Below are 52,326 nucleotides of genomic sequence, written 5' to 3' on the forward strand. Positions count from 1 at the left end.
ACACCAGTGACTGCATCTTTAGGGTCCAGCCCCCTGCCCTCCCAGTCTAGAGCCGGGCACCTGGCGGGGTGATGGCTAGGCATTAGTCATGGAATGCTGCTGCCCAGTGGTGCTTTGGTGGCACACCCCCGGAAGGAGATCCCCAGATGCGGTGGGGGTGTAGGGGCATGATGATGGTGGAGGAAAGTCAGGGGAGGTTGGGAATCATGGCAACAGTAGGGGGAAGGGAGGGAGGAGGGAAGTCACAAAAGCCTGCACCAGGTCGGGCGCAGTGGATCACGTCTGTAATCCCAGGACTTTGGGATTCTTTTGGATCCCTGTCCATTCAGAAACTCCTGAGAGGTCCCTTCTTGCCACACCCACCCAGAGCATCCCAGGGCTCATGATTCTGGGACCCCATCCGGTACTCCACCCTGTCTTTTGGTACCTGGCCGCTCAGGAGCGCTGTGATGGGTTTTCTCTTGGATTTATTGCTTGCTTTGGAGGTGGGTTTCGTAGGCTCATTCCTTTGTTGGCACCTCCCTGTGCTCTTGGAGCAGTGCGGTGGGCCCGTTGATTTGCAGAGTGCGCCAACCCGTTTGGTGGGAGCTGTGGCACCAGGTGTGCCCACGGGGTCTGAGGCCTGGGTCTCCGGCATGTCCTCGGGACTGGAGTTTACAAGAAGTAGGTGAAAATGTGAATCTGGGTGCAAAGGGACTGTGTTCCTGGTGGCTGGCAAAGCAATGTCCTTCCCGCGGATAAAGCAGCCCCTGCTTTCTGGAGCAGAAGTCTTGGCTGGCGTGTGGGGCACTCGCTGACCCTGCCTGTCCCTTCCCCTGGTTTGGAAGGTTGTGGTGGTGCCCAATGTGTGGATGGAATCGCATGGGCATTCCGGGAGTGGGAAGGCACCGCGAGCAGCAGGGAACCAGCGCCTGCACATTTGGGTCCTGTCCCCTGCTCTCCGGGCTGGAGCTGGGCTCCTGGAAAGGCAGCAGCGAGGTAGAAGTGGTGAGATGCTGCTGCCCGGTTGTGCTTTGGTGGTGGACACCCAGGAGGAGGTACTTGTCTGTGGCAGGGGTGCAGGCGGGTGATATAGAGGAAGCAGTCTATATCAATCGAGAGAGACAGGGTAGGGGGAGAGGGAAAGAGACAGACAGAGAGACAGAGAAAGAGAGAGGGACAGAGAAAGAGAGAGAGATAGAGAGACAGAAGGAAGGCAAGAGAAGTAGCACGAGGTGCAGGGGCAAACCCAGAAGAGAGAGGGGGAGTGAGCTAGAGAGCGAGAGCAATAGAGTCTTGGAGAGGGAGCACCCTGCTGAGGTAGGCAGAGCCCTTTTGAGTAGGCCTGGATAGGCTGGAGGGGGCTTGGGCTGGGGCAGAACAAGGTGGCCAGGCCGTCCATGCGAGAGGAGCATTGGAGTGCTGAGACGGGTTTTGTCTTGGATTAATTTCCTGCTTTGAAGGTGGGTTTCACAGTTTCCTTTCTTTGTTGGCACCTCCCTTTGCTCTTTGTGTGGTGCCGTTAGTCCCTCGATTTACAAAGTGCACCAGCCCATTTTGTGGGAGCTGTGGCAACGGGCGTGCCAACGGGGCCCGAGGCCTGGGTCTCTGGCATGTCCTCGGGACTGGAGTTTACACAAAATTTGTGGCAATGGGAATCTGGGTGCACAGGGACTGTTTTCCTGGTGACTGGCAAAGCAAAGTCATTCCCTTGGATAAAGCAGCCCCTGCGTTCTGGAGAGGAAGTCTTGGCTGGCGTGTGTGGCACCCACTGCCTTGGCCCACCCCTTCCCCCAGTATGGAAGTTTGCGGTGGTGCCCGATGAGTGGACTGAACCACCTGGGCGTTCTGGGAGAGGGAAAGCACCGTGAACAGCAGGGAATCCACATCTGCGCATTTGGTGTCCTGACCTCTTCCCCCACCCCCACCCCGAGGTGGAGCCGGTCTCCTGGCGGAGTGGCCGTGATGCGGAAGCGCTGGGATGCTGCTGCTGGGTGGTGCTTTGGTGGCAGATCCCCAGAAGGAGGTCCCCGGCTGCTTCGGGCATGTAGGTGGGCGATAAAGGTGGAGCATAGTCAGGGGAGGTTGGGAAGCATGGTGACAGTAGGCAAAGGGAGGGAGGGGAGAAGCCACAAAAGCCTACAGCAGGCTGGTGGTGGTGGATCACACCTGTTATCCCAGCACTTTGGGAGGCCGAGACAGGTGGATCATGAGCTCAGGAGATCCAGGCCAGACTGGCTAACGCAGTGAAACCCCATCTCTACTAAAACTACAAAACATGAACCCAGCATAGGGGTGGGCGCCTGTAGTCCCTGCTGCTCGGGATTCTGAGGCAGGAGAATGGCATGAATGCATGAGGCAGAGATAGCCATGAGCCGAGATCACACCACTGCACTACACGCTCGGTGATAGAGTGAGACTCCATCTGGAAGAAAAAGAAGGAAAGAAAGAAAGAAGAAAGGAAGGAAAGAAGGAAGGAAGGAAGGAGGAAAGAAAGAAAGAGAGAAAGGAGAGAGAGAAAGAAAGAACGGAAAGAAAGAAAAAAGGAAAGAAAGAAACAGAGAAAGAAAGAAAGGAAAGAAAGAAGAGAGAAGGAGAGAAGGAAAGAAATGAATGTAGAAAAGAAAGAAAGACAAGAAAGAAAACAAAAACCCTACAGCACCTGGTATTCCCACGCAGTCCCCCATCCAGGTACTAACCAGGCCTGACCCTGCTTAGCTTCTGAGATCAGATGAGATCTTACACGTTAGGGGGGATCCCTGGCCACTCAGGAACTCCTGCGAGGCCCCCTCTTGCCCTACCACCCAGAGTTGTCAGGACTGGCGAAGATCGAAGAGGCTGCCCAGACGCAGCTGGCCTTTTCCTCACAATGCCCCAACCACAGTCACTTGTTAGGACCAAGAACCGGCCGGTGGGCAAGAGGGCGTGGGTGGTTGGGGGTTGGGGGATGCTCTGCTTTGCCCCAGGCTGGCACTAGAGCCAGCAGCCCGATCCCCGGCGAAAGGGGCTGAGAGAAACCCAGACACACTGCACCACCACCAGGAGAAAATGCACAGCCCCACACACAGACACACCTGGGCGCTCTCGCACGGGAACCCACACACGCGCGAGTGCAGGCACGCGCGCACACACACACACACACATATGCATGCACACATGCATGGCTCAAAGGAGAGCAAGGAAGAGATGGATGCAGAGATTGAAACCAAGGGAGGGAGAGAGATAGCGATTGAGAGAGACAGGGGAGGGGGAGAGGGATAGAGACATAGAGAGAGACAGAGAAAGAGAGAGGGACAGAGAAAGAGAGAGAGACAGAGAGACAGAGGGAAGGCGACAGAAGGAGTACGAGGTGCAGGGGAAAACCCAGAAGAGTGAGGAGTTGGGAGCTAGAGGGCAACAGTGACAGATCCATGGAGAGAGAGTTCCCTGTTCCTTAAGGCAGGGCCCTTCTGAGCAGGCCAGGATAGGGTGGAGGGGGTTGGGCTGGTCCAGAGGAGGGTGACCAGGCCGTCCATGCGAGACGAGCAACGGAGCGCTGAGAGGGGTTTGTCTTGGATTAATTGCTTGCTTTGGAGATGGTTTTCGTAGGCGGCTTCCTTTGTTGGTACCTCCATGTGCTCTTAGTGCGATTCGGTGGGCCCCTTGATTGGCAGATTGCGCCTTCGTGTTTGGTGGGAGCCGTGGGGACAGGCATGCCCACGGAGCCCGAGGGCTGGGTCTGTGGAGTGTCCTTGGGACTGGAGTTTACATGAAGATGGTGGCGATGGGAATCCAGGTGTACAGGAACTGTTTTCCTGGTGGCTGGTGAAGCAATGTCTTTCCCCCAGATAAAGCTGCCCCTGCATTCTGGAGCTGAGGTCTTGGCTGGCATGTGTGGCACCTGCTGCCACTGCCCACCCCTTTCCCCAGTTTGAAAGTTTGCAATGGTGCCCACTGAGTAGGTTGAATCTCCTGGTTATTCCAGGAGCGGGAAGGCAGGTGAATGGTAGGGAACCCGCGCCTCCACCTTTAGTGTTCGTACCCCTGCCCTCCCGGACTGGAGCCGGGCTCCTAGTAGTGCAGTAGTGAGGTGGGAGCAGTGGGATTCTGATGCCTGGAGGTGCTTTGGTGGCGGACCCCCAGGAGGAGGTCTCCGGCTATGGCGGTGGTGTAGGCGGGCAATAAAGGGGGAACAGAGTCAGGGGAGGTTGGGAAGCAGGGAGAGAGAGAGAGAGGGAAGGCGACAGAAGTAGCAGGAAGTTAAGGGGCAGACACAGAAGAGAGAGTGGGAGGGAGCTAAAGAGCGAGAGTGATAGAGGCTTGGATATGGAGTGCCCTGTTCTGGTAGGCATGGCCCTTTTGAGCAGACTGGGATAGGGTGGAGTGGGGTTGGACTGGGCCAAAACAGGGTGGCCAGGCCGTCCATGCAAGAGGAGCAACGCAGCACTGATACGGATGTTGTCTTGGATTAATGGCTTATTTTGGAGGTGGGTTTCCTAGGCTGGCCTCCCATTCATGTACTAACAAGGCACTTCCCTGCTTAGCTTCCATGGTCGGAGTGCATTGGGCCCCTACATTTGCAGAGTTCACCCATCCATTTGGCAGGAGCCATGGCTCTGGGCATACCCACGTTGCCCGAGGCCTGGGTCTCTGGCATGTCCTCGGGACTGGAGTTTACACGAAGTTGGTAGCACCAGCCTGGGGAATCTGGGCTTGCATCAGGGACTGTTTTCCTGGTGGCTGGCTACTAAGCAGGCATGATCCTGATTAGCTCCCGGATAAAGAGGCCCTTGCATTCTGGAGCGGTGGTCTTGGTTGGCGTGTGTGGCACCTACTGCCCCTGCCCACCCCTTCCCCCTCTTTGGAAGGTTGCGGCAGTGCCCAATGAGTGCGTTGAATCTCCTGGGCATTCCGGGAGTTGGAAGGCACCGCCAATAGGACACACGAGGAACCTGCGCCTGTCACCTTCTACTGGTCTGCCCCCTGACCTCCCGGGATGTACACCAGGCTCATGGTCATGCTGATGGCAGTGAGCCTTGTAAGTGCGTCAGGGACGCTGATGCCCAGATGTGCTTTGGTGGCGGATCCCCAAGAGGATGTCCCCAGCTGCAGCGGTGTTGTAGGTGGGGGATAAAGTGGGACCAGAATGGGAGAAGTTGGGAAGCATGGCAACAGTAGGGGAAAGGGAGGGATGGTTGAAGCCACAAAAGACTACAGCAAGCCAGTGCTGCCGTGGATCATGGCAATGCCAACACCAGCCCATGTGCTTTGGGGTTCCGACGGAGTGTGGATCATGAGGGTCAGGAGATCCAGACCAGCCTGGCGGGGTGACGACTAGGCATTAGTGGTGGAATGCTGCTGTTCGGTGGTGCTTTCGTGGCACAGCCCCAGAAGGAGGTCCCCGGAGGTGGTGGGGGCATGATGATGGGGGAGCAGAGTCAGGGGACGTTGGGAATCATGGTGACAGTAAGGGGAAGGGAGGGAGGGGGGAAGTCACAAAAGCCTACAGCAGGCCCGGGACGGTGGATCATGTCTGTAATCACAGGACGTTGGGATGCCGAGGGGGGTGTATCACAAGGTCAGGAGATCTAGACCAGTCTCGCTAACACGGTGCAGTCCTGGCTTACACGGTGAAACCCCGTCTCTACTAAAACTGCAAAACATGAGCCTGGCTTGCTGGCGGACGCCTGTAATTTCAGCTCCTCTGGAGGCTGAGGCAGGAGAATGGCATGAACCCGGGAGGCGGAACTTGCCATGAGCCGAGATCGCGCCACTGCACTCCAGCCTGGGTGACAGAGCGAGACTCCATCTGGAAGAAAAAGACAGAAAAGAAAGAAAGAAAGGAAAGAAAGAAAGAAAGAGAAAGAAAGAAAGAGAGAAAGAGAGAAAGAGAGAAAGAGAGAGAGAAAAAAAGAAAGAAAGAAGGAAGGAAAGAAGGAAGGAGAAAGAAAAAGGAAAGAAAGAAAAAGAAAAAAGGAAAGAAAGAAGGAAAGAAAGAGAAAGAAAAGAATGGAAGAAAGAAAGAGAGAGAAAGGAAGAAAGAAAGAAAGAAAGAAAAGAAAGAAAGAAGGAAAGAAAGAGAGAAAGGAAAGAAAGAGAGAAAAACAAGAAAAGAAAGAAAGGATTAAAGAAAGAAGAAAGAGAGAAAGATGGAAATAAAGAATGAAAGACAGAAAGAGAGATACAATAAAGAAAGAAGGAAAGATAGAAGGAAGTAAGAAAGAAAGAGGAGAAAGAAAGAGAGAGAAATAATGAAAGAAAAGAAAGAAAGAAAGAAGAAAGAAAGAGAGAAACAAAGAAAGAAAGAAAGAAAGTCAGAAAGAAAGGGAAAGAGAGAAAAAGAAAGAAAAGAATGAAGGAAAAATAGAAGACAGAAAGTAAGAGAGAAAGAAAGAGAGAAAGAAAAGTAAGAGAGAAAGAAAGAGAGAAAGAAAAGAAAGAAAGAATGAAAGAAACAAAGAAGAGAGAGAGAAAGAGAAAGGAAGAGAGTAAGGTAGGAAAGAAAGAAAGAAAGAAAGAAAGAAAGAAAGAAAGAAAGAAAGAAAGAAAGAAAGGCAGGAAGGCAAAAACCTACTGCACCCTGTATTCCCAGGCAGTCTCCCATCCAAGTACTAAAAAGGCCCGACTCTGCTTAGCTTCCCAGAACAGACGAGATTCGGCGCGTTCAGGGTGGTATGGCCGTAGACGCCAGCAGAGGTGCCTGGCTGTCCCAAGAGCCCAGCCCAGCCATGCCCACCAGCTTCCAGCCGGCACCCCCAAGCTGGGTCCGGTGGGCTCAGATTGGGACCCCTGAGGCACTCGCCATGTCTTTACCCTGCTTCCCGAGCTCCCGAGCTTCCACCACATTGGGCCCACTCATAACAGGGAGCACTCTGAGGAGTCAGTGCCTGGGTCCACTATCTTGGGACCCCGTCCAGTCTTCCACCCCGTAGCGGAGGTATTCCATTGGATTGTTGGCTGCTCAGGAGCTCCTGCAAGGCCCCCTCTTGCCCTAACCAGCCAGAGCCATCATGACTCGCCAAGGGCGAACAGGCGACTGAGCAGCGTGTGGACTTTTTCTCACAACACCAACACCATGGTCATTTATCCCGACCAAGACCCGGCCTGTGGTCAAGAGGGTGTGGAGGATTCGGGGTTGGGTGATAGCCCTGCTTTGCCCCAGGCTGGCAGTAGAGCCCTCAGCCTTATCTCCAGCGAGGAGGGTTGAGAGAAACCCAGACACACCACCACCACCAGGAGCAAATCCACAGACACACCCGGGCTCCCGCGCGAGGGATCCCACACATGTGTGGGCACGCACACACACACACACACACATGCATGCACACACAAACAGCTTGAAGGAGAGTAAGGAAGAGATAGTTGGAGAGATTGAAACCGAAGGAGGGAGTGAGACATCCATCGAGAGAGACAGGGGAAAGGGAGAGGGAAAGAGACAGACAGAGATTCAGAGAAAGAGAGTGGGACAGAGAGAGACACAGAGACAGAAGGAAGGTGTCAGAAGTAGTGGGAGGTGCAGGGGCAAACCCAGAAGAGAGAGGGGGAGGGAGCTAGACAGTGAGAGAGATAGAGGCATGGAGAGGGAGCACCCTGCTCCGGTAGGCAGGGCCCTTTTGAGCAGACTGGGATAGGGTCAAGAGGGCTTGGGCTGGGCCAGAACCAGGTGGCCAGGCTGTCCATGCGAGAGGAGCAACGCAGTGCTGATACGGATGTCATCTTGGATTAATTGCTTGTTTTGGAGGTAGATATCTTAGGCTCCTGCCTTTGTTGGCAACTTCCTGTGCTCTTGGTGCAGTGCGGTGGGTCCCTTGATTTGCAGAGTACGCCTGCCTCTTTGATGGGAGCCATGGGATCAGGCATGCCGACGAGACCCGTGGCCTTGGTCTCTGGTGTGTCCTCGGGACTGGAGTTAACAAGATTGTGACAATGGGAATCTGGGTGCACAGGGAGAGTTTCCCTGGTGGCTGGCGAAGCAATGTCCCTCCACCAGATAAAGCAACCCCTGCTTTCTGGAACGGAGGTCATGGCTGACCTGTGTAGCACCCACTGCCCCTGCCTGCCTCTTCCTCTGGTTTGAAAGGTTACAGTGGTGCCCGATGAGTGTATTGCATCACCTGGGCGTTCCGGGAGCAGGAAGGCATCACGAACAGCAGAAAACATGCACCTATGCCTTTGGGGTCTGGCCCCCTCCCTCCTGCATTGGAATCAGGCTCCTGGCAGGTGGCAGTGAAGCAGAAGCGCTGGGATACTGCTGCCTGGTGGTGCCTTGGTGGCGACTCCGTGGTAGGAGGTCCCTGGCTGCAGCGGGAGTGTAAGGGGACCATAAATGGGGAGCACGGTCAGGGGAGGTTGGGAAGCATGGCGACAGTAGGGGGAAGGGAGGGAGGGGGAAAGCCACAAAAGCCTACAGCAGGCTGGGCATGGTGGATCACACCTGTAATCCCAGCACTTTGGGAGGCCGAGGCGGGTGGATCACAAGATCAGGAGATCCAGACCAGCCTGGCTTACACAGTGACACCGCATCTGCACAAAACTACAAAACATGAGCCGGGCATGGTGGCGGGCGCCTGTAGTCCCAACTGCTCGAGAGGCTGAGGAAGGAGAATGGCGTGAACCCAGGAGGCAGAGCTTGCAGTGAGCCGAGATCGTGCCACAGCACTCCACCCTGGGTGACAAAGTGAGACTCCCTCTGGAAGAAAAGGAAAGAAGGAAGGAAGGAAGGAAGGAAGGAAGGAAGGAAGGAAGGAAGGAAGGAAGGAAGGAAGGAAGGAAGAGAAAGAAAGAAAGAAAGAAGAGACAGAGAAAGGAAGAAAGGAAGGTAGAAAAGAAAGAAAGTTAAGAAACAAAGCAAAAAGGCCTGCAGCACACAGTATACCCAGCTGGTCTCCCATCCAAGTACTAACCAGGCCCGACACCACTTAGCTTCCGAGATCCGACGAGATCGGACGAGTTCAGTGTGGTATGGCCATAGACGCCAGCAGTGGTGCCTGGCTGCCCCAAGAGCCCGGCCCAGCCATGCCTGCCAGCTTCTAGCCAGTGCCACCAGCCCGGGGCACCCAGGTTTTGATCTGGACCCCCAAGCAGCTGGCCCGCTGCCTTCCCCCGGCTCTGGAGTTCCCGAGTTTCCACACGTCAGGCCGGCTCGGAACAGGGAGTGCTCCGAGGTGTCAGGGTCCAGGGTCCACGATTCTGGGACACCGTCCCGTCCTCTGCCCCATCACGGAGGTATTCTTTTGGATCCCTGGCCACTCAGGAAGTCCTGCAAGACCCCCACTTGAAGAAACCACACAGAGCCATCAGGACTGGCCAAGTTCGAACAGCCTGCTCAGCCGCACGTGACCTTTTTCTCACAAAGCCCCAACCACGGTCGCTTGTTCTGACCAAGACCCAGCTGGTGAGCAAGAGGACGTGGGGGGTTCGGGGTTGGGGAATGCTCTCCTCTGCCCCAGGCTGGCACTAGACCTGGCAGCCTGATCCCCAGCGAGAGGGGCTGAGAGAAAACCAGACACACCCCACCACCACAGGGAGCAAATCTACAGCCCCAGACAGACACACCTGGGCGCTCGTGCGTGGGAACCCACACACACGCAAGCACAGGTACACAGACACACACACACACACATGCACGCACACACAAACGGCTTGAAGTAGAGCAATGAAGAGATGGATGGAGAGATTGAAACTGAGGGAAGGATAGAGACAGCAATCGAGAGAGACAGGGGAGCGGAGCAGGGAAAGAGTCATACAGAGAGGCAGAGAAAGAGAGAGGGACAGAGAAAGAGAGAGAGACAGAGTGTAGGTGACAGAAATATCGCAAGTTGCGGGGCAAATCCAGAAGAGAGAGGGGTTGGGAGGTAGACAGAAAGAGTGATAGAGCCTTGGAGAGGGAGCACCCTGCTCAATTAGGCGGGGACCTTTTGAGCAGGCCGGGATAGGGTGGAGGTGGCTTGGGCTGGACCAGAACAGGATGGCCAGGCCTTTCATGTGAGAGGAACATGGAAGCACTGTGACAGGTTTTCCCTTGGATTAATTGCTTGCTTTGGAGGTGGGTGTTGGAGGCTCCTTCTTTGTTGGCACCTCCCTGTCCTCTTGGTGCTGTTCAGTGGGTCGCTTAATTTGCAGAGTTGCCCGCTCGTATGGAAGGAGCCATGGCACTGGGTGTGCCCACGGGGCCCAATGGCTGGGTCTCTCGCATGTCCTTGGGACTGGAGTCTACACGAAGTTTGTGGCAATGGGTATCAGGGTGCACAGGGACTATGTTCCTGGTGGCTGGGAAAGCAATGTCCTTCCCCTGGATAAAGCGGTCCATGCGTTCTGGAGCAGAGGTCTTTTCTGGCATGTGTGGCATCTGCTGCACCCGCCCGCCCCTTCCCCAGGATTGGAAGGTTGCAATGGCACCGGATGAGTGGATTGAATCAACTGGGCATTCTGGGAGCGGGAAGGCACATCGAACAGCAGGGAAACTGCGTCTGCCCCATTATTGTCCCGCCCTCTGCACTCCCGGGATGGACTCGGGCTCCTGGCTTGGTGGTGGCCAGGCAGAAGTGGTGGGAGGCTGCTGCCCGGTTGTGCTTTCATGGCGAACACCCAAGAGGAAGTCCCTGGCAGCGGTAGAGGTATAGGAGTTTCATAAAGTGGGAGCAGAGTCAGGGGAGGTTGGGAAACATGTCTACAGTAGGAGAAAAGGAGGGAGAGGGGAAGCCACAAAAGCCTTCAGCAGGCCTGGAATGGTGAATCATACTTATAATCCCAGCATTTTGGGAATCCAAGGAGAATGGATCACGAGGTCAGGAGACCCAGACAAGCCTGGCTAACATGGTGAAACCCTGTCTCTACTAAAACTACAAAACATGACCCGGGTGTGGTGGCGGGTGCCTGTATTCCCCGCTTCTTGGGAGGCTGAGACAGGATAATGGTGTGAACCCAGGAGGTGGAGCTTGCAGTGAGCCAAGATTGCACCACTGCACTCCAGGCTGGGTGACATTGTGAGATTCCATTTGTAAGAAAAAGAAGGAAAGGAAGAAAGTAAGAAAGAAAGAGAGAGAGAGACAGAAAGAAAGAAAAGAAAGGAAGAAGGAAAGAAAGAAAAAGACAGAAAGAAAGAGAGAAAGAAAAGAAAGAATGAATTAAAGAAAGAAGAAAGAAATTAAGAAAGACAAGAAAGAAAGAAGGAAAGAAAGAAGAAAGAAAGAGAGAAAGAAAAAGAAAAACGGAAGAAAGAAAGAGAGAGAAAGAAAGAAAAGAAAGGAGACAAAGAAGAAAGTAAGAAAGAAGGAAAGAGGGAAAGAAAGAAAAGTAAGAAGAAATTAAGGAAGGGACAGAGAAATAATGAAAGAAAAGAAGGAAAGAAGAAAGAAGAGAGAAAGAAAGAAAGAAGAAAGAAAGAAAGAAAGAAAGAAAGAAAGAAGAAAGAAAGAAAGAAAGAAAGAAGGAAAGAAAGAAAGAAAGAAAGAATGAAAGAAAGAAAGAAAGAAAGAAAGAAAGAAAGAAAGAAAGAAAGAAAGAAAGAAAGAAGGAAGGAAGGAAGGAAGAGAGAGAGAATGGAAGAAAGGAAGGTAGAATGGAAAGAAAGACAAGAAAGCCTACAGCACCCGGTATTTCCAGGCAGTCTCCCACCCAAGTACTAACCAGGCATGACCCTGCTTAGCTTCCGAGATCAGACGAGATCGGGCAAGTTCAGGGTGATATGGCCAAACATGCCAGCAGAGGCACCTGGGTGCCCCAAGAGCCCAGCCCAGCAATGTCCGCTGGCTTCCAGTTGGCACTGCCAGCCCGGGGCCTCTGGGCTTCTATCGGGACCCCCAAACCACTTGACCACAGCCATACCCTGGCTCCCGACCTCCCAAACTTCCACCACGTTAGCCTGCTTGGAACAGGGAGTGCTCCAAGGCATCAGGACCAAGGGCCGACGATCCTGGGACTCTGTCTGGTCCTCAACCCTGCCACGGCATCATTCTTTTGGATCCCTGGCCGCTCAGGAGAGCCTATGAGGCCCCCTCTTGCCCCAACCACCCAGCGCCGTCTGGGCTGGCGACGTGTGAACAGCCAGTCCAGCTGCGTGTGGTCTTTTTCCCACAACTCCCCCACCATGGTAGCTTGTCCCGACCAAGATCTGGCCGGTGAGCAAGATGGCGTGGGCTGTTGGGGGTTGGGGGAAGGCCCTGCTTTGCCCCGGGCTGGCACTACAGCCGGCAATCTGATCCCCAGCAAGAGGGGTTGTGGCTCATACACAGACACACACACACACACACACATGCACGCACACACAAACGGCTGGAAGTAGAGCAAGGAAGAGATGAATGGAGAGATTGAAACCGAGGGAGGGAGAGAGACAGCAAGCGAGAGAGGGAAAGAGACAGACCAAGATTCAGAGAAACAGAGAGGGACAGAGAAAGAGAGAGAGACAGAGATACAAAGGGAAGGCGACAGAAGTAGCGCAAGGTGCAGAGGCAAACCCAGAAGAGAGAGGCGGAGGGAGCTAGACAGCTAGAGCGATAGAGCCTTGGAGAGAGAGCGCCCTGCTCCAGTAGGCAGGGCCCTCTTGATCCGGCCGGGTTAGGGTGGAGGGGGCTTGGGCTGGGCCAGAATAGTGTGTCAAGGCCGTCCATATGAAAAGAGCAACGGAGCGCTGAGACGGGTTTTGTCATGGATTAATTTCTCTCTTTGTAAGTGGGTTTCATAGTCTCCTTCCTTTGTTGGCACCTCCCTGCGCTCTTGGTGTGGTGCATCGGGCCCCTTGATTAGCTGAGGGCACCCGCCCATTTGGCGGGAGTTGTGGAACCGGGCGTGCCCACTGGGCCCAAGGCCTAGGTCTCTGGCATGTCCTCAGGGCTCTAGTTTACATGAAGTTGCTGGCAGTGGAATCTGGTTGCACAGGGACTGCTTTCCTGGTGGCTGGCAAAGCAATGTCCTTCCTCCAGATAAAGTGGCCCCTGCGATCTGGAGCGGAGCTCTTGGCTGGTGTGTGTGGCACCCACTGCCCCTGCCTGCCCCTTCCCCTGGACTGGAAGGTTGTGGCGGTGCCCTATGAATGCATTGAATCGCCTGGGCATTCTGGTAGCAGGAAGGCAGTGCGAACAGCAGGGAACCCCCGCCTGCGCTTTTGAGGTCTGGTCCCCTGCCCTCCAGGGCTGAAGAATGGGTCCTGAGAGGGTGGTGGCGAGGAGGAAGCGGTGGGATGCTGCTGCCTGGTGGTGTTTCTGTGCGAACACCCAGCAGGAGATCCCCAGCTGTGGCTGGGGTGTAGGTGGGCGATTAAGGGGGAGCAGAGTCAGGGGTGGTTGGGAAGCATGGCAACAGTAGGGGGAAGGGAGGGAGGGGGAAGCCAGAAAAGCCTACAGCAAGCCGGGCACATTGGATTACACTTATAATGCCAGGACTTTTGGATGCCAAGGAAGGTGGATCACAAGATCAGGGGATGTATACCAGCCTGGCTAATACAGTGAAAACTCGTCTCTACAAAAACTACAAAACATGAGCTGGGCATGGTGGCTAGCGACTGCAGTCCCGGGTGCTCGGGAGACTGAGACAGGAGGATGGCGTGAACCCGGGAGGCCGAGCTTTCAGTGAGCTGAGATCGCGCCACTGCACTCCAGCCTGGGTGACAGAGAGAACCTCCGTCTGGAAGAAAAAGAAAGAAGGAAGGAAGGAAGGAAGGAAGGAAGGAAGGAAGGGAGGAAGGAAGGAAGGAAGGAAGGAAAAACAAAGGAAGAAAGGAAGGAAGGAAGGATGGAAGGATGGAAGGAAGGAAGGATGAAAGAAAAAAGAAACAGAGAGAAAGAAAGAAAAGAAAGAAGGAAACAAAGAAGAAAGAAACAAAGAAAGAAGGAAGGAAAGAAAGAAAGAAAAGAAAGACAGAAAGAAGGAAGGAAAGAAAGAAAGAAGGGAAGAAAGAAGAAAGAAAGAAAGAAAAAGAAAGAAAGAAAACAGAAAGATAGAAAGAAAGGAAGGGAGAAAGAAAATAAGGAAAGAAGGAAATAAAAGAAAGAAAGAAAGAAAGAGAGAGAGAGAGAAAGAAATGGAAGAAAGAAGGACAGCAAGAAGAAAGAAAGAAAAAAGAAAGAAAGAAGGAGAGAAAGAAAGAAAGGAAGAAAGAAATGGAGAGAGAAAGAAAGAGAAAAAGAAAGTAGGAAAGAAAGAAGAAAGAAAGAGAGACAAAGAAAATAAAGAGGGAAAGAAAGAATAGAAGGAAAGAAGGAAATAAAGAAGAAAGAAAGAAAGAGACAAAGAAAGAAAAAGAAAGAAGAGAGAGAGAGAAGGAAAGAAACGAAGGTAGAAAAGAAAGAAAGACAAGAAAGAAAGCAAAATAGCCTACAGCACCCAGTATTCCCAGGTGGTCTCCCATACAAGTGCTAACCAGATCTGACCATGCTCAGCTTCTGAGATTAGACGAGATCAGGTGCATTCAGGGTAGTTTGCCTGTAGACGCTGGCAGAGGCACCTAGCTGCCCCAAGAGCCCAGCCCAGCCATGCCTGTCAGCTTCCAGCTGGCACCGTCAGCCTGGGGACACCGGGCTAGGATAGGGAACGCTAAGACGTTGGCCCGCGGCCTTCTCCGGCTCCCGAGCTCCCGAGCTTCCACCATGTTGGGCCTGCTTGGAACGGGGAATGCTCCCAGGCATCAGGGCCCAGGGCCTAGAATCCTGGGACCCCGTCCGGTCCTCCACCCTGTCATGGAGGTACTCTTTTGGATCCCAGTGACTCGAGCTCCTGCGAGGCCCTCTCTTGCCCCACAAGCTAGAGCCATAAGGGCTGGCCAAGGGTGAACCGGCGACTGAGCTGCACATGGACTTTTTCTCACAACACTGACACTATGGTTGTTTATCCCGACCAAGACCCAGCCGGTGGGCAACAGGGCATGGGGGGTTCAGGTTTCGGGGTGGCCCTGCTTTGCCCCTGGTTGGCACTAGAACTGGCACCCTGATCTCCAGCGAGAGGGGCTGAGAGAAACCCAGACACACGCCACCACCACCATGAGCAAATCCACAGTCCCACACGCAGACACACCCAGGCTCTCGCACTCGGGAACACACACAGGCAAGCACACACACACAGAAACACACACACACATGCACACATGCATGTACACACAAACAGCTTGAAGGAGAGCAAGGAAGAGATGGATGGAGAGATTGGAACCAAAGGAGGGAGTGAGACATCCATCGAGAGACAGGGGAAGGGTAGAGGGAAACAGACAGACAGAGATTCAGAGAAAGAGAGTGGGATACAGAAAGAGAGAGAGACAGAGAGACAGAGGGAAGGCAACAGAAGTAGTGGGAGGTGCAGGGGCAAACCCAGAAGAGAGAGGGGGAGGGAGCTAAAGAGCGAGAGGGAGCTAAAGAGCGAGAGTGATAAAGCCTTGAAGATGGAGTGCCCTGCTCCTGTAGGCAGGGCCCTTTTGAGCAGACCGGGATAGGGTGGAGGGAGCCTGGGCTGGGCCAGGACAAGGTGGCCAGGCCGTGCATGCGAGAGGAGCAACACAGCACTAATATGGATGTTGTCTTGGATTAATGGCTTATTTTGGAGGTGAGTTTCGTAGGCTCCTTCCTATGTTGGCGATTCCCTGTGCTCCTGGTGCGGTGCATTGGGCCCCTAGATTTGCAGAGTCCATCCATCCATTTGGCGGGAGCCGTGGCACCAGGCATGCATACATTGCCCAAGGCCTGGGTCTCTGGCATGTCCTTGGGACTGGAGTTTACACGAAATTGGTGGCAATGGAATCCAGATTCACAGGGTCTGTTTTCCTGGTGGCTGGCAAAGCAATGTCCTTCCCCCTGATAAAGCAGCCCCTGCGTTGTGGAGCAGAGGTCTTGGTTGGTGAGTGTGGCACCCACTTCCCCTGCCCACCCCTTCCCCATGTTTGGAAGTTTGCAGTGGTGCCTGATGAGTGCATTGAATCTCCTGGGCATTCCGGGGGCAGGGAGGCAGGGCGAACGACAGGGAACCTGCACCTGTGCCTTTATGGTCTGGCCCCATGACCTCCTGGGATGGACTCAGGCTCCTGGCATGGCGATGGTGAGGTGGAAGCGGTGGGAGGCTGCTGCCAGTTTTACTTTGGTGGCGGACCCCCAAAAGGACATTCCCGGCTGCGGAGGTATTGTAGGAGGGTGATAAACTGGGAGCAGAATCTGGGGAAGTTGGGAGACATGGTGACAGTAGGGGAAAGGGAGGGATGGTTGAAACCGCAAAAGACTACAGCAGGCCAGGCTCCACGGACCACGGCTGCAACCACAGCATGTTGAGAATCTGAGGAGTGTGGATCATGAGGTCAGGAGATCCAGACCAGCCTGGCTAACACGGTGAAACCTCGTCTCTGCTAAAATGACAAAACATGGGGCCGTCGTGGGGGAAGGTGCCTGTAGTCCCCATTGCTCAGGAGGATGAGACAGGAGAATTGCGTGAACATGGGAGATGGAGCATGAAGAGAACCAAGATCATGCCACTGCACTCCACCCTTGGTGATAGAGTGAGACTCCGTCTAGAAGAAAAAGAAAGAAAGAAGGAAGGAAGGAAAGAAGGAAGGAAGGAAGGAAGGAAGGAAGGAAGGAAGGAAGGAAGGAAGGAAGGAAGGAAGGAAGGAAGGAAAGAAAGAAAGAAAGAAAGAAAGAAAGAAAGAAAGAAAGAAAGAAAGAAAGAAAGAAAGAAAGAAAGAAAAGAAAGAGAGAGAGAAAGAAAGAAAGAAAGAAAGAGAGAGAAGAAAGAGGGAAGGAAGGAAGGAAGGAAGGAAAGAAGGAAAGAAAGAAGAAAGAAAGGAAGAAATAAAGGAAAGAGAGCGAGAGAAAGAGAAAAGAAAGAAAGAAAGAATTAAAGAAAGGAGAAATAAAGAAAGAGACAAACCAAAGAAAGAAAGAAGGAAAGAAAGAAGAAAGAAAGAGAAAAAGAAAGAAAGGAAAGAAAGAAAGATGGAAAGAGAGAGAGAAAAAAGAAAGAAAAGAAAGAAAGAAGGAAAGAAGAAAGAAAGAAGAGAGAAAGAGTGAAAGAAAAGAAAGAAGGAAGGAACAAACGAAAGAAAGGAGAGAGAGAGAAGGGAAGAAAGAAAGGTAGAAAAGAAAGAAAAATAAGAAAGAAAACCAAAAACCTACAGCACCTGGTATTCCCAGATGGTCTGCCATGCAAGTCCTAAACAGGCCGGACCGTGCTTAGCTTCCAAGAACAGACGAGATCGGGCGCGTTCAGCGTGGTATAGCCATAGACGTGGGCAGTGGTGCCTGGCTGTCCCAAGAGCCCGGCCCAGTCATGCCCGCTGGCTTCGAGCCAGGACTGCCAGGCCGTGGCCTCCAGGCTCGTATCTGGACCCGTGAGGCGCTGGCCCGTGGCCTTCCACCAGCTCCCAAGGTCACAAGTTTCCACCATGTTGGGCCTGTTCATAACAAGGAGCACTCTGAGGGGTCAGGGCCCAGGGCCCACGATCCTAGGACACAGTATGGTCCTCCGCCATGTCGCGGAGGTATATTTTGGGATCCCTGGTGGCTCTGGAGCTCCAGCGAGTTCCCCTCTAGCCCCAGCCAGCCAGAGCCATCAGGGTTGTCCAAGGGCGAACATGCGGCCCAGCAGCGCATGGCATTTTTCTCACAACGTCAAAACCAGAGCCTGAGCCTTGGGGCTCCGGCCCCCTGCCCTGTCAGCCTGGAGCCAGGCTCCTGGCTGGGCGAAGGCTAAGCGGAAACGGTGAAATGTTGCTGCTCAGTGGTGCTTTGGTGGCACAACCCAGAAGGATGTCCCCAGATGCAGCGGGGGTGTAGGGGCATGATGATTGGGGAGCAGACTCAGGAGAGGTTGGGAATAATGACGACAGTATGGGGAAGGGAGGGAGGGTGGAAGCCACAAAACCCTACAGCAGGCTGTGCATGGTGGATCACGCCTGTAATCCCAGGATTTTGGGATGCTGAGGCAGGTGGATCATGAGATCAGGAGATCTAGACCAACCTGGTTAATACCGTGAAACCCTATCTCTGCTAAAACTACAAAACATGAGCCGGGCATGGTGGCAGGCACCTGCAGTCCCAGGTGCTTGTGAGACTGAGTCAGGAGAATGGCGAGAACCAGGGAGCCCAGGCTTTTAGTGAACCGAGATCACGCCACTACACTCCAGCCTCAGTGACAGAGTGAGACCCCCTTCTGGAAGAGAAAGAAAGAAAAAGAAAGAAAGAAAGGACGAAAGGAAGAAAGAGAGAAAGAGAGAAAGAAGGAAGGAAAGAAAGAAATAAGGGAAGAAAGAAGACAGAAAGAAAAAAGGAAAGAAGAAAGAAAGAGAAAGAAAGAAAGAAAAAAGGTAAGAAAGGGAGAAAGAAAGAAAGGAAAGAGGAAAAGAAAGAAATATGAAAGACACAGAGAGAAGGAAGAAAGAGAGAGAGAGAGAAAATGAAAAGAAAGAAACAAAGAAAGAAAAAACAGAGAAAGAAAAGAAAGAAGAAACGAAAGAAAGAGAGGAAGAAAGAAAGGAAACAAAGAAAAGAAAGAAAGAAGAAAAGAAAGAAGAAAGAAAGAAACAGAGAAAGAAAGAAAAGCAAGACAGAAGGAAGGAAAGAAAGAGAGAGAAAGAATGAAAAGAAAGAAAGGTGGAAACAAAGAAGAAAGAAAGTGGGAAGAAAGAAAGAAAAGAAAGGAAGGAAGGAATGGAGAGAAAAAATGAAAAGAAAGAAAGAAGGATAGAAAGAAGAAAGAGAAAGACAGAAAAGAAAGAAAGAAGGAAGGAAAGAAAGAAATAAGGGAAGAAAGAAGACAGAAAGAAAGAAAGAAAGAAAGAAAGAAAGAAAGAAAGAAAGAAAGAAAGAAAGAAAGAAAGAAAGAAAGAAAGAAAGAGTAAGAAAGCAAGAAAGAAAGAAAAAAGAAATAAAGAATGAAAGAAAGAAAGAGAGAAAGAAAGTAAGGAAAGAAAGAAGGAAAGAAAGAAGTACAAAAGAAAGAGAGAGAGAAAGAAAGAAAAGAAAGAAAGAATTAAAGAAAGAAGAAACCACAGAAAGAAAAGAAAGAAGAAAGGAATGCAAGAAAGAGACGAAGAAAGAAAGAAAAGAAAGAAAGAAGGAAAGAAACAAGAAAGAAAGAGAGAAAGAGAAAGAAAAGTAAGAAAGACAGAAGGAAAGAAAGAAGGAAACAAAGAGAGAGTGAGAAAGAATGAAAAGAAAGAAAGATGGAAACAAAGAAGAAAGAAAGTAAGAAAGAAAGAAGGAAAGAAGAAAGAGAGAAAGAAAGAAAAGAAAGAAAGAAACAAGAGAGAGAGTAGGAAAGAAAGGAAGGAAAAAAGAAAGAAAGACAAGAAATAAAGCTAAAAAGACTACAGCACTCAGTATTCCCAGGCGGTCTCCTATCCAAGTACTAACCAGGTCCTACCCTGCTTAGCTTCATGAGACCAGACGAGATCGGGTGCGTTCTGGGTGCTATGGCCCTAGACGCCAGCAGCGGCGCCTGGCTGCCCTAAGAGCCTGGCCCAGCCATGCCTGCTGGCTTCCAGCTGGCACCACCAGCCTGGGGCCTCTGGGCTCGTATCTGGACCCCAGAGCCCTTGCCCACGGCCTTCCCCCAGATCCCGAGCTCCTGAGCTTCCACAATGTTGGACCCGCTCGGAACAAGGAGTGCTCTGAGGCGTCAGGGCCCATGACCCACGATCCTCGGACACTGTCCGCTCCTCCCCCCTGTCACGGAGGTATTCTTTTGGATCCATGTTGGCTCAGGAGCTCCTGTGAGGCACCCTCTTGCTCCACGCAGCCAAAGCCGTCAGCCCTGGCCAAGGGCGAACAGGCAGCCCAGCGGCACATGGCCTTCATATCACAACGCCAACACCCAGGCCTGTGCTTTTGGGGTCCGGGCCCTTGCCCTCTCAGGCTGGAACTGGGCTCCTGGTGGGGCGACAGCTAGGCAGAAGTGGTGGAATGCTGCTGCCTGTTGGTATTTTTGTGGTGCAGCACCAGAAGGAGTTCCCCAGTTGCATCGGGAGTGTAGGGGCGTGATAAAGTGGGAGCAGAGTCATGGGAGTTTGGGAAGCATGGCAATAGTAGGGGGGAAGGGAGGGAGGGTGGAAGCCACAAAAGCCTACTGCAGGCCAGGCAGGGTGGATCACGAATGTAATCCCAACACTTTGGGAGGTAGAGGCATGTGGATCACGAGGTCAGGAGATCCAGACCAGCCTGGCTTACATGGTGAAATCCGGTTTCTAGTAAAACTACAAAACATAAGCCAAATGTGGGGGCGGGCACCAGTAGTTCCCGCTGCTCAGGAGGCTGAGGCAGGAATAGGTAGTGAACCCGGGAGGCGGAGCTTGCACTGAGCCAAGATCATACCACTGCACTCCATCCTGGGTGATAGAGTGAGACTCCATCTGGAAGAAGGAAGGAAGGAAGGAAGGAAGGAAGGAAGGAAGGAAGGAAGGAAGGAAGGAAGGAAGGAAGGAAGGAAGGAAGGAAGGAAGGAAGGAAGGAAGGAAGGAAGGAAGGAAGGGAGAGAGAGAGAAAGAAAGAGAGAAAGAAAAAGAAGAAGAAAGACAGCAGAAAGAAAGAAAAGAAAGAAAGAAAAAAGGAAAAAGAGAAAAAGACAGGAAGGAAGAAAGAGAGAAAGAGGAAAGAAAGAAAGATAAAAGAAAGAAGAGAGAGAGACAAGGGAAGAAAGGAAGGTAGAAAAGAAAGAAAGACAACAAAGAAAGCAAAAAAGGCTACAGAAACCAGTATTCCCAGGCAGCCTCCCATCCAAGTACTAACCAGGCCTGATCCTGCTTAGCTTCTGAGATCAGAAGAGTTCAGGAATGATCAGGTTGGTATGGCCATAGACACCAGCAGAGGCGCCTGGCTGCAACAAGAGCCCAGCCCAGCCATGCCAGCCTGTTTCCAGCTGGCACCACCAACCCAGGCCACCAGGATCGTATCAGGACCCTAGAGCCCCTCAACTGCGGCCTTCCCATGGCATCTGAACTGCCCAGCTTCCAACACATCAGGCCTGCTCAGAACAGGGTGTGCTCTGAGGTTTCAGGGCCCAGGGCCCATGATCCTGGGACCCCGTTGGATCCTCCGCCCTGTTGTGGAGATATTGCTCTGGATCCCTGGCCGCTCAGTAGCTCCTGCGAGGCCCCCTCTTGCTCCAACCACTGAGAGCCATCAGGGCGGGCCAAGGGTGAACAGCCAGCCCAGCCTCGCATGGTCTTTTTCTCATATCGCCCCACCATGGGTGCTTGTCCCAACCAAGACCCGGTTGGTGGGCAAGACAGCATGGGGATTTGGGAGTTGGGGGATGGCCCTGATTTGCCATGGGCTGGCACTAGAGTCAGCAGCCTGATCCCTGGCGAGAGGGACTGAGAGAACCCAGACACAAGCCACCACCACCAGGAGCAAATCCACAGCCCCACACACAGACACACCCGGGTGCATGTGCACAGGAACTCACACACACGCGAGCACACACACAGACACAAACACACACACACACAAATACACACATGCACGCCCACACAAACGGCTTGATGGAGAGCAAGGAAGAGATGGATGGAGAGATTGAAACCGAGGCAGGGAGAGAGACAGCGATCGAGAGAGAAAGGGGAGGGGCATAGGGAAATAGACAGAGTGGCGGAGAAAGATAGAGGGACAGAGAAAGAGAAAGAGACAGAGAGACAGACAGAAGGCGATACTAGTAGCATGGGGTTTAGGGGCAAACCCATAAGAGAGAGGGATAGGGAGCTAGAGAGTGAGAGCCATAGAGACTTGGAGAGGGAGCGCCCTGCTCCAGTAGGCAGGGCCCTTTTGACCAGCCTGGGATAGGGTAGATGGGGCTTGGGCTGGGCCAGAATAGGATGGCCAGGTGGTCCATGCGAGAGGAGCAACTGAGCACCAAGATGGGTTTTGTCTTGGATTAACTGCTTGCTTTGGAGGTGGGTTTCGTAGGCTCCTTTCTTTGTTGCCACCTCCCTGTGCTCTTGGTGTGGTGCGGTGGGCCACTTGATTTGCAGAGTGCGCTGCACATTTGGCGGGAGAGGTGGCAACAGGCATGCCCACGATGCCTGAGTCCTGGGTTTCTGGCTTGTCCTCGGGACTGGAGTTTACACGAAGTTGGTGGCAATGGGAATGAGGGTGCACAGGGAATGTTTTACTGGTAGCTGGTGAAGCAATGTCCTTCACCCAGATAAAACAGCCCCTGTGTTCTTGAGTGGAGGTCTTGGCTGGTGTGTGTGGCACCTGCTGTCCCTGCCCACTCCTTTCCTGGTTTGAAAGGTTGTGGCAGTGCACAATGAGTGCATTGAAACTCCTGGGCATTCTGAGAGCGGGAAAGCAATGCAAAAGGCAGGGAACCTGAGCTGCGCCTTTAAGGTACGGCCCCCTGCCCTCTGGGGCTGGACCAGGGCTCCTGGCGTGGCGGCTGCAGGGTGGAAGCGATGGGATGCTGCTGCCTGGTGGTGCCTTAGTGTCGAACCCCAGAGAGGAGTTCCCCAGTGGTGGTGGAGGTGTAGGAGGTTGATAAATGGGAGCAGAGTCAGGGGTGGTTGGAAAGCATGGTGACAGTAGGAGAAAGGGAGGGAGGGGGGAAGCCACAAAAGCATACAGCAGGCTGGCCAAGGTGGATCCCGTCTGTAATCTCAGCACTTTGAGAATCTGAGGGGAGTGGATCACGAGGTCAGTAGATCCAGAAAAGCCTGGGAAACATGGTGAAGCCCTGTCTCTACTAAAACTACAAAACATGAGCCCAGCACAGCGGTGGGTGCCTGTAGTCCCCGCTTCTCAGGAGGCTGAGGCAGGAGAATGGCGTGAATCTGGGAGCAGAGTTTCCAGTGAGCCGAGATCGTGCCAGTGCACTGCAGACTGGGTGACAGAGCGAGACTCTGTCTGGAAGAAAAGGAAAGAAAGACAGAAAGAAGAAAGAAAGGAAGAAAGAAAGAGAGAGAGAAAGAAAGAAAGAAAGAAAGAAGAAAGAAAGAAAGAAAGAAAGAAAGAAAGAAAGAAAGAAAGAAAGAAAGAAAGAAAGAAAGGGAGGGAGGGAGGGAGGGAGGGAGGGAGGGAGGAAAGGGAAAGAAACAAGAAAGAAAGAAGGAAAGAAAGAAATAGAGAAAGAATAGAAAGAAAGTAAGAAAGAAAGAAGGAGAGAAACAAAGAAAAGAAAGAAAGAAAGAATTGAAAGAGGAAAGAAAGTATGACAGAAAGAGAAAGAAAAGAAAGAAAGAAGGAAAGAAAGAAAAAAGGAAGAAAGAGGGAAAGAAATGAAAGAAGGAAAGAAAGAGAGAAAGAAAGAAAAGAAAGAAGAAAGGAAGGAAGAAAGAGAGAATGAAAGAGAGAGAAAGAAAGAAAGAAGGAAAGAAGGAAGAAGGAAACAACGAAAGAAAAAAAGAAAGAAAGAAAGAGAGAGAAAGAAAGAAAAGAAAGCAAAAATTAAAGAAAGAAGAAAGAAGGAAAGAGAGAAAGAAAATAAAGAAAGAATGAAAGAAGGAAAGAAAGAAGAAAGACAGAAAGAAAGAACGAAAGAAAAGAATGAAAGGTGGAAAGAAAGAAAGAAAGAGAGAGAAAGAGGGAAAGAAAGAACAAAAAGAAAGAATGTAGAACAGACAGAAGGTAAGAAAGAAAGAAGGAAAGAAAGAGAGAAATAATGACAGTAAAGAAAAATAAAAGGAAAGAAAGGAGAGAAAGAAAGAAAAAAGAAAGAAGGAAAGAACAAAGAAAGAACAAAAGAAAGGAAGGAAGAAAGAAAGAAAGAAAAAAGAAGAGAGAGGAGGGAAGAAACGAAAGTAGAATAGAATGAAAGACAAGAAAGAAAGCCAAAAACCTACAGCAACCAGTATTCCCAGGCCATGTCCCATTGAAGTACTAATCAGGCCCAATTCTGCTCAGCTTCCAAGATCAGATGAAATCCAGCACTTTCAGGGTTGTTTGGCAGGGGATGGCAACAGAGGCGCCTGATTGCCCCAAGAGCCCGGCCCAGCCATGCCCGCCAGCTTCCAGCAGCCACCGCCTGCTCAGGCCCACAGGGCTCAGATCTGGACACCGAAGCCGCTCGCCCGCGGCCTTCCCCCAGCTCCCGAGGTCCTGGCGGGTCGGAAGCGAGGCAAAAGCAGTGGGATGCTGTTTCCCGGTGGTGCTTTGGTGGCAGATCCGCAGGAGGAGGTCCCCGGCTGTGGCGGGGGTGTAGGCAGGCCATAAAGGAGGAGCAGAGTCAAGGAAGTTTGGGAAGCATGGCGACAGTATGGGGAAGGGGGTGAGGGGGGAACCAAAATAGCCTACAGCAGACTGGGACTGGTGGATCATGCCTGTAATCCCAGCATTTTGGGAGGCCAAGGCAGGTGGATCATGAGATCAGGATATCCAGACCAGCCTGGCTAACATGGCGAAACCCAGTCTCTCCTAAAACTACAAATCATGAGCCTGGCATGGTGTCGGGTGCCTGTAGTTCCAACTGCTCAGGAGGCTGAGGCTGCAGAATGGGTTGAACCTGAGAGTTGAAGCTTGCACTGAGACAAAATTGCGCCACTGCACTCCAGCCTGGGTGACACAGCGAGACTCCATCTGGAAGAAAAAGAGTAAGAAAGAAAGACAGAAAGAAAGAAAGAGACACAGAAAGAAAGAAAAGAAAGTAAGAAAGAAAGAAGGAAAGGAAGAAAGAAGAGAGAGAAAAGGGAAGAAAGGAAGGTAGAAAAGAAAGAAAGACAAGAAAGAAAGCAAGAAGGCCTGTAGCACTCAGTATTCCCAGGCAGTCTCCCATCCAAGTACTAACCAGACCCGACCCTGCTTAGCTCCTGAGATCAGACAAGATTGAGCGCCTTCAGGGTGGTATGGCTGTAGATGCCAGCAGTGGCCCTTGGCTCTGGGACATTGGAGGATGGGGGATGGCCCTGATTTTCCCTGGGATGGCACTAGAGCCAGCAGCCTGATCCCCGGTAAGAGGGGCTTAGAGAAACCCAGACACACTCCACCACCACCAGCAGCAAATCCACAGCCCCACACACAGACATACCTGGGCACTCGCGCATTGAAACCCACACATGGGCACGTGCACACACACACACTCACACACACACAAATGGCTTGAAGGAAAGCAAGGAAGAGATGAATGGAGAGATTGAAACTAATGGTGGGAGAGAGACATCCATCGAGAGAAACAGGGGAAGGGGAGAGGGAAAGAGACAGACTGAGATTCAGAGAAAGAGAGAGGGACAGAGAAAGAGAGACAGACAGAGAGATAGGCAAGAAAGAAAGAAGGAAGGAAGGAAGGAAGGAAGGAAGGAAGGAAAGAAGGAAAGAAAAATGAAAGAAAGAGAGAGAAAGGAAGAAAGAAGACAAAGAAAGAAGGAAAGAAAGAAGAAAGAAAGAGAGAGAGAGAAAGAAAGAAAAGAAAGAAATGAGAGAGAGAGAGAAAGAAAGAAAGAAAGGAATGTAGAAAAGAAAGAAAGACAAGAAAGAAAGCAAAAAATTCTACAGCACCTGGTATTCACAAGCAGTCTCCCATCCAAGTACTAACAAGGCCCGACCCTGCTTAGCTCCTGAGATCAGAGTAGATGTCAGGTATGCAGGGTGATATGGCTGTAGACACCAGCAGAGGCTCTTGACAGCCTCAAGAGCCCGGCCCAGCCATGCCTGCTGGCTTCCAGCTGGCACCGCCAGCCAGGGGCCTCCGGGCTTGTATCAGGACCATGGAGCCACTGGCCTGTGGCCTACCCCTGGCTCCCGAGCTCCCGAGCTTCCACCACGTCCATCCCGCTTGGAACAGGGAGTGCTCCGAGGTGTCAGAGCCCAGGGCCCACAATCCTGGGACACCGTCGGGTCCTCCACCCTGTCAGGGAGGTATTCTTCTCATACCTTGCCACTCAGGAGGGCTGTGACGGGTTTTCTCTTGGATTAATTTCTTGTTTTGGAAGTGGGTTTAGTAGGCTTCTTCCTTTCTTGGCACCTTCATCTGTTCTTGGTGTGGTTTGGTGGGCCCCATGATTGGCAGAGTGTGCCCACCCGTTTGGTGGGAGTCTTGGCAATGGGCTTGCCCACAGGGCCCAAGGCCTGGGTCTGTGGATTGTCCTCGGGACTGGAGTTACACGAAGATGGTGGCAATGGAAATCCGGGTGCACAGGGACTGTTTTTCTGGTGGCTGGCAAAGCAATGTCCTTCCCCCAAATAAAGCAGCCCCTGTGTTTGGGAGCGGAGGTCTTGGCTGTCGTATGTGGCACCCTCTGCCCCTGCCCGCCGCTCCCCCCGGTTAGGAAGGTTGCGGTGGCGCCCGAAGAGTGGATTGAATCACCTGGTCATTTCCGGAGCTGTAAGGCACAGCAAACGGCAGGGAACCCACGCCTGCACCATTGGGGTCCGGCCACCTGCCCTCCCGGAAAGGAGCCAGGCTCCTGGTGGGGCGGTAGAGAGGCAGAAATGGTGGGATTCTGCTGCCTGGTGGTGCTTTGCTGGCAGAAGTCCAGGAGGAGGTCTCCAGCGGTGGCGGGGGTGTAGAAAGGTGCTAAAGTGGGAGAAGAGTAAATGGGAAGTTGGGAAGCATGGCGACAGTAGGGGGAAGGGAGGGATGGTTGAAGCCACAAGATTACAGCAAGCCGGGTTCCGTGGATCACGGCTGTAACCACAGCACTTTGGGTGTCCAAGATATGTGGATCACAAAGTTAGGAGATCCAGACCAGCCTGGCCAACACGGTGAACCCTGTCTCTACTAAAACTACAAAACATGAACCTGACTCGAGGCCGGGCACCTCAAGTCACTGCTGTTCAGGAGGCTGAAACAGGAGAATGGCATGAACCTGGGAGATGGAGCTTGATGTGAGCCCAGATCACGCCACTGCACTCCACCCTGGGTGATAGAGGGAGACTCCATTTGGAAGAAAAAGAAAGAAGAAAAGAAAGAAAGAAAGAAAGAAAGAAAGAAAGAAAGAAAGAAAGAAAGAAAGAAAGAAGAAAGAAAAAGAAAGAAAGAAAGAAAGAAAGAAAGAAAGAGAAAGAAAGAAAGAAAGAAAGAGAAAACGTGGGAGAAAGAGAAAGAGAAAGAAACAAAAGAAAGAAGGAAAGAAAGAGAGAAAGAAGGGAAGAAAGAAGACAGAAAGAAAGAAAGAAATAGAAAGAAAGAGAGAGAGAATGAAAGAAAAAAGAAAGAAAGGGAGAAAGAGAGAAAGGAAAGAAAGAAGGAAAGAAATAAGTAAGAATGAAAGAGAGAAAGAAAAGAAAGAAAGAGAGAAAGAATGAAAAGAAAGAAAGAATTAAAGAAAGAAGAAAAAAAAGACAAAGAAAAGAAAGAAAAGAGACAAAGAAAGAAAGAGAAAGACAAAGAGAAAGACAAAAAAGCCCTGGCTCCAGAGCTCCTGAGCTTCCACCACGTCCATCCTGCTGGGAATAGAGAGTGCTCCGAGGCATCAGGGCCCAGGGCTCACGATCCTGGGACCCCCTCCGGTCCTACGCCCTGTCGCAGAGGTATTCTTTTGGATCCCTGGTGGCTCAGGAGCTCCTGTGAGTCCCCATCTTGCCCCACACACCAAAGCCGTCACAGCTGGCCAAGGGCGAACAGGCGGCCCAGTGGCACATGGAATTTTTCTCACAATGCCAACACCCAGGCCTGTGCCTTTGGGGTCTGACCCCTTGCCCTCCCAGGCTGCAGCCAGGCTCCTGGCGGGGCGGCAGCTAGGCAGAAGTGGAGGAATGCTGCTGCCTGATGGTACTTTGGTGGCGCACCGCCAGAGGGTGTTCCCTGAGTGTGTCATGGTTGTAGGGGCGCGATAAAGGGGGAGCAGAGTCAGAGGAGGTTGGGAAGCATGGTGATAGTAGGGGAAGGGAGAGAGTGGGTAAAGCCACAAAAGCCTACAGCAGGCTGGGCAGGGTGGATCACAAATGTAATCCCAGCAGTTTAGGGGCCGAGTTGTGTAGACCACGAAGTCAGGAGATCCAGACCACCCTACAACAACACCGCGGAAACCCCGTCTCTACTAAAATTGCAAAACATGAGCTGGGCGTGGTTGCAGGTGCATGTAGTCCCAGCTGCTCAGGAGGCTGAGGCAGGAGAATGGCGTGAACCTGGGAGGCAGAGCTTGCAGTGAGCCGGAGATCCCGCCACCGCGACCCAGCCAAGTGACACCTGTGGAAGAAAAGAATGAAAGACCAGAGAAAGAGGAAAGAAAAGAAAGAAACGAAAAAGAAAGAAAAGAAAGAGGGGAAAGAAAGAAAGAAAGGAAGGAAGGAAGGAAGGAAGGAAGGAAGGAAGGAAGGAAGGAAGGAATGAAGGAAGAAAAGAAAGAAAAGAAAGAAAGAAAGAAAGAAAGAAAGAAAGAAAGAAAGAAAGAAAGAAAGAGAAAGAAAGAAAGAAAGAAAGAAAGAAAGAAAAGAAAGAAAGAAAGAAAGAAAGAAAGAAAGAAAGAAAGAAAGAGAAGAAAGAAGAAAGAAGGAAAGAAAGAAAAGAAAGAAGAAAGAAAGAAAAAAAGAAGAGAGAGAGTAAGAAAGGAACAAAGGAAAGTGGACAAGAGCACAGAAAAGCAAAGCCTACAGCATCCGAGTATTCCAGGGGTGGTCTCCCATCCAAGTACTAACCAGGCCCAACCCTGCTTACCTTCCGAGACAAGGTACGTTCAGGGTGGTATGACCATAGACACAAGCAGAGGCACCTGGCTGCCCCAAGAGCCCCACCCAACCATGCCCGCCAGCTTCCAGCTGGCACCACCAGCCCTGTGCCGCCAGGCTCCAATTGGGACCTCCGAGCTGCTCGCTTGAGGCCTTCCCCTGGCTCCTGAGATTCCAAGCTTCCACATCAGGCCCGCTCAGAACTGGGAGTGCTCCGAAGTGTCAGGGCCCAGGGCAAAGGATCCTGGGACCCCATCCCATCCTCAGCCCTGTCACGGAGATATTCTTTTGGATCCTAGCCCACTCAGCAGCTCCTGCGAGACCCCCTCTTGATCCACCCACCCAGAGCCCTCAGTGCTGGCCAAGAGCCAACAGCTGGCAAAGCCGCACTTGGTTTTTTTTTTTTTTCACAAAGCCCCCACCACGGTCGCTTTTCCCGACCAAGACCCAGCCGGTGGGCAAGAGGGTGTGGGGGGTTGAGAGTTGGGGGATGGCCTTGCTTTTTCCCAGGCTAGCACTAGAGTCAGCAGCATAATCCCCAGAAAGAGTTGCTGAGAGAAACCCACTCACACCCCACCACTACCAGGAGAAAATCCAAAGCCTCACACACAGACCCACTTGAGCGCTCACATGCAGGAACCCACACATGCGTGTGCAAACACACACAGACACAGACACACAAACACACACACATACACGCACATGCAAACGGCTTGAAGGAGAGCAAGAAAGAGATGGGTGGAGAGATTGAAACCGAGGGAGGGAGAGAGACAGCCAACGAGAGACACAGGGGAAGGGGACAGGGAAAGAGACAGACAGAGAGGCAGAGAAAGAGAGGGACAGAGAAAGAGTGAGACACAGAGAGACAGAGGGAAGGCAACAGAAGGAGTGCGAGGTGCAGGGACAAACCAAGAAGATAGAGGGCGAGGGAGCTACAGAGCAAGAGCAATAGAACCTTGGAGAGGGAGCGCCCTGCTCCAGTAGGCAGGGCCGTTTTGAGCAGGCCGGCATAGGGTGGCGGGTACATTGGCTGGGCCACAACAGGGTGACCAGGCCGTCTATGCAAGAGGAACAATGGAGCACTGAGATGGGTTTTATCTTGGGTTAATTGCTTGCTTTGGTGGTGGGTTTAGTATGCTCCTTCCATTGTTGGCACCTCCCTGTGTCCCTAGTGTGGTGCGTTGGGCCCCTAGGTTTGCAGAGTGCCCCTGTCCATTTGGCAGGAGCCCTGGAACCGGGCGCCCCCACAGTACCCGAGGCCTGGTTCTCTGGCATGTCCTCGGGACTGGAGTTTACACGAAGTTGATGGTAATGGAATCCATGTGCACAGAGACTGTTTTCCTGGTGGCTGGTGAAGCAATGTCTTTCCCCGGGATAAAGCGGCCCCTGCATTCTGGAGCGGAGGTCTTCGCTGGCATGTGTGGCACCCGCTGCCCCTGCCCGTCCCTTCCCCCGGTTTGAAAGATTGCAGTGGCGTCCGATGAGTGCATTGAATCACCTGGGGGTTCTTGGAGCGGGAAGGCAGCGTGAACGGCAGGGCACCTGCATCTGCGCTTTTATGGTCTGGCCCCCTGCCCTCCCGGGATGTAACCGGGCTCCTGGCATGGTGGCAGCAAGGTGGAAGCTGTGGGAAGCTGCTGCCCGGTTGTGCTTTTGTGACGGATCACGAAGAGTACATCCTTGGCTGCAGTGGGGGTGTAGGCGGGCAATAAAGTGAGAGCAGAATTGGGTGGCTTTAAAAGCATGGCTGCACAGTAGGGGAAGAGGGAAGGGGAATCACGAAAGACTACAGCAGGCCGTACACAGTGGATCACACTTGTAACCACCACACGTTGGGATTCTCAGGAGGGTGGATCATGAGGTCACGAGATCCAGAGCAGTCTGGCTAACAGGGTGAAGCCCTCTACTCAAAACAAACATGAGCCTGGTGTGGTGATGGGAGCCTGTAGTCCCCACTTCTTCGGAGGCTGAGGCAGGAGAATGGCATGAACCCAGGAGGCCAAGCTTTTAGTGAGGTGAGATTGCACCACTGCACTCCAGGCTGTGTGAAAGAGCCATACTCCATCTGGAAGAAAAAAGAAAGAAAGGAAGAAAGGAAGAATAAAGAAAGAAGGAAGGAAGGAAGGAAGGAAGGAAGGAAGGAAGGAAGGAAGGGAAGGAAAGAAAGAAAGAAAGAAAGAAAGAAAGAAAGAAAGAAAGAAAGAAAGAAAGAAAGAAAGGAAGGAAGGAAGGAAGGGAAGGAAGGAAGGAAGGAAGGAAGGAAGGGAAGGAAGGAAGGGAAGGAAGGAAAGAAAAGAAAGAAAAAGAAAGAAAGAAAGAAAGAAAGAAAAAAGAAAGAAAAGAATAGAAGGAAGGAAGGAAAAGAAAAGAAAAGAAGAAGGAAAGGAAGAAGAAAGAAAGGGAATGAAATGAAATAGAGGAAAGGAAAGAGGAAAGGAAAGAAAAGGAGGAAGGAAAGAAAGAAAGAAAGAAAGAAAGAAAGAAAGAAAGAAAGAAAGAAAGAAAGAAGGAAAGAAAGAAGGAAAGAAGAACGAAAAGGAATGGAAGAAAGAAAGAAAGAAAGAAAGAATGGAAAGAAAGAAAGAAAGGGAAGGGTGAAAGAACAAAGAAATGAAAGAAAGGGAGAGAGAGAGAAGGGAAGAAAGGAAGAAAGAAATGAAAGAAAGCAAAAAAGCCTTCAGCGGCCGGTATTAACAGGCAGTCTCCCATCCAAGAACTAAACGGCCCAACCCTGCTAAACTTCCAAGAGCAGACAAGATTGGGCGTGCTCAGGGTGGTATGGTTGTAGATGCCAGCAGAGGAGCCTGGTTGCCCCAAGAGCCTGGCCCAGCCACTCCCGCCAGCTTCCAGCCAACACTGCCAGTCCAGGGCTGCTGGGCTTCGATCGGGACCCCCAAGCCGCTCACCTGTGGTTTTCCCCCAGCTCCAGAGCTCCCGACCTTCCACCATATAGGGCCCGCTCAGAACAGGGAGTGCTCCGAGGCATCAGGGCCCAGGGACCGTGATCCTGGGACGCCGCCCAGTCCTCCACCCTGTCGCAAACAGGGTGGCCAGGTCGTCTATGTGAGAGGAGTAATGGAGCACTGAGACCAATTTTGTCTTGGATTAATTGCTTGCTTTGGAGGTGGGTTTCATAGTCTCCTTCTTTTGTTGGCACCTCCCTGAGCTCTTGGCATGGTGCAGAGGGCCCCGTGATTTGCAGAGTGCCCCCGCCCATTTGGAGAGAGCCATGGCACCGGGTGTGCCCAGGAGCCTGAGGCCTGAGTCTCCGGTGAGTCCTCAGGACTTTAGTTTAAACGAGCTTGTTGGCAATGGGAATTGGGTGCACAGGGACTGTTCTCCTGGTGACTGACGTAGCAATGTCCTTCCCCCGGATAAAGCAGGCCCTGCATTCTGGAGCAGTGGTCTTGGCTGGCGTGTGTGGCACCCGCTACTTCTGCCGGCCCCTTTAAATGGTTTGGACAGTTGTAGTGGGGTCCAATGAGTGGATTGAATCACCTGAGCATTCCAGGAGTGGGAAGGCACTGCCAACAGCGGGGAACCCGCGTCCACGCCTTTGAGGTCCAGCCCGCTGCCCTCACGGGCTGGAGCCAGGCTTCTGGTGGAGCGGCAGCGAGGTGGAAGAGGTGGAGTCCTGCAGCTCGGTGGTGCTTTGGTGACGGACCCCCAGGAGGAGGTAACAGGCTGTGGCGGGTGTGTAGGCAGGCGATAAAGGGGAAGCAAAGTCAGGGGAAGTTGGGAAGCATGTTGACAGTAGGGGGAAGGGAGGGAGGGGGGAAGTCACAAAAGCCTTACAGCAGGCCAGGCACGGTGGATCACATCTGTAATCTCAGCACTTTTGGAGACCGATTCGGGTGGATTACGAGGTCAGGAGATCCAGACTAGCATGGCTAACATGGTGAAACTCCGTCTGTACTAAAACTACAAAGCATGAGCTGGGTATGGTGACAAGTGCCTAGAGTCCTAGCTGCTTGGGAAATGGAGGCAGCAGAATGGCGAGAACCCAGGACTCAGAGCTTGCATTGAGCCGAGATGACACCACGGCACTCTTACCTGGGTGACAGAGCGAGACACTGTCTGGAAGAAAAAGACAGAAAGAAAGAAAGAAGAAAGAAAGAAAGAAAGAAAGAAAGGAAAGAAAGAAAGAAAGAAAGAAAGAGAAAGAAAGAAAAGAAAGAAAGAAAGAAAGAAAGAAAGAAAGAAAGAAAGAAAAGAAAGAAAGAAAGAAAGAAAGAAAGAAAGAAAAGAAAGAAAGAGAAAGAAAGAAAGAAAGAAAGAAAGAAAGAAAGAAAGAAAAGAAAAGAAAGAAAGGAAGAAAGAAAGAAAAGAAAGAAAGAAAGAAAAGAAAGAGGGAGGAAGGAAAGAAAGAAAGAAAGAAAGAAAGAAAAGAAAGAAAGAGGAAAGAGGAAGGAAAGAGGAAGGAATGGAAAAGAAAGAGAGAGAAAGAAAAGAAAGAAGGAAGGAAAGAAAGAAAGAGATAGAAAGAAAACAGGAAAGAAAGAGGAAACAAAGAAGGAAAGATAGAGAGAAAGAAAGATAAGAAAGAAAAAGCAAGAAGGGAGAGAGAGAGAAGGAAAGAAAGGAAGGTAGAAAGGAAAGAAAGACAAGAAAGAAAGCAAAAAACCCTACAGCACCCGGTATTCCCACGCGGTCTGCTATCCAAGTACTAACCAGTCCCGACCCTGCTTAGCTTCCAAGATCAGACGAGATCGGGTGCGTTCAGGGTGGTATGGCCATAGATGTGGGCAGAGGCCCCTGGGTGCCCCAAGAGCCCAGCGCAGCCATGCCCACCTGCTTCCAGCTGGCACCACCAGCCTGGGGCCGCTGGGCTCGGATCAGGACCCCCGGGCCGCTCGCTTTCAGACTTATCCCACTCCTGAGCTGCTGAGCTTCCACCACGTCCGACCCGCTCAGAACATTGAGTGCTCTGAGGCATCAGGGCCCAAGGCCCACGATCCTGGGACCCCGTCCGGTCCTCCACCCTGTCGCGGAGGTATTCTTTTGGATCCCTGGCCACTCTGGAGCTCCTGCAAGGCCCCTTCTTGCTCCACCCACCCAGAGCCAACTAAGCTGGCAAAGGACGAACATCCAGACAAGCCACACCGAGCTCTTTTCTCACAATGACCTCAACATGGTGGCTTGGCCTAACCAAGACCTGGCCAGTGGGCAAGATGATGTGGGGGGTGGGGGTTTGGGAGATAGCCCTGCTTTGCCCGGAGCTGACACTAGAGCTGGCAGCTTGATCCCCAGAGAGAGGGGTTCGGATAAACGCAGACACACCCCACTGCCACCAGGAGCAAATCCACAGCAACGAAGAAAGCAAGCAAGACAGACAGAAAGAGAGGAAGGAAGGAAGGAAGGAAGGAAGGAAGGAAGGAAGGAAGGAAGGAAGGAAGGAAGGAAGGAAGGAAGGAAGGAAGGAAGGAAGGAAGGGAGAGACAGAAAGAGAGAAAGAAAGAAAGAAAGAAAGAAAGAAAGAAAGAAAGAAAGAAAGAAAGAAAGAAAGAAAGAAAGAAAGAGAAAGAGAGAGAGAGAAAGAGAGAGAGAGAAAAAAGAAAGATAGAAAGAAAGAAAAGAAAGAAAGAAGGAAAGAAAGAAGAAACAAAGAGAGAAAGAAAGAAGGAAAGAAAGAAAGAGAAAGAAAGAAAAGAAAGAAAGAAAAGAAAGAAAGAAGAAAGAAAGAAAAGAAAGAAAGAACAAAAGAGAGAAAGGAAGGAAGGAAGGAAGAAAGAAAGAAGAAAGAAAGAGAAAAGAAAGAAAGAAGAGAGAGAAGGGAAGAAAGGAAGGTAGAAAAGAAAGAAAGACAAGAAAGAAAGCAAAAAAGACTTCAGAAACCGGTATTGCCAGGCGGCCTCCCATCCACATACTAACCAGGCCCGACCCTGCTTAGCTTCCAAGATCAGACGAGTTCAAGTGCGTTCAAGTTGGTATGGCCATGGATGCCAGCAGAGACGCCTGGCTGCAACAAGAGCCCAGCCCAGCCATGCCCGCCTGCTTGTAGCCGGCACCGCCTGCCCGGGGCCACCGGGATCATATCAGCACAGCAGAGCTGCTCAACCATGGCCTTCCCATGGCTTCCGAGCTGCCAAGCTTCCAACATGTAGGTCCCGCTCAGAACAGGGAGTGTTACGAGGCTTCAGGACCCAGGGCCCATGATCCTGGGACCCCGTCTGATCCTACAACCTGTCGCAGAGATATTCTAGATCCCTGAAAGTTTAGTAGCTCCTGCGAGGCCCCCTCTTGCTCCACCCACCCAGAGCCATCAGGGCTGGCGAAGGATGAACAGCCGGCCCAGCCTCTCATGGCCTTTTTCTCACACCGCCCCCACCACGGTTGCTTGTCCCAACCAAGACCCGGCCGGTGGGCAAGAGAGCATGGGTGGTTGGGGGTTGGGATGGCCCTACTTTGCCCCAGGCTGGCACTAGAGCCCGCAGCCTGGTCCCCAGCGAGAGGGGCTGAGAGAAACCCAGACACACCCCACCACTACCAGGAGCAAATCCACAGGCCCACACACAGACATACCCAGGTGCTCGCACACAGGAACTCACTCACGTGCAAGCACACACACAGACACACACACATACACATACACGCACACACAAACGGCTTGAAGGAGAGCAAGGAAGAGACTGATGGAGAGATTGAAACCGATGATGGGAGAGAGACATCCATCGAGAGAAACAGGGGAAGGGGAGAGGGAAAGAGACAGACTGAGATTCAGAGAAAGAGAGAGGGACAGAGAAAGAGAGAGAGACGGAGAGAGACAGAGGGAAGGCCACAGAAGTAGCTTGAGGTGGAAGTTGACAGAAATAGCGGGAGGTGCAGGGGAAACCCAGAAGACAGAGGGGGAGGGAGATAGAGAGCGAGAGAGATAGAGCCATGGAAAGGGACCACCCTGCTCCGGTAGGCAGGGTCCTTTTGAGCAGGCCGGGATAGGGTGGAGGGAGCATGGGTTGAGATAAACAGGGTGACCAGGCCATTGATGCAAGAGGAGCAATAGAGCTCTGAGATGGGTTTTGTCTTGGGTTAATTGCTTGTTTGGAGTTGGGTTTCTAGACTCCTTCCTTTGTTGGCACCTTCCTGTGCTCCTAGTGTGGTGCATTGGGCCCCTAGAATTTCAGAGTGCACCCATCCATTTGGCAGGAGGCGTTGCACCAGGCGTGCCCACAGTGCCCGAGGCCTGGGTCTCTGGCATGTCCTCCGGACTGGAGTTTACACGAAGTTGGTGGCAATGGAATCTGGGTGCACAGGGAGTGTTTTCCTGGTGACTGGCAAAGCAATGTCCTTCTCCCAGATAAAGCAGCCCCTGAGTCCTGGACCGGAGGTCTTGGCTGGTGTGTGTGGCTCCCGCTGCCCCTACCTGCCCTTCCCAATGTTTGCAAGGTTGTGGTGGTGCTCGATGAGTGCGTTAAATCACCTGGGCATTCCAGGAGTGGGAAGGCAGCATGCACAGCAGGGAACCTGTGCCTGTGCCTTCGTGGTCTGGCCACCTGACCTCCCACGATGGACCCAGGCTCCTGGCATGGCGGCAGTGAGGAGTAAGCGGTGGGAGGCTGCAGCCCAGTTGTGCTTTCGTGGTGGACACCCAAGAGGACGTCCCCAGCTACGGCGGGGTTGTAGGCTTACAGTAAAGTGGGAGCAGAGTCCGGGGAGGTTGGGAAGCATGGTGACAGTAGGGGGAAGGGAGGGAGGGGGGAAACCACAAAAGACTACAGCAGGCCAGGCGCAGTGAATCTCGCCTGTAACCACAGCACATTGAGATTCAGAGGAGGGTGGATCACGAATTCAGGAGATCCAGACCACCCTGGCAAAAATGGTGAAAACCCGTCTCTACTAAAATTACAAAACATGAGCCCGACGTGTCAGTGGGTGCCTGTAGTCCCCCCTGCTCGGGAGGCTGAGGCAGGAAAATGGCGTGAATGTGCAACGTGGAGCTTCCCGTGAGCCAAGATAGCAGCACTGCACTCCACCCTAGGTGTCAGAGTGAGACATTGTCTGGAAGAAAAAGAAAGAAGGAAGGAAGGAAGGAAGGAAGGAAGGAAGGAAGGAAGGAAGGAAGGAAGGAAGGAAGGAAGGAGAGAAAGAAAGAAAGAAGGAAAGAAAGAAAGAAAGAAAGAAAGAGAAAGAGAGAAAGAAGGAAAGAAAGAAAGAAAGAATGAATGAAGGAAGGAAAGAAAGAAGAAAGAAAGATAGAAGGAAAGAAAGAAAGAGAGAAAGAAAAGAAAGAAAGAGAGAGAAAAGAAAGAAAAAATAGAGAAAGAATAAATAAAGAGAGAGAGAAAAGAAAGAAGGAAAGAAAGTAGAAAGAGAGAAGGAAAGACAGAAAGGAAAGAAAGAAAGATGGAAAGAAACAAAGAAAGAAAGAGAGAGAGAGAAAAAAGAAAGAAAAGAAAGAAGGAAAGATAAAAGAAAGAAAGAGAGAAAGAAGCAAAGAAAGGAAAGAAAAAAGAAAGAAAGAAGAAAGAAGAAAGAGAAAGAAAAGAAAGAAAGAGAGAGAACAGAAAGAACAAATTAGAGAAAAAATAAAGAAAGAGAGAAAGAAAAGAAAGAAAGAAAGGAAAGAAAGTAGAAAGAGAGAAAGAAAGAGAAAAGAAAGAAAGAAAGATGGAAAGAAAGAAAGAGAGAGAAAAAAGAAAGAAAAGGAACAAAGAAGGAAAGATAGAAGAAAGAGAGAAAGAAAGAAAGAAAGAAAAAGAAAGAAAGAAGGAAAGAAAAAAGAAAGAAGAGAGAGAGAACGGAAAAATGGAATGTAGAAAAGAAAAACAAGAAAGAAAGCAAAAAAGACTACAGGACCCGGTATTCTATGGTGGTCTCCCATCCAAGTACTAACCAGGACCTACCCTGCTTAGCTTCAGGAGATCAAATGAGATCGGGTGCGTTCAGGGAGGTATGGTCATAGACGCCAGCAGAGGCACCTTGCTACCACAAGAACCCGGCATAGCCATGCCCGCCAGCTTCCAGCCGGCACCGCCAGCCCTGGGCCTCTGGGCTCATATCGGGAACCCCGAGCCCCTCGCCCGAGGCCTTCCCCCGGCTCCCGAGCTGCCGTGCTTCAACCACAATGGGCCCGCTCGAAACAGGGAGTGTTCCTAGGCATCAGGGCCCAGGGTCCACATTCCTGGGAACCCGTCCAGTCCTCTGTCCTGTCGGGGAGGTATTCTTCTGGATCACTGGCAACTCAGGAGATCCTTCGAGGCCCCCTCTTACCCCATCCAGCTAGAGCCATCAGGGCTGGCCATGGGCAAACAGGTGGCCCAGCAGCACGTGGCCTTTTTCTCAAAACACCAACACCGAGGCCTGCGCCTTTGGAGTCCTGCCACCTGCCCTCCCAGGCTGAAGCCGGGCTCCTGGCAGGGTGGCGGCTGGTAGAAGCAGTTGAATGCTGTTGCCCGGTGGTGCTTTGGTGGTGCACCCCTAAAAGGAGGTCCCCGATTGCAGCAGGGGTGTAGGGGTGCGATAAAGGGGGAGAAGAGTCAGGGGAGTGTGGGAAGAATGGCAACAGTAGCAGGAAGTAAGGGACGGGGGAAGCAAAAAAGCCTACAGCTGGCCAGGCGCGTTGGTCCACGCCTGTAATACCAGCACTTTGGGGGGCCGAGTCAAGTGGATCACGAGGTCAGGAGATCCAGACCAGCCTGGCTTACACAGTGAAACCCCATCTCTAGTAAAAGTACAAAACATGAGCCAGGCACGGTGGTGGGCACGTGTAGTCCCAGCTGCTCGGGATGCTGAGGCAGGAGCATGGTGTGAACCTGGGAGGCGGAGCTTGCAGTGAGCTGAGATTGTGCCACTAGAGTCCAGCCTAGGTGACAGAGCAAGACTCCGTTTGGAAGAGAAAGAAAAGAAAGAAAAGAAAGAAAGAAAGAAAGAAAGAAAGAAAGAAAGAAAGAAAGAAAGAAAGAAAGAAAGAAAGAAAGAAAGAAAGGAGGAAAGAAAGAAGGAAGGAAGGAAGGAAAGAAAGAAAGAAAGAAAGAAAAAGAAAGAAAGAAAGAAAGAAAGAAAGAAAGAAAGAAAGAAAGAAAGAAAGAAAGAAAGAAAGAAAGAAAGGAAGGAAGGAAGGAAGGAAGGAAGGAAGGAAGGAAGGAAGGAAGGAAGGAATGACAGAAGGAAGGAAGGACGAAATAAAGAAAGAGAGAGAAAGACAGAAAAGAAAGAAAGAAGGAAAGAAAGAAGAAGGAAAAAAGAAAGAAAAATAGAAGGAAGGAAAGAAAGAAGAAAGAAGGAAAGAAACAAAGAAAGAAAGAAAAGAAAGAAGAAAGAAACAAAGAAAAAGAAAGAAAGAAAGAAAGGAAAGAAGGAAAGAAAGAAAGAAAGGTAAAAGAGAGAAAGGAAAGAAAGAAAGAAAGAAGACAGGGAGAGACAGAAGGGAAGAAAGGAAGGTAGAAAAGAAAGAAAGACATGAAAGAGAAAAAAAACCTATAGCGACTGGTATTTCCAGGCGGTCTCCCATCCAAGTACTAAATGGGCCCCAACCTGCTAAGCTTTCGAGATCAGACGAGATCAGGTGCATTCAGGGTGGTATGGCTGCAGATGCTGGCAGAGGTGCATGGCTGCCACAAGAGCCCGGCCCAGCCATGCCAGCTGGCTTCCAACGGGCACCGCCAGCCCGGTGCTACAGGGCTCGGATCAGGACCCCCAAGTCGCTCACCCTCAACATTCCCCCAGCTCCTGAGCGGAAGTGAGGTAGAAGCAGTGGGATGCTGCTTCCTGGTGGTGCTTTGGTGGCAGACCTCAAGGTGTTCCCCGGCTGTGGTGTTCCCCAGCCGAGCCTCCACCACGTTGGGCCCACTCGGAACAGGGAGTGCTCCTAGGTGTCAGGGCCCAGGGCCCACGATCCTAGGACGGCATCCAGCCCTCCGCCCTGTGACGGAGGTATTCTTTTGGATCTTTTGCCACTCTGGAGCTCCTGTGAGGCCCCCTCTTCCCCACCCTCCCAGAGCCATCACTGCTGGCCAAGGGCGAACAGCCAGCCCAGCCACACGTGGCTGTCCCCATCAAGGTCGCTTGTCCTGACCAAGAGCCAGCAGTGGAGCAAGACAGTGTGGGGCGTTGGAAGTTGGGGGATGGCCCTGTTTGTCCCGGGATGGCACTAGAGCCAGGAGGCTGATCCCCGGTGAGAGGGGCTGAAAGAAACCCAGACACACCCCACCACCATGAGCAAATCCACAGCCCCACACACAGACACGCCTGGGCACTCACACGTTGGAAACCACACACGGGTGCCTGCACACACACAAACACACATACACACACACACACACATGCACTCACACACAAACAGCTTGAAGGAGAGCAAGGAAGAGATGAATGGAGAGATTGAAAAGGAGGAAGGGAGAGAGACAGCGATCGAGAGACACAGGGGAGGGGGAGAGGGAAAGAGACAGACAGAGAGGCAGAGAAAGAGAGAGACAGAGAGACAGAGGGAAGGCCACAGAAGTAGCACGGGGTGTGGGGGAAAACCCAGAAGACAGAGGGGGAGGGAGCTAGAGAGCGAGAGCTATAGAGCCTTGGAGAGGGAGCGCCCTGCTCCTGTAGGCAGCGGATAGGGTGGAGGTGGCATGGGCTGCGCCAGAACAGGGTGACCAGGCCATCCATGCAAGAGGAGCAATGGAGCTCTGAGACGGGTTTTGTCTTGGGTTTATTGCTTGCTTTGGAGGTGAGTTGCATAGTCTCCTTCCTTTGTTGGCACCTCCTTGTGCTCTTTTTGTGGTGCTGTGAGCCCCTTGATTTGCAGAGTGCACCCACCCGTTTTGCAGGAGCCGTGGCAATGGGCAGGAGCCCGAGGCCTGGGTCTCTGGCATGTCCTCTGAACTGGAGTTTACATGAAGTTGGTGGCAATGGGAATCTGGGTGCACAGGGACTGTTTTCCTGGTGGCTGGCAAAGCAATGTCCTTCCCTCAGATAAAGCAGCCCCTGCATTCTGGAGCGGAGATTTTGGCTGGTGTGTGTGGCACCCACTGCCCCTGCCCACCACTTCCCCTGGTTTGGAAGGTTGCAGCGGCACCCGATGAATGGACTGAACTGCCTGGGAGTTCCAGGAGAGGAAAGGCATCGCGAATGGCATGGAACCCATGCCTGCACATTTGGGGTCCTGCCCCCTTCCACGCCCCGAGCTGGAGATGGTCTCCTGGCGTGGCGGCCATGACACGGAAGCACTGGGATGCTGCTACCCAGTGGTGCTTTGGTGGTGGACCCCCAGAAGGAGGCCCCCAGCTGCAGGGGGAGTGTAGGCAGGCGATAAAGGGGGAGCAGGATCAGGGGAGTTTGGAAAGCATGGTGACAGTAGGCGAAGGGAGGTAGGGGAGAAGCCACAAAAGCCTACAGCAGGCTGTGTGCAGTGGACCACACCTGTAATCCCAGCACTTTGGGAGGCTGAGGCAGGTGGATCATGAGGTCAGGAGATCCAGATCAGCCAGGCTGACACGGTGAAACCCTGTCTCTACTAAAACTAGAAACTATGAGCCGGGCATGTTGGCGGACGCCTGCAGTCCCAGCAACTTGGGAGGCTGAGGCAGGAGAATGGCATGAATCAGGGAGGTGGAGCTTGAAGTGAGCCGAGATCGTATCACTGCACTGCAGCCTTGGTGACAGAGTGAGATTCCATCTCAAAGAGAAAGAAGGAAGGAAGGAAGGAAGGAAGGAAGGAAGGAAGGAAGGAAGGAAGGAAGGAAGGAAGGAAGGAAGGAAGGAAGGAAGAAAGGAGGGAAGGAGGGAGGGAGGGAGGGAGGGAGGGAAGGAAGGAAGGAACGAAGGAAAGAAAGAGAGAGAGTGAGAGAAGGGAAGTAAGGAAGGTAGAGAAGAAAGAAAACATGAAAGAGAGCAAAAAGCCTGCAGCACTCGGTATTCCCTGATGGTCTTCCATCCAAATACGAACCAGGCCTGAACCTGCCTCGCTTCCGAGATCAGACAAGATCAGGTGCGTTCAGGCTGACATGGCCATAGACGCCAGCAGAGGCCCCTGGCTGCCCCAGGAGCCCGTATCAGCCATGCCCACCGGCTTCCTGCTGGAACTGCCAGACTGGGGTCGCTGGGCTCGGATCAGGGACCCCTGAGTCGCTCGCCAGCAGCCTTCACCCGCCTCCCAAGCTCCGAGCAACAAAAAGAGCCCGCTCAGAATATGCATGGTCTGAGGTGTCAGACCCCAGGTCCCATGATCCTGGGACCCCATCTGGTCCTCCGCCAATTCACATAGGTATCCATTTGGATCCACTCAGGAGCTCCTGCGAGGCCCCCTCTTGCCCCACCAACCCAAAGCCGTCAAGGCTGGCCAATGGTGAAGAGCTGACCCAGGAGTATGAGGCATTTTTCTCACAACGCCCCCACCGTGGTTGCTTGTCCCAAAGAAGACCAGTCTGGTGCACAAGAAGGCATGGGACTGGGTGGTTGGAGGATGGCCCTGCTTTGCCCCAGGCTGGCACTATAGCCAGCAGGCTGATCCCCTGCGAGAGGGGCTGAGAGAAACCCAGACACACCCCACCACCACCAGGAGCAAATCCACAACCCCATACACAGATGCAGCAGGGCACTCTTGCGTGGGAACACACACAGGGGTTCCCATGCACACAGACACACACACACACACACACACACACGGACGCCCACACAAATGGCTTGAAAGAGAGCAAGGAAGAGATGGATGGAGAGATTGAAAACGAGCGAGGGAGAGAGATAACGATTCAGAGAGACAGGGGAGATGGAGAGGGAAAGAGACAGACAGAGAGGCTGAGAAAGAGAAAGGGACAGAGAGAGAGACAGACAGAGGGAAGGCAACAGAAGTAGCACGAGGTGCAGGGGCAAACCCAGAAGAGAGAGCATGAGGGAGCTAGAGAGCCAGAGTGATAGAGCTTTGGAGAGGGAGCTCCCTGCTCCAGTAGGCAGGGCCCTTTTGAGCAGGCCGGGATAGGGTGGAGGGGGCTTGGGCTGGACCAGAACAGGGTGGCCAGGCCGTCCATGTGAGAGGAGAAATGGAACGGTGACATGGGTTTTGTGTTGGATTAATTGCTTGCTTTGGAAGTGGGTTTCGTAGGCTCCTTCCTTTCTTGGCACTTCTATCTGCTCTTGGTGCTGTTCGGTGCGCCCCTTGATTGGCAGACAGTGCCTGCCCAATTGGCAGGAGCCATGGCACCAGGCGTGCCCATGGGGCCCGAGACCTGGGTCTGTGGATTGTCTTCGGGACTGGAGCTACACAAAGATGGTGGCAATGGGAATCCAGGTGCACAGGGACTGTTTTCCTGGTGGTTGTTGAAGCAATGTCCTCCCCCAAAAAAAGCAGCCCCTGCATTCTGGAGCAGAGGTCTTGGCTGGCGTCCACTGCCCCTGCCCACCCCTTCCCCTGGTTTGGAAGGTTGCAGCGGTGCCCAATGAGTGGATTGAATCGCCTGGTCATTCCCGGAGTAGGAAGGCACCACAAATGGCAGGGAACCCGCACCTGCACCTTTGGGGTCCAGCCCCCTGCCCTCCCGGAGTGGAACCAGGCTCCTGGCTGGGCGGCAGTGAGGCAGAAGTGGTGGTATTCTGCTGCCCAGTGATGCTTTCGTGGCAGAAGCCCAGGAGGAGGTCTCAGGCTGCAGCGTGGGTGTCAGCAGGTGATAAAGTGGGAGCAGAGTCAGGGGAGGTTGGGAAGTATGGCAACTGTAGGGAGAAGGGAATGATGGGAGAAGAAGCAAAAGACTATAGCAGACCAGGCACGGTGGATCACTCTTGTAATCCCAGCATTTTGGGAGGCCGAGGCATGTGGATCACAAAGTCAGGAGGTCCAGACCAGCCTGGCTTACACAGTGAGACCCCGTCTCTACTAAAACTACAAAACATGAGCCAGGTGTGGTGGCACGCACCTATAGTCCCAGCTGCTGAGAAGGCTGAGGAAGGGTAATGGCGTGAACCCGGGAGACGGAACTTGAAGTGAGCCAAGATTGTGCCTCTGCACTCCAGCCTGGGTGACAGAGCGAGACTCCATCTGGAAGAAAAAGCAAGCAAGCAAGCATGAAAGAAGGAAAGAAGGAAAGAAAGAAAGAAAGAAAGAAAGAAAGAAAGAAAGAAAGAAAGAAAGAAAGAAAGAAAAGAAAGCAAAGAAAGAAAAGAAAGAAAGAAAGAAAAGAAAGAAAGAAAGAAAGAAAGAGAGAGAGAAAGAGAGGAGGGATGGAGGAGGGACGGAGGGAGGAGGGAGAGGAGAAAGGAAGGAAGGAAGGAGAGAGAGAAAGAAGCAAGAAGGAAGAAGGAAGGAAGAAGGAAGGAAGAAAGAGAGAGGAAAGAAAGAAAAGAAAGAAGGAAGAGAGAAAGAAAGAGGAGAGATAGAAAGAAAGAAAGAAGGAAAGAAAGAAAGAAAGAAAGAGAGAGAGAAAGAAAGAAAGAAAGAGGAAAGAAAGAAAGAAAGAAAGAAAGAAAGAAAGAAAGAAAGAAAGAAAGAAAGAAAGAAAGGAGAGAGAGAGAAGGAAAGGAGAGAGAGAGAAGGAAAGAAAGGAAGGTAGAAAAAAAGAAAGACAAGAAAGAAAGCAAAAAAGCCCACAGCACCCAGTATTCCCAGGCGGCCTCCCATCCAAATACTAACTAGGCCTGACACTGCTTAGTTTCTGAGATCAGATGAGATCTCGCACATTCAGGGTGTTATAGCCGTAGACGCCAGCAAAGGCATCTGGCTGCCACAGGAGCCAAGCCCAGCCATGCCCGCCAGCTTCCAGGTGGCACCGCCAGCCCGGGGCCTCCAGGCTCCTATCGGGAACACTGAGCTGCTTCCCCGTGGCCTTCCCCGGGTTCCTGAGCTCCCGAGCCTCCAGCACGTCCGGAAAGCTCCAAGCAGGGAGTACCCTGAGGTGTCAGGGCCCAGGGCCCACGATCCTGGATCCCCAGCAGGTCCTCTGCCCTGTTGCAGACGTATTCTTTTGGATCCTTCGTGGTTCAGGAACTTCTGCAAGGACCCCTCTTGCTCCACCCTGTCAGAGCCATCAGGGATGGCCAAGGGCGAACAGGTGGCCCAGCGAAGCGTGGCCTTTTTCTCACAATGCCAACACCCAGGCCTGTGCCTTTTCGGTCTGGCCCCCTGCCTCCCCGGCTGGAGCCGGGCTCCTGGCATGGTGACGTCTAGGCAGAAGCAGTGGAATGCTGCTGCCCAGTGGTGCCTTGGTGGCGCACCCTGAGAATCAGTTTCCCGGGTGCGTTGGGGGTGTAGGGGCACAATAAAGGGGGAACAGAGTCAGGGGAGGTTGGGAAGCAAGAGGATAGTAGGGGGAAGGGAGGGAGCGGGGAAGCCACAGAAGCCGACTGCAGGCTGGGTGCGGTGGATCACTAATGTAATCCCAGCACTTTGGGATGCCAAAGCGTGTGGATCACGAGGTCAGGTGACTCAGATCAGCCTGGCTTACACAGTGAAACCCCGTCTCTACTAAAACTACAAAACAGGAGCCAGGCGTGGTGGGGGTAGCATGTCGTCCGCGTTGCTTGGGAGGCTGAGGCAGGAGAATGGCATGAACCCGGGAGGCAGAGCTTGCAGTGAGCTGAGATCCCACCATTGCACTGCAGCCTGGATGACACAGCGAGACTCCATTTGGAAGAAAAAGAAAGAGAGAGAGAGAGAGAGAGAGAGAGAGAGAGAGAGAGAGAGAGAGAGAGAAAGAAAGAAAGAAAGAAAGAAAGAAAGAAAGAAAGAAAGAAAGAAAGAGAAAAAAAGGAAAATAAAGAATGAAACAAAGAAAGAAAAGAAAGAAAGAATGAAAGAAAGAAAAGAAAGAAAGAAAGAGAGAGAGAAAGAAAGAAAGAAAGCAAAAAAGAAGAGAGAGAGCAAGAAGGGAAGAAAGGAAGGTGGAAAAGAAGGAAAGACAAGGGAGAAAGCAAAAAAGCCTACAGCACCCAGTATTCCCAGTGGTCTCTCATCCAGGTACTCACCAGGCCCGACCCTGCTTAGTTTCCAAGATCAGACGAGATCAGGCACATTCAGGGTGGTATGGCTGTAGACGCCAGCAGAGGTGTCTGGCTTCCCCAAGAGCCCAGCCCAGCCATGACCTCTGGCTTCCAGCCGGCACCACCAGCCTGGGTCCACTGGGCTCGAATCGGGATCCCCAAGCCGCTCGCGAGTGACCTTCCCCCGGCTCCCGAGATTCCAAGGTTCCACCACGTCTGTCCCGCTCAGAACAGGGAGTGCTCCAAGGCGTCAGGGCCCAGGGCCCAGGATCCTGGGACACCGTCCCGTCCTCAGCCATGTTGTGGAGATATTCTTTCGGATCCCAGGTGTCTCAGCAACTCCTGGGTGGCCCCCTCTTGCTCCACCCGCCCAGAGCTGTCAGTGCTGGCCAAGGGCAAACAGCCGACCCAGCAGCACGTGGCCTTTATCTCACAACATCCCCACCATGGTCGCTTTTCCAGACCAAGACCCAGCCGGTGGGCAAGAGGGGGTGGGGGCTGGGGGTTGGGGGATAGCCCTGCTTTTCCCTGGGCTGGCACTAGAGCTTGCAGCCTGATCCCCGGCGAGAGTTGCTGAGAGAAACCCAGTCACACCTCAACACTACCACGAGAAAATCCACAGTCCCACACACAGACACAACAGGGCACACGCAATCAGGAACCCATACACGTGTGCACAAACACACACAGACACACACACACACACATGCATGCACACACAAATGGCTTGAAGGAGAGCAAGGAAGAGATGGATGGAGAGATTGAAACCAAAGGAGGGAGAGGGACAGTGATCAAGAGAGACAGGGCAGGGGGAGAGGGAAAGAGACAGAGAGGCAGAGAAAGAGAGGGACAGAGAAAGAGTGAGAGACAGAGAGACAGAGGGAAGGTGACAGAAGTAGCAGCCCTGGCGTTTTGGAGCGGAGGTCTTGGCTGGCGTGTGTGGCACCCGCTGTCCCTGCCCGCACCTGTCCCCAGTTTGGAAGGTTGCAGCAGCGCCCGATGAGTTCACTGAATCGCCTGGGCATTCCGGGAGTGGGAAGGTAGCACGAACGGCAGGAAACCTGTGCCTGCACCTTTATGGTCCGGCTCCCTGCCCTCCCGGGATGGACCCGGGCTCCTCGTCTGGCGGCGGTGAGCTGGAAGCTGTGGGAGGCTGCTGCCCAGTTGTGCTTTCATGGCGGATACCCAAGAGGTAGTCCCAGGCTGTGGCGGGGATGTAGGTGGGAGTTAAAGTGGGAGTAGAGTCCAGGGAGTTTGGGAAGCAAGGCGACAGTAGGGGGTAGGGAGGGAGGGGCAAAGCCACAAAAGACTACAGCAGGCTGTGCGCAGTGGATCGGGCCTGTAACCACAGCACCTTGGGATTCCGAGGAGGCAGAGCTTGCCGTCAAGCTGGCTTGAACCTTGACGGCTCTGACTGAGTGGGGCAAGACGGGGCCTCACAGGAGCTCCTGAGCTGCCAGGGATCCAAAAGAACAACTCTGCGACATGGCGGTGGAACAGACTGGGTCCCAGGATCGTGGGCCCTCAGCCCTGATGCTTCAGAGCAGTCCCTAATCTGAGTGGTCCGGACGTGGTGGAAGATTGGGAGCTCGGGAGCCTGGGGAAGGACACGGGCTAGAGTCCCCGGTTTCCTGATACAAGCCTGGAGGCCCCGGGCTGTTGGTACCAGCTGGAAGCTGGCTGGCATGGCTGGGCTGGCCTCTTGTGGCAGCCAGGCGCCTCTGCCAGCGTCTACAGCCATGCCACCCTGAATGGACATGATCTCCTCTGATCTCGGAAGCTAAGCAGGGTCGGGCCTTGTTAGTACTTGGATGGGAGACAGTCTGGGAATACCAGGTGCTGTAGACCTTTTTGCTTTCTTTCTTGTCTTTCTTTATTTTCTACATTCCTTTCTTTCCTTCTCTCTCTCTTCTTTCTTTCTTCTCTTTCTTTCTCTCTTTCTTTCTTCCCTTCTTTCTCTGTTTCTTCTTTCTTTTCTTTCTCTTTCTCACTCTTTTTTCTTTCTTTTTTCTTTCCTTCTTTCTTTTCTTTCTCTTTCTTCCTTTCTTCTTTCCTTCTTTCTCTCTCTCTTTCTCTCTTTCATTCTTTCTTTCTTTCTCTCTCTCTTTCTTTCTTTCTTTCTTTCTATCTATCTTTCTTTCTTTCTTTTTCGTCCAGATGGAGTCTCACTCTATCACCCAAGGTGGAGTGCAGTGGCATGATCTCGGCTCACTTCAAGCTCCGTCTCCCAGGTGCATGCCATTCTCCTGCCTCAGCCTCCCGAGCAGTGGGGACTATAGGTGCCTGGCCCCACGCCGGGCTCATGTTTTGTAGTTTTAGTGGAGACAGGGTTTCACCATGTTAGCCAGGCTGGTCTGGATCTCCCGACCTCATGATCCACCCTCCTCAGAATCCCAATGTGCTGTGGTTACAGCCGTGATCCACCAAGCTTGGCCTGCTGCAGTCTTTTGTGGCTTCAACCATCCCTCCCTTCCCGGTACTGTCACCATGCTTCCCAAATTCCCTGGACTCTGTGACCACTTCATTGCCCGCCTACAACAGCACCACAGCCAGGACGTCCTCTTGGCGTCCTCCACCAAAGGACAACTGGACAGCAGCCTCCCACCACTTCCGCCTCACTGCCTCCATGCCAGGAGCCCAGGTCCATCCCGGGAAGTCAAGGGACCAGTCCATAAAGGCTCAGGCGCAGGTACCCTGGTGTTCATGCAGTCTTCCCACTCCCAGAATGCCCAGGAGATTCAATGCAGTCATCAGGTGCTGCCACAGCCTTCCAAACCAGGGGAAGGGGCAGGCAGGGGCAGCAGGTGCCACATATGCCAGCCAAGACCTCTGCTCCAGATTGCAGGGGCCGCTTTATCTGGGGGAAGGACATTGCTTTGCCAGTAACCAGGAAAATAGTCCCTGTGCACCCAGATTCCATTGCCAAAAACTTCGTGAAAACTCCAGCTCCAAGGGCATACCAGAGACCCAGGCCTCAGCCACCATGGGCAGGCCCAGTTCCATGGCTCATGCCAAATGGATGGGTGCACTCTGCAAATCTAGGGGCCCAATGCACTGCACCAGGTGCACAGGGAGGTGCCAACATAGGATGGAGCCTATGAAACCCACCTCCAAAGCAAGCAATTAACCCAAGAATGTAGAGGACTACGTGCTCGCAAACGAGATGCTCCCGATAAGTCCTGCTCTTGCAAACAAAGCAGGACATTCTTTCCCTGCAAACAGGGGGGACAAAGGAGCCAGCTGCAAACAGCAGACCCTAGGGACTGGTTAATGTGTAACATCTTGAAAAACCAGAAAGTCAGGGAAAGGTCAGAAAAACAATATGTGTCTTGTGACTTGGCAACATTCCACAAACGACTGTATAAAATAAAGCAGAGCATGCCATTTGGGTTGGCCGCCATGTTTGTCCTGTCTTGTGTTGTCTTGTGTCTTCATTCCTTTGTTTAGGAAACACGCGGGCCCCAACATTTGGCACAGCAAGCAGGGTCCGTGGCTCCTTGAGAGCAAGGAACTGGAGGGGGAGCACCCCGGGTAAGTAAATAAAGAAGGGGGACCCATGGGAAAATTATGGGGAATTCCACCTCTCTGGCCTCTGAATACTTGCGGTTACTCCAGGGACTGTTAATGTCTATAGGAGTAGAAGTAAAAGAAAAGACTTTGAAGAGATTGTTTGCCCATGTTGAACAACATTTTTATTGGTTTCAATATCAAACTAAAGTACAGCTAAATCGAGAGGAATGGTTACAGGTAGTCAAAGTCCTGCATCGAGCTCATCAGCGAGGGCAAATGATGCCTCTGACTTTGTGGACTTTGTGTAGTTCCATTACTCAGGCATTAGAATTACTTGAAACTGACTCAGAACATGGCGATACTGCCACAGGAGGTGAGGCATCTGAAGCTTTAGAGAGGAATGATCTCGAAGAGGAACATATTTACACCCTGGTTGCTGAAGATAAGGAGTTGGAAGAAGAGCTAATGCCTCCTTCATCTGAAGGAAATTCTGACTTGCAGCACATTGTAGATATGTTACAACAGTTGTTAAAATTACAAGGTGCTGCTGCTCCTGTTTCTCCTATCTCTCCGCCACAAGCCTTTCCTGTCACTTTCCCTTCTGCTCCTTTGGAGGAAGATTTCCCCTTGCCGCCACCTCCAAATTCTTTGCCTATGTCGGGTCAGGTTTTCTCTGTGCCCTTTCCTCCTGTAGGAGAAAAGAAGGAATCGAAGGTAAAAGATGATTTTGAAGAATTAGATTTGTTCCCAATAACACAAGCCGCTTTTGGCCCCAATGCTCAGTTTCCAAACGGTGGCCATAATGTGACTTTTACAGCACTACAATTTAAATTTCTAAAGGAAATGAAAGCTGCAATTTCCATTTATGACCTCAGTCTTGTTTGTTCTCAGCCTTCTCGATTCCTTCTCTTCAGAACATATGATGATTCCTATTGATTGGGAGATGTTAGGAAAGGCTGTCCTTGACCATTCTCAATGACTTCAATTGAAAAGTTGGTGGTAGGAGGAAGCAAGAGTACAAGCTAGAAAAAATGCTACCCGTAATCCCCAGGACCTACTGAAGAACAACTTATGGGTTCTGGACAATATGCCACTCTTAATGCTCAAGCTGGCCTAGACGACACTGCTATCGTTCAGATTAAAACTTTGTTTATGAAAGCCTGGACTAAAGTTGAGATAGCAGGCAAAACTTCTTTATCGTTTGTAAAAATCCTGCAAGGAGCTAATGAGCCGTATCCAGATTTTTTAGCTCGTCTTCAAGATGCTGTATTAAAGACTGTAGGGGTGGGTCCTGATTCTAAAATTCTTCTGGATATGCTGGCCTTTGAAAACGCTAATCCTGAGTGTCAAAAGTTATTAAGACCTTTAAAAGCCAGTGGAGCCAATTTAGATGAGTATATTCAGGCTTGTGCGGGCATGAGAGGAGCTATTTACAATGCTCAACTGTTTGCTGGAGCACTTTCTAAGGCCTTAAAGAGTAATTCTAAACAAGGTGTATGTTTTCAGTGCAGGAAGCCTGGCCTTTTTAAGAAAGAATGCTGGAAAAAACTGGACTTCCCGACCACAAAAGAGAAAAAATTACCTTCTGGGGAGTGCAAACTATGTGGAAAAGGTCAACATTGGACAAATGAATGTTGTTCAAAAACTGATAAAAGTGGAATTTATTGTCACCCCTCCCAAGAAATGGGAACCGGGACCCACAGGCTTGGGGCCCCAACAATTACAATGCAGGCCTACCACAATACACAGTGAGCGATGGCTTACAACATCAAGGAATGACTTCAAGTCATCCTTAATGGTATCACCCCCACCCCCGTTTCTCAGCTTTATGCTGCCACTAAGCAGAGTGCTGCTGCTGACTTGGGTATTACTCAAACTTATACTCTGTCTCCTAATGGAGGAATATATAAGTTAACTACTGGAGTATGTGGCCCTTTGCCAAAGGGACATGTAGGATTTTTGTTAGGTCGAAGCAGCAGCACTATGCGAGGGTTAATGGTGGTTCCAGGAGTCATTGATCCTGATTTTACTGATGAAATCCTTATTATGGTACAGGTCTCACAATTTATGCACCTAGAGGCAGTGGAACGTTTTGCACAATTGCTTTTATTGCCTTTTTTTCCTTTTCTGTCTAGAGATGTGTCTCGTCAAGGAGGTTTCAGTAGTACTATGAAAACTGTTTTCTGGGAAACTTTAGTTTCCGATCAAAAACCTTTATGTTCATTGCAAATTAATGGGATACTTTTTGAGGGATTAGTCAACACAAGAGCAGATGTATCCATTATTTGCTTGGCTCAATGGTCTGCTCATTGGAAAAAGAAACAAGTATCGGTTACTCTATCCAGCCTAGGTCCTGCTTCTGTAGTCTACCAAAGTGTTGAGCCCCTGAGCTGTGTATGACCTGAAGGACAACAGGGAAAAGTATTATTTTATATTGTTCCCATTAATATTAACCTTTGGGGCTGTAAACTTTTACAACAATTTGGTGCCTTGCTAGGCATTCCTCATATTTCTCTAGCTGTCAAAAATATGATGTTCAAAATGGGCTACAATCCTTTAAACTCTTAGCCACTGTCCACAAGCCTCAAGCTTTAAAATTGAAGTGGAAAACTACAACTCCTGTTTGGGTGGAACAGTGGCCATTGTCTAAAGAAAAATTTGAGGATTTAAAAATTTTAGTTAAGGAACAATTGGCCGAGGGGCATATTGAAACAAGTACTTCTGCATGGAATTCCCCTGTGTTTGTTATTAAAAAGAAAAGTGGAAAATGGCATTTATTAGCTGATCTTAGAGCTGTAAATGCTTGTATTCAACCTATGGGGACTTTACAACCTGGACTTCCTAATCCAGCCCTTATTCCACAAAACTGGAAATTAATGGTCATAGATCTTAAAGACTGTTTTTTTACTATTCCATTACAACCCCAAGATTGTGAAAAATTTGATTTTACTGTTTACTGAACAGCCTACTCAAAGATACCAATGGAAAGTTCTCCCTCAAGGTATGCTTAATAGTCCTACTCTTTGTCAAGAATTTGTGCATAGAGCCTTAAATCCTGTTAGGTGTCAATTTCCTACTGTATTGATATATCATTACATGGATGATATTTTATTAGCGACTCCGGATGAAGCCCTGCAAAGTCAAGTTTTTCAAGCTTTGCAACAGCAATTAACGCAATATAATTTGCAAATTTCTCCTGAGAAAATACAAACTCAATTTCCTATTCAATATTTAGGATATCTTGTAGCGGAAAAGCATATTCGGCCACAAAAGGTTCAAATTCGAAGAGATCAACTTTTGACCCTTAATGATTTTCAAAAATTGCTAGGAGACATAAATTGGCTTCGCCCCATCTTAGGCATACCTACTTCAAGAAAATCACATTTGGCAAATGGATGTAACTTATGTCTCTTCTTTTGGTCGTTTAAAGTATGTTCATCATACAATTGATACCTGGTCCCATTTCCAATGGGCT

General features: G+C 51.4%; 12 pseudogenes; 1 reads left to right on the plus strand and 11 right to left on the minus strand.

Moving 5' to 3' along the window:
- Positions 1-6,525: 6,525 nt before the first annotated feature.
- On the minus strand, positions 6,526-6,644 carry LOC116273222 (annotated as a pseudogene).
- Positions 6,645-8,812: 2,168 nt separating this feature from the next.
- Positions 8,813-8,931, minus strand: LOC116273218 (annotated as a pseudogene).
- Positions 8,932-11,537: 2,606 nt separating this feature from the next.
- LOC116273220 lies at positions 11,538-11,656 on the minus strand (annotated as a pseudogene).
- Positions 11,657-14,265: 2,609 nt separating this feature from the next.
- LOC116273231 lies at positions 14,266-14,384 on the minus strand (annotated as a pseudogene).
- Positions 14,385-19,228: 4,844 nt separating this feature from the next.
- LOC116273232 lies at positions 19,229-19,348 on the minus strand (annotated as a pseudogene).
- A 1,251-nt stretch (positions 19,349-20,599) lies between these two features.
- LOC116273228 lies at positions 20,600-20,718 on the minus strand (annotated as a pseudogene).
- Positions 20,719-33,073: 12,355 nt separating this feature from the next.
- Positions 33,074-33,192, minus strand: LOC116273224 (annotated as a pseudogene).
- Positions 33,193-37,232: 4,040 nt separating this feature from the next.
- Positions 37,233-37,352, minus strand: LOC116273217 (annotated as a pseudogene).
- Positions 37,353-38,861: 1,509 nt separating this feature from the next.
- Positions 38,862-38,980, minus strand: LOC116273229 (annotated as a pseudogene).
- A 4,966-nt stretch (positions 38,981-43,946) lies between these two features.
- On the minus strand, positions 43,947-44,065 carry LOC116273221 (annotated as a pseudogene).
- A 1,213-nt stretch (positions 44,066-45,278) lies between these two features.
- Positions 45,279-45,396, minus strand: LOC116273235 (annotated as a pseudogene).
- Positions 45,397-47,070: 1,674 nt separating this feature from the next.
- On the plus strand, positions 47,071-47,189 carry LOC116273237 (annotated as a pseudogene).
- Positions 47,190-52,326: the final 5,137 nt, after the last annotated feature.

This window comes from Papio anubis, unplaced genomic scaffold (assembly GCF_008728515.1).
Source record: "Papio anubis isolate 15944 unplaced genomic scaffold, Panubis1.0 scaffold48, whole genome shotgun sequence".
NCBI lineage: Eukaryota > Metazoa > Chordata > Mammalia > Primates > Cercopithecidae > Papio > Papio anubis.